The sequence below is a fragment of the Pongo abelii genome, chromosome 14 (genome assembly GCF_028885655.2).
Source record: "Pongo abelii isolate AG06213 chromosome 14, NHGRI_mPonAbe1-v2.0_pri, whole genome shotgun sequence".
NCBI lineage: Eukaryota > Metazoa > Chordata > Mammalia > Primates > Hominidae > Pongo > Pongo abelii.
In genome coordinates, this window is record NC_071999.2 from 100,693,587 (window position 1) to 100,765,675 (window position 72,089).

The 72,089-nt window shown below is 37.9% G+C and overlaps 3 protein-coding genes across 4 annotated transcripts; 2 read left to right on the forward strand and 1 right to left on the reverse strand.

The window, feature by feature from the left end:
* Positions 1-1,040: 1,040 nt before the first annotated feature.
* TGDS (TDP-glucose 4,6-dehydratase) lies at positions 1,041-23,302 on the reverse strand. Of its 2 annotated transcripts, none has more exons than XM_002824364.6 (12): positions 23,065-23,302; positions 20,848-20,914; positions 19,239-19,307; positions 17,874-17,964; positions 10,062-10,204; positions 8,061-8,159; positions 6,872-6,931; positions 5,708-5,751; positions 4,967-5,132; positions 4,345-4,403; positions 3,292-3,389; positions 1,041-1,868 (listed from the first exon to the last, which is right to left on the reverse strand). In XM_002824364.6, exons 1-12 carry the CDS (start codon positions 23,148-23,150, stop codon positions 1,798-1,800), a joined length of 1,053 nt encoding a protein of 350 aa, XP_002824410.3. In that variant the 5' UTR covers positions 23,151-23,302; the 3' UTR covers positions 1,041-1,797. The 2 variants fall into 2 exon arrangements, with proteins under 2 accessions (XP_002824410.3, XP_009247000.1); XM_009248725.4 differs by having other exon boundaries at positions 22,989-23,071.
* Positions 23,303-28,455: 5,153 nt separating this feature from the next.
* Positions 28,456-57,132, forward strand: GPR180 (G protein-coupled receptor 180). Its single transcript, XM_002824365.6, has 9 exons — positions 28,456-28,708; positions 32,037-32,195; positions 38,877-39,077; positions 45,817-45,997; positions 46,135-46,184; positions 47,739-47,896; positions 50,943-51,134; positions 53,817-53,894; positions 54,866-57,132. The coding sequence occupies exons 1-9, from the start codon at positions 28,564-28,566 to the stop codon at positions 55,022-55,024; spliced, it is 1,323 nt and encodes a 440-aa protein (XP_002824411.1). The 5' UTR covers positions 28,456-28,563; the 3' UTR covers positions 55,025-57,132.
* LOC129049583 (NADH dehydrogenase [ubiquinone] 1 alpha subcomplex subunit 3-like) lies at positions 32,202-38,861 on the forward strand. The gene has a single exon (XM_054529153.2). The coding sequence runs from the start codon at positions 38,252-38,254 to the stop codon at positions 38,600-38,602; it is 351 nt and encodes a 116-aa protein (XP_054385128.2). The 5' UTR covers positions 32,202-38,251; the 3' UTR covers positions 38,603-38,861.
* Positions 57,133-72,089: the final 14,957 nt, after the last annotated feature.

Consider the following 72,089-nt stretch of genomic DNA (forward strand, 5'->3'; position numbering starts at 1 on the left):
CCTTAAAAAGAATGTGGAAAGAGAAAACCTGTCCAAGAAAAAAGCTTCGAGTAGTATCCCTGCTCATGCACTACGTATAGTAGTGACCTGTGGTGAGAATACACATTTAGTCATGACCAGTAGCCTGACTAGCTACTTTGGGGCTTAGAAGGAAAAAGTCTAGAGGAGCAGGAAACAAGGAAATAAAGGTTGGAGAAGCATGGATAGGCCTATCTATGGGAGAGGGTGGGAGTGTGAAGATCTGTGTATTCCATGTTAACACTCACTAGAAAGCAACCACCACAGCAAGAGGCACTGAACCACCCAGTAGATAAAATGACTTGGTCAGTTAACTTTAGCCAGCTTTCATCATCAGCCACCCCAGAACTACCATGATGGGCACCTGAACGGAACAGGCCTCACTGTATAGATGGTCCCTACTCTTGGGACCCACAGCTTGAATTCTCACTTACCACGCACGGCCAATGTAGCTATTGTCACCTGTGAATATCCAACCTGCTGGCAATAGAGACAAATACTGAGCCCCCAATATGGCACTATTCTTCAAGGAAACCCACCAGCTACCTGGTGGGACATGAACTCCACTGGGCCCTTTCCACTGTGAAAGGGCCAGTAGCTGATTCTCACAACAGACATTTTCTCCACATGGGTTGGGTTTGCCTTTCTGCCCGCACAGCCTGCCCAATTTTGCTTCCTCCTTCTTTGATCGTTATAGTCATTACTTTCTCTCAGCATCTGCTTCCTGTAAGACTCAACTGACACACCTGTCTTCCCTCTCTTTCTCTCCAGAAAGGGGAAATTGGAGAAACTGAAGAGAAGAGGTATGGACTTGGGGATCCCTAAGCACAGTGGGAGGCTGGTATTTAAGGGTATTTTTTAAATGTAAGACTTTCTAATGAGGAATTATGATGCCTCCATACCAAAATCTGCATTCTTAATAGAGGGTCACCCAGTTTCTTTTCCCTTTCTCAACCCAATAGCCAATCAGTTACTTTTTCAAGTCATCTTAAAGTCTTTGGGGCAAAGAAGGATTAAAAATATATAATCAATTTTTTTTTTATTTTTCTACAGCAAAATAAAAACATTATTTTAAAAAGCAATATTCTACATTAAATACATTAAGATATTGACAATTTAATAAATAAAATCATTTTAAACAGTAAATACATGATAAATTTCTGATATAAGGTTTTACATACGTTAATTGTGAAAATATAAAAAAACTTTACATCCTTCTCTTAAAAAGCATTCAATGTAATCAATTTTACAAAATTATCAAAAGTTAAAAAGTGCTAGATATGCTTCTATTTTGTTCCATTATTAAGGCAATGATAGCATATCAGATCTTAAAAAAGACATGGTGAATTAGGGCATAAGACTCATCCTATATTGCCTAAAAATGAACATTTCAGAGACTTTCTTAGGCACTGAGAAAGGCTGGGAAGCTGACTGAGTTCAAAACCAGTGAAGGTTGCCATCTGCCTAGCACCACTACCCCTCATGGTTGTCCGAACCGGGAGACTTCTTCCTGGCTACCTTAGGGAGAGTCTTCTACACCTATTATTTCCTAGTTTCTAGGAGAAAGGGTTTCAGAAACAATTTTGACATTTAAATTCTATGCCAGTACTGAAACTCTCCCAAAGATTGAGGCATTCTGCATTTGAATTTTATACAAAAAGTCATGAATCTAATTCCAAATGAAAAGACAGCACTTCATTTGGTCACTTAATTTCATACCACTTGTCGAGGTAGGATAATTTTCTTCTTTGACAACTGTCTCGACTATATAAATGGTGATTATACCGGAAAGGGTTCTAATGCCTTTTCTGCATTCTTCCAGTTGTGAAAATTCTCTCTGTACCATTCAACTAACAGGAAAAAACAAAAGACAAAAAAAGAAAAGAAAATAAAGAAAAACTAAACATCAATTAACCAACATTTACTGAGTTCCTGCTAGCTAAGTCTTGCCTATCAGCTAAGCAGCAGACAAGGGCTGCCTAATGATGTAAACAATTTGATTTTGAACTTAACAATGAAGTCAATCAGAAGACATTTAAATCACCTAAAAAATTTATAATTAAAAATCAACCTTTTTTTCTTTTTAACTTCTAAAGTCATTCAATACTGAACTTGTTGGTATAAATATTTAAGATTCTGATTTTAAGGAATTTGGGGTGCAGGAAATAAGTCACCTGCCCTGGTTTAAGGTTATTTTATATAAAAAAGTATAATGCAGTGTTTGGTCGTATAAATATGGTAACACTGCATCAGAGGCACAATGAGTTGATGTGAACTTCCTTGCATTTTTTTTTTAAGAGATGGAGTCTCGCTGTCACCCAGGATAGAGTGTAGTGGTGCGATGGTAGTTCACTATAGGCCCAAACTCCTGGGCTCAAGAGATCCTCCTACCTCACCCTCCTAAATAGCTAGGACTACAGGCATGTGCCATCATGCCCTGCTGATTTTTTTACTTTTTGTAGAGACAGGGTCTCGCTATATTTCCCAGGCTGGTCCTGAACTCCTGACCTCAAGTGATCCTCCCACTTTGGTCTCCAAAGTGCTGGGATTACAGATATGAGCCACTATGCCCAGCACCTTCCTTCTATTAATATGTGAAATTATTTTATATTGCTATACTATCAGTAAAAGCTTTTTTAGTTTAAAGAAACCTGATAGTTTTAAATTATTTTTTGTTTTTTAATATTTGACTTAAGTATTTTGTATTTCAAGCTCTGAATCAAAACTTTTTTTCTTTACATCTGGGTAGAGCTTTCCTCATGAATACATTTCTAAATAGAGCTTTAACATGTATACACAGACTTCATATGCACTTATTTTAATAGATTTTTCTGCACAAACTAAATTTGTTTCCTTTGTCGGTTTCAATGTAAAAAGCCTCAAGACACAAAAAAGACTGCATCTACATTTCGCCAACTCTAAGATGTAAAGAAGAAAAAAGCTACAATAATAATTATAAGACACTAGTGATTATAAAAATACATACCTTTTAGGAGTGTGAAGAAAGTGAAAAAATATGTACCTCAGAATAAATAATATAGGTATTTGATTAATGCTAACAAGATATGGGAAGATTGATCAGAAGCTGGTTTATAAAATTCAAGATGCTTAGGAAACACAGGACTGTTACTAGAAATATATGAAATGTGGCAATTTGAAAAGTACAAATGATTCAACACAATATTCCACTGGTTTGTATAATGTTCTGGAAATAAGTCATTTTTCCTTTAAATTTTTCTGACTTGCCCCCAAAATGATTAACTCAAAACATACTTGTTTTCTTTATTCCTTCTTTCCAAGGCACTTTAGGTCTCCATCCTAAGCCATGTATTTTTTCTGACTTCATTGGGTATCTCATGTCATTGGTAGGTCTTGGAAAACAAAAACAGATTTAAAATAATATTGTAGATATATATTTACAAATTTAGATACTAGGAGATATGTGTTTATGCATTTTTACCACAACCCAACTTTTCTCTTTACAAAAATTCCCAATAGGTTTTCTGCAGAAAGTTTGTAAAATCAAGTATATATTTAAAAAAAAAAGTCACCCATAATGCCAGGTGCCTAACCCTCTCTGTCTTATCTTCTTGTTTCAACCACGATCTAGATATAAGTGAAGTACCTGACACATTAAAAAAACTCAACAAATGTTCAATGACTAAATAAACAAATACACAAAAACTTATTAGGACTCATATGCCAGGCTGTGGGTCAGGTATTTCATATACATTATAAATAAGTGTTAAAATACTTTTATAAGAAAGATGTTATTATCGGCTGGGCAAGGTGGCTCATGCCTGTAGTCCTAGCACTTTCAGAGGCCGAGGAGGGCAGATCACGAGGTTAAGAGATCGAGACAATCCTGGCCAACATGGTGCAAACCTGTCTCTACTAAAAATACAAAAATTAGCTGGGCATGGTGGCATGTGCCTGTAGTCCCAGCTACTCAGGAGGCTGAGGCAGGAGAACTTCTTGAACCTTGGAAGGCGGAGGTTGCAGTGAGCCGAGATTGTGCCACTGCACTACAGCCTGGCAACAGAGCGAGACTCTGTCTCAAAAAAAAAAAAAAGATGTTATTATCCCTATTTCACACTGGAGGTTTGAAACTTCAGACTTAGAAAGGGTTAATAATTTTTTAAGTCACATAGCTAGTAAGTAATAATACTATACTTAATCTGTATGGTACTTATGATTATGAAAAGAATGTTTTACCAGAAAATTCAAAACAGATAGACTATTTATTGGTCAAGTCCACATATTTTATAATTTTATAAATACCTAAGATTTCACAACCTTTCCCCAATGTTTTAACTTGTTACTCACCTATCATTAACATAATCAACCCAATTTTCCATTTCAGACTCTGAATTGGTCTCTTTGATCTGTCAAAATGGAGAAAGCTTTGAGTCAAATTATAAAATGAGATCAGAGAATAACAATGGTATTTAATGGCTGATTAAAAAGAAAACAACTGCCTCACAGCAGGGAAGACAGCTAAAATGAACATCATTTTAGTAACACTTTCTATACTTTATAACCTAAATTCCGTCTGAAGCTCAGGTATACACACTGGATTTTGGTTATTATTCAGTCCCTCTTTCTATTAAACTAAGATTTACAATTGATGTCCCCTAATATATATGGATATTCATAACTACTAATTATTTTATATATCACTGTTACTTAAGACACAATTTTATATTTCTGAAAATGACTTACGTCTTACAATTAGGGAATGCACATTTAGTGAATTATTTTTTCCTGAAAAGCTGTTACTAAATAGGTGATACAACTTAAATTAAGACACATATGGCACACATAATCATTAATTTCATTTTCTACTTGCTTACTTTTAAATTAAGTAAGCTGTATGCTTCTGATTTTGACTAATGGTCACTGCCACTAACAATTTTGAAAATACCAACCTTTTAAAATAGATACATACCAGTTGTATTAGTTCTTTGGCAAGCTGGACAACTGACATTTCAAAATTGGTTCCGATGTTATAAATTTCACCTGGTTTCCCTTTTTTGAGGACAGTGAGAAATGCTTCTACAACATCAGTAGCATAAAGGAAGTTTCTTGTTTGAAGCCCTGACCCATGAATGCAACTAAAGAGATTAAACGCAGTGAAATCATAAAGTGTAAAAAGGTAAACTCTCCTAAAGCATTGACTGGGTACTACAACTCCAGAGAAGCTAATTCCCATAGGGATCCCAGAATCTTTCACTGAAAATACAAATTCTCATAGCTTTTCTAAATTCTGTTCATATTTCTTAATCTCCAAACCTTCTGAGGGTACTCAGTAGGAAAGTGGCAAACATATTAGTGACCCCTGTGAAATGTGTATTCAATTTTATGCCACAAGTTCATTTTAAAGAAATATCTACAGTTCTATGAATTAAATAACTCCTTTCAGAAAGTAAAATTATATAAATATAGATTTCAAATTTTAATTTTATAATTCAAAGTTCTATGATAGGTCATTAAGATTTGAAATTATCTCAACAATTATAAAAATAAGATACAGATTATTTTAAAAACTATTACACTGGAGAAATGATTCTTAAATTTAGTGGGACATTCAATTCTATGGCCTTTAAGACTTTATGATATTCAAGAAAGTGTCACCAAATACTCTAACATACCAGAAAAGCATATGGGCAAAAAGGTAATAATAACATACCATTTCCTGTTGTGCTGTAGCAAAGATATAAATTTGGGAATAACCTAAAAGAATATTTAAATATCATTTCAGACTGGATATTTACTCATTAGTATGAATCTGAACTCATACCAAGATTAAAAGATTATTAAGAAATATGCACATGGATTGCTTCTAATTATTTTTATCAGTTTATTAAAAAACCTACTATAGTATTTGACATGTAAAAGAACTCTTAGTTTGCTATTTCATAAAGACAGGTTACTTGAAGATGAAATGATCTAAATAGGGGAAAAATGCAGAAAAAGTCTTCATCAGACAGTTGGTCTCATCATAAAGCTCACCTTTGTGCTGACTTCATAAGGGCAGATTTGTATCTTACTTATTGCTTTACATATAGCACCTATGCATTAGGTGCTTGAGGAATTTATAGAAAGTAAATTCCAGTGCTCTTGGATTCAAAGAAAACTTAAATTAAGCAAAGTAAATATTAATACCTGCAGGTCATGACATGGCCCTTTCCTTTGGGCAAACACATCAGTGCAACCAGCTGGGAAGCAAGAAAGCCCAGTCTCCAAATTTAGGCAGAGTAGCCGAAGTTATATAAAATCAGGCTTGATGATAATAGAACCAACTGCACAGGCATTTTCAGCCTCTAAACTACATTTTTTAATTCATTACTTGTAGTACTTTCTGGAAAATATTCATGCCTACACAATAAAGATGAGTTGAGGCACAGTTAGCCAGCTGACACTAAGACAATTAATGTATACAGGCTTCTTGCATCACTAGCTAGCTAGCTTTTGACTTTCTGTATACCCTGACATACTGGTCTGACTGCAAACAGGGAGTCAACTGCAGCGTGACAGTAGAGGTAGAAGTATTCTATAGTGCCTTAGAGTCTTTAAAAGTACAAGGTATTTTCACATATATCATTCTCATTGAATCCTTCAAAATCCCTGCTAAGTGGTGAAGCCAGCTGGTGAGTGTCAGCCAGCTTGCGACTTAAAACTCAAGTCTTCAAACTCTAAGTCTGAAGGAATCTGCAAGTAGTGTTATACAGCATATAAAATTATGTATAATTTACAACATATTATTTTAGACAAATAACTGAAAAGAGGTTATTTCAAACAATGAGAAGTTACAATCACTGAAAAACACCATGAATTAAGAAGTAAAATTTACCTTTTCTGGATATTGATGTGGTCCATAAACATTACTGCTTCTTGTGATAACAACTGGAAACTTAGAAGAATATTCAACATTAAGGCTTTTGAAAAGGTCTAATAATAATGATTATTTTAAAGATATGCAGAATTTCAAAATATGGGCACTTTGCCTAAATAATTCCACACACCTTAAGGTCAAAGGGAAGAGATTTTTTTCTAACATAAGGTTTCTAAAAAGGAGAGAATAGGATTCAGATACAGGCAGAGGTTCCAAAAGAAAGAAGAGGAATATTCTTTCATTAGTACAAGAAGATAAACACAGATGGCACAGGTTTATAAGTCTGACTGATAGCAAAACACTGAAGAACTTTCCAGTGGATTATTTTAAAGACCACCTCAAGGACTCTTAAGTTGGCTCTCTTCATTGTACCAATCCCTACAAATAAAAAGAGCTACTATGAAAGTGAAAAGGACTGATGCCACCAGAACTCAAATGGTGAGGGAATCTTTAGGAATTCCAAGGTTTGCCTCTCTGACCCAATCCCTAAAAACTAACAAAGAGCAGTGGGAAGCCAAATGTAGGAGATTCAAGGTGGGGATTCATATGGGGTAAGGTTCCCATACTGACACTGTCAGAGCCACCAGGGGCAAGTCTACTTCCCATTCATGAGGAGCCACGAAAACCAAATCGTGCAGACAGAAGCACATGGCAGAAAGGGAATCTGTCTTCCCTCTGTCTTCCTCCACTCACAGGACTCCAACCTCACTCTGACTACAGCTGTAACACTCTACCTATTACTGAAATAGAAAAAAAAAATGTATATTCAAGTTATTCCTTTAATAATGAACTGAATACGAAGAGGTCAGCCCTAATTTGTCCACACAATACAGGAAATTAGTTTTTAAAATTCCATAATATGTAAATTTTCTCAATCTATGCCTTCTACTCTAAGCATGCTGCTAAAAGCTGACTTGGGCTGGGCGTGGCTCACGCCTGTAATCCTAGCACTCTGGGAGGCCGAGGTGGGCGGATCACTTGAGGTCAGGAGTTCGAGACCAGCCTGAAGGTGAGATTGAGACTGTCTCCGAACAATAAATAGAAAACTTAAAAATCTTTTGAAAAAAAGAAAAGAAAAAGCGGCTTGGAGTTTTAACACTTAACTCCAAAGGAAAATGTTTCAAGAGTTTCTGCACTCAGTTCTTACCTTATATCGTTCCCAGTAAGACTGTACAAAACATTCAGCAGCTGCTTTAGATGATGCATAAGGATTTGTAGGTTGTTTGGGTGAAGATTCATCAAATTCCTAATTTTAAAAATATACATTTAAAAAAGTGTTATGCATATTTTAAGTATAAAAATCAGAGCATACGTTAAAACTTGAAATGTCAATCACCAAATTTTAAAAGCCATTTCTTAAATCCTACGTGCCTGGTGTTTTCCCAAGGACATGTGGTAACTTCTTTAATGTGCACAACAATCCTATATAGCAGAGAGAGAGAACAGCAAGTGTAAGGGCCCTGAGACAGAAGCGTGCCCAAAGGAATTGCAGGAAGGCTGATGTGAGACGAGAGACAGTGGGAGAGGAGGTCAGAAAGCTAGAGGAAGGCCAAACCCTTGAAGGCCACCATAAAACAATGACTGATTTTGAGCAGAGTAATGCCAGGTCTGACTTACATTTTAAAAATCACTCTGGCTACTGTGTTGGATCTGATGTAGGGTGGCAGGGTGCATGAAGAAAGAAGTTTACCTGATAAAAATTGCAGAGAATTTAAAAATGGTTACTTCTTGGAAGCAGAATTGAAAATTGAGAAGTGGTCAAGGTTTACTTTTTCTCACTGTAAGTCTTTTCAGACTATTTGATTTTCACTATGTATGTGTCTTGGTAAAATAGTAAATTCATAAATAATAAAATAAACAAAATGAGGTCACTGCAGACACCAATTATAAAAATTATAGATTGGACAATGGAGTCTCCTTTGCCTAAAAAGTATATTTATGCATGATTTATTTTAAAAAATAGATTCTAAGGCTGGACACAGTGGCTCATACCTATAATCCCAGCACTTTGGGAGGCCAAGGCAGGCGGATCACCTGAGGTCGGGAGTTCGAGACCAGCCTGACCAACATGGAGAAACCCCATCTCTACTAAAAATACAAAATTAGCTGGGCATGGTGGTGCATGCCTGCAATCCCAGCTACTCGGGAGGCTGAGGCAGGAGAATTGCTTGAACCTGGGAGGCGGAGGTTGTGGCGAGCCAAGATTGAACCATTGCACTCCAGCCTGGGCAACAAGAGCGAACCTCCCATCTCAAAAAAAAAAATAGATTTTGGTTTTTACAAGAATTTTACACTGTCTCCTTGACATTCCAATATGTTTTCCTGACTGAAAGGGAAAGATGAACAGGTAATATGCTGCAGCCTAACTTATGCTTTGGTCCATGGAATGACATTCACCATATTTCTAAGAGTGGGACAAAAAGGTGAGATCTGCAATTCTCTTGCAAAATTACAAATAAATCTGTACCTAAAGAGAATTCTGGGGCATGAAAAAATAAATGAATAAGGCTCTACCAAGACTAGGCTGTTGTTCCCCATTTGGGGAGGTATCACTTGATCTGAACAGAGGAGACAATGGAATAATATTCTGTGACGGTTAACACTAAGTATCAACTTGATGGGATTGAAGGATACAAAGTATTGATCCTAGGTGTGTCTGTGAGGGTGTTGTCAAGGGAGATTAACATTTGAGTTAGTGGGCAGGGAAAGGCAGAGCCACCCTCAATCTGAGTATGCACCATCTAATCAGCTGCCAGAGTGGCTAGAACATAAAGCAGGCAGGAAAACATGAATAGACTAGACTGGCCTAGCCTCCCAGCCTACATCTTTCTCCCATGCTGGATGCTTCCTGCCCTCGAACATCTGACTCCAAATTCTTCAATTCTGGGACTCAGACTGGCTTTCCTTGCTCCTCAGCTGGCAGATGGCCTATTGTGAGACCTTGTGATCGTGTGAGTTAATACTTAATAAATTCCCCTTTATATATCTATCTGTTCTATTAGTTGTGTCCCTCTAGAGAACCCTAATACACTCTGAAGAGTGCCACAAGTATATATAATTTGAGGATGAAAAAAGCCCAGTGCAGGTTTAATAAAATTGTATCATGGTACATGGTTAAGTAGGTAAAATATACATTTTCTAAGCTCACCTTATCAAGACTGCCACCATATACTTCATCTGTGCTGACATAAATAAACTTCTCCACTCTGGCTTCATGAGCAGCGCTTACCAAAACGTGAGTGCCATAAACATTAACATAGGTAAACTCAAAGGCACGTACGAATGAAAGATCTAAAAGAAAAAGAGTGAAAAGCTAAAACAAGTCTACCCAACAGATAAAACAAATGCCAAATGATGGACTCAGGTTTAAGGAGAGTACTATTCACTGTTCTTCATTTACCACAGCTGCAACAGTTATAATAATAACATACACAGGCAGTGATATTTATGATTTCTTTAAACCTAAATTACATAGTACATGTAAATTCTTAGAACCCAGAAAACTATCAGTGTTAAATTTGCAGAAAAGTTTTTTATTCTATAAGGAAGAAAATTTAAAAATAATACATCAAAATTTAAAATGTTCTTAAATTTAAAAAAAATTATGAATTACAGGGATAGGCTTTTTAAGATCAATCTGTTACTGCTGAAAGCAATAAATGCTGAATGAGTTATTTAAAATAAATTCATCTTAAAAGAACTGCACCTCTCTAACCAGGAGATGGAAGGGACTTCCTTAATGACGAATCACAATCCAGAAGCAATAATGGAAGAGGCTGATAAATTTGACCATATAAAAATTTTGCATGGTTAAAAAACTAAAAACAAATTAAAAAGACAAAAATGACAAACTGGGAAAAACCATGTGAAATTACAGAGATAAAGGGTTAGTATCGTCAATTTATAAAGAACTATAAATAAATTAAGAACAATCCTACAGTAAAACAGGTAGGAGACATAAACAGTTTAGATGAAGAAATATAAATGGGTCCTTAAGATTACGATGATCAATGTCACTTACAGTAAGAAAAACCCAAATTAAAAACTCAGAGATACCACTTCTTACTTATCAGACTGGCAAAAATTCAAAAAGTTGACAAATCACTTAGTTGTTGAGGCTGTTAGGCAAAAGACACTTTGTACACTGTCAATGATGATGTAAAATGTTTACAATTCCCTAAGGAAGGAAACTTGGAAATATCTAGTCAAATTACATAGGCATTTCCCTCTAACCCAGAGTTACGGGCTAAACTGTGTTCTCCCCATAATTCATCTTAAGGCCTAACCCCTTCCCCCAGCACCTCAGAATGTGACTATATTTGGAGATAGGGCTCTTAAGGAGGTGATTAAGTGAAAATCAGGTCTTTAGGATGGGTCCTAATCCGATCTACCTGGTGTCCTTAAAAGAAGAAATGTGGATCATTGTGTGTTTTGGAATAAAGTAAATGAGTAATTAGAATGGTGCTGTTGAGAACCAAGGTGTTCAGGGTATGGAAAAGATGATATAAATGAAAGACTGAAGAACTTAAACAAAAACTCTCAATCCGGATTGGACATTTCAGTATAAACCCTTGTCATATTTAATCTTAAGTAAATAGGCAAATAATATTCCCTAGTTTTGTTAACTGAAAAAGCCTTGAAACAACATCCAATCAGTTAATAAGCACTCCCAGTGCCCAGACTGTGGCCTCTAAACACCATTTCCCACCAAAAGGAACAATGGCTCCTGACAGAAAGGGCTGATTCCAGATCTAGGGGGAAAAACACTGAAGATAAAACTGAAACATCCTATCAAACCAGAAAGTTAGATGGCTGTCAAAGACTGCTAAGGTCATGTCAAAAAGGACTCAGGAAGCAACTAGAAGAGCCTGTCAATGGCTAATGGTGAGTCATTTTGAACATAAATAAGAAAAATAACTGCAAATGATTAAAACAAAAAAAAATCAAATGTGTTAAAATCTACAAATTCATAGCGATATTAAAAAAAGAAAAAAAGGAGGATGCTTGGAAACCAACTCATTATAGTAAAATCTACTAAATAAATAAAAATAATCAGGCATTTAACCTGGCTTTTCTATAACAATTAAATCTCAAGGTAACCAAATAATGTATAAGGAAAACTTCTATTTTTTTCTCTCTCTCTGTTGCCCAGGCTGGAGTGTAGTGGCGCGATCTCATTTCACTGCCACCTCTGCCTCCCAGGTTCAAGCGATTCTTGTGCCTCAGCCTCCCGAGTAGCTGGGGTTACAGGTGCCCATTACCACGCCCGGCTAACTTTTTTGTATTTTAGAGATGGGGTTTCACCATGTTGGCGAGGCTGGTCTTGAACTCCTGACCTCAGGTGATCCACCCACCTCAGCCTCCCAAAGTGCTGGGATTACAGGCGTGAGCCACCGCGCCTGGCCGGAAAACTTTTTTTTATGTAGATATTCCAACTATAAATGAAGAATGACATAATTAGAATATCATTTTGTAAACCCCTAATATAATGACTGACTATATAAAATAGTAATAATGTCATCTAGTGGGAATAAAAAAACAAAATAAAATAAGATCAATTTAAAATTCCAGGCAGGACATGGTGGCTAATACCTGTAATCCCAGCACTTTGGGAGGCCCAGGTGGGTGGATCACCTGAGGTCAGGAGTTTGAGATTAGTCTGGCCAACATGGCAAAACCCCGTCTCTACTCAAAATACAAAAAAATAAACCGGGCGTGGTGGCACATGCCTGTAATCCCAGCTACTTGGTAGGCTGAGGCACGAGAACTGCTTGAGCCTGGGAGGCAGAGGTTGCAGTGAGCCGAGATCACAACACTGCACTCTGGCCTGGGTGACAGAACAAGACTCTGTCTCAAAAAAAAAAAAAAAAAAAAAAAAATCCAGATAAAAACTGAGTTAAAAATAGCTACAAATGGAGTTGGAAATTAAATGGGAAGAGGGCAAAGGTTTTGATGAACTTTACACTTTGATAAGCTAATTACACATCTGTAATTTGTAGGGTAGCCACTCCAAGAGTACAAACAGAACATATAATTTCCAAACTAGTAGAGGGAGAAAAAGAGTATAAGAAAAATTCCTCAGTCAAGTCCTTAAAAAAAGCAGCAAGAATTTTTTTTAAATAAACAATTTTTTACAAAGGAAGAATTCTTTTTTTTAAAAAAAAGTAAGCAGCATCCAAGGAAACAGAACAGGTGAGAAAAGAAAGCATACAATAAGATGGTAGAAATAAATCCAAATATAGCAACAAACTGAACACTGAGGGTAAATATCAAAGCATACAATAAGATGGTAGAAATAAATCCAAATATAGCAACAAACTGAACACTGAGGGTAAATATCAGAATGGGTTTAAAAAAATCAAAATCCAAATACATGTTGTTTACAAGACATGCAGCTAACCGATAAAACTAGAGAAAGTTTGGAAATAAAAAGATGGAAAAAGTATCACGAAAATACTAACCAAAAAGGAAGTAACACAGCTATATTAATGCCAAACAAAATAGATTTTAAAGCAGTACACATCACCAGGGAAAAAAGATCACTTCATAAGGATAAAAGGTTCAATTCGCCAGAAATATACAAGAGATTTAAAGAACATCATTAACTAACTTAACCTAATGGACATGTAAAGAACAATCAACCCAATGTTTGCAAGTTAACATTCTTTTCAATACACATACAATTTACAGAAAGTGACCATATACTGAGCCAAAAAGCAAGTTGTAGCATAAAGGACTACAATCATAGAGTACGTTATCTAATCACATACAATTAAGCTAGAATTCCATAAGAACAAGAAAACCCATACATGTTTGGAAATTATGACATACATGTCTAAGTAACCCACAGATGAAAGAAGAAATCAAATTCCTTTTTTTTTTTTTTTTTGAGACAAGGTCTCATTCTATTGCCCAGGCTGGAGTGCAGGGGTGCGATCTCAGCTCACTGCAACCTCCACCTCTTGGGCTCAAGTGATCCTCTCACCTCAGCCTCCCAAGTAGCTGGGACTACAGGCACATGCCATCATGCCTGGCTTTATTTTTTATTATTATTTTTTGTAGAGACAGGGTCTCACTATGTTGCCCAGGCTGGTCTGGAACTCCTGGGCTCAAGTGATTCACCTGCCTTGGCCTCTCAAAGTGCTAGGATTACAGGTGTTAGCCACTGCACCCAGCAAGAAATCAAACTCTTAAAAGATAATGAAAAAATACATACAAAAACCTGTGGGATTCAGATAAAGCAGTAGTTAGAAGTAAATTTATAGTCTAAAATGTATACATTAGAGAAAAGGTGAAAATTAATAAGCTAAATATATCACAAAGATTAGAAAAAAGAATAGAAAGTAAGCATAAACAAAGTAGAAATAATGAAATAATAAAGGTAAGACCAGAAATTCATTATATAGAAAACAAACACGCATAAGAAAAGATCAACAATGTCAAAGACTGTTTTTTTGGAAGAACAATGTCAAATGTCAAATGTTGTTTTTTGGAACAACAAGGTGAGAGGTTTGCTTTGCTGGTGTAAAGAATTATTATGAAGCTACAGTAATTAAGATGGTGTGATAATATTATAAGCACAAAGACCAACAGAATTGAATAGAGCCGAGAAACAGAAGCATACATATATAAACATTTGACCCATGACAAAAGTGACAATGAGGAAAAGTCAAGTCTTTTCAATAAATGATTTTGAGTCAAACTGATATGGATATGGGGAAGAGATCTAAATGTAAAAGGAAAAACAATAAGTTTTAAGAAAAGAATCATAAGACAACATGTCCATGACCTTGGAGGTGGGAAACGAGTTCTTAATCAAGACAGAGCCGGGTACGGTGGCTCACGCCTGTAATCCCAGCACTTTGGGAGGCTGAGGCGGGTGGATCACGAGGTCAGGAGATCGAGACCATCCTGGCTAACATGGTGAAACCCCGTCTCTACTAAAAATACAAAAAATTAGCTGGGTGTGGTGGCGGGCACCTGTAGTCCCAGCTACTCGGGAGGCTGAGGCAGGAGAATGGCATGAACCCAGGGGGTGGTGCTTGCAGTGAGCTGAGATTGTGCCACTGCACTCCAGCCTGGGTGACAGAGCAAGACTCTGTCTCAAAAAAAAAAAAAAAAAGACAGAAAGAGCACTAACCCTAAAGAAAAAGGTACAGATAAATTAACCCACATTGAAATTAAGAACTTTCACTAATAAGAAGACACCATTAAAAATGGGAAAAGGCCAGGCGTGGTGGCTCATGCCTGTAATCCCAGCACTTTGGGAGGCTGAAGCGGGTGGATCACCTGAGTAGGGTGGCTCATCTGAGGTTGGGAGTTCAAGACCAGCCTGGCCAACATGGTGAAACCCCATCTCTATCAAAAATACAAAATTAGCTGGGCGTGGTGGCGCATGCCTGTAATCCTAGCTACTCGGGAGGCTGAGGCAGGAGAATCGCTTGAATCCGGGAGGCGGAGGTTGCAGTGAGCTGAGATCGTGCCATTGCACTCCAGCCTGGGCAATCAGCAAGACTGTCTCAAAAACAAACAAACAAAAAAAAGAATGGAAAAAGGCAAAGCAGACTGAAAAAAAGGTAGCTGCAAAAGGCTTGGATCCAAAATATATAAAGGACTTATAAAAATCTATAAGGAAAAAACTGACAACCTAATAGGAAATGGTCACGAAACTTAAATAGAAATTTTCCAAAGAGGATATACTAAGAAAGAGAGGGAGAATAGTCCAATAAACAAATGGAAAGGTTTTTAACTTCATCAGGGAAAAATAAAACCACAAAATTGACACAGCCAAGTGTTGGCAAGCATCTCATAAATTGCTGGTAGAAGTGCACAACTGCTTTTATCATTAACCAAGTAGAAGGACTTGCTTTAACAGACATGAAATCATTGTATTCATCAATATAGTGCGTAATCAGACAGGCAGAGACAAATAAATGAAGAGAGACAACATACAAAAATAAACTTGATATGACAGAGGGTAGAAACTGGTGAACTTTTCAATAAATGGTACAAGAACAATTGGTATTCACATGGAAAAACATGAAATTGGGGTTATATAAGAATTAATTTCAGATGGATTACAAATCTAAACATAAAAGACAAAATTATAAAGCTTTGAAAAGATAATATAGAAAAATATATCTTCATGACCTTGGGGTAGGAGAGAATTTAAGAACTGAAAGAGCATCAAGCATAAAGGAAAAAACATACATTGAAAACATCTTTTCATCAAAACACACTGTCAAAAAAGTGAGAAGATAGGCCATACAGAGAAGGCATCTGTAACATACGTAATGATAAAGAACTAGTGTCCTGAATATATAAAAACTCTACTTGCCATTTTTTCTCATTGAAACTTCTCTTTCAATGAGAAAAAGGTAAACAATCCCATTTTAAAATGGACAAAAGATTTCTTTTTTTTTTTTTTTTTGAGACGGAGTCTCACTCTGTCGCCCAGGCTGGAGTGCAGTGGTGTGATCTCGGCTCACTGCAAGCTCTGTCTCCCGGGTTCATGCCATTCTCCTGCCTCAGCCTCCCAAGTAGCTGGAACTACAGGCACCTGCCACCATGCCCGCCTAATTTTTTGTATTTTTAGTGGAGATGGGGTTTCACTGTGTTAGCCAGGATGGTCTTGATCTCCTGACCTCATGATCCACCCGCCTCGGCCTCCCAAAGTGCTGGGATTACAGGCGTGAGCCACCGCACCCGGCCAAAATGGACAAAAGATTTCAACGTCATCTCACGAAAGAGAAATCCAAATTACAAAAAATCATATGAAAAGTACTTAATCTTATTAGTAATCAGGGAAAATACAAATTAGAAACATGAGACACCACTACACAGCACTGAAATTGGCAAAAATGGAAAGACTGACAAAACTAAGCTTTGGTGATATCTGGAGCAACAGGAAGTCACACACTTCTGGAGGAGTGGAAGTTGGTATAATTACTTTGGAACATGTTTTGACATTATCTCAATGTGAAGTATGCAGATCTTATGATCTGTTATATAGCCAAATGTAATGTATACTTATGTATCATGATACATGTTCAAGGTAGTAGTGTTCAAAATTGCTCCAAAGTGTAAAGAACCCAAATGGCTATCAAGAATAAAGTATATTAAGTAAACTACAGTGTATGTGTATATATGTATTTTTAGACTGGAATATTATGACACTGAAAACAAACAAACTATATCTATATCCAACTCCATGGATTAATCTACATGGATTCTGAAAAAACAAAAAAAAATCCTACATATCATTATATATATATAAAAAATATATATTTAACATATAGTAAGTATATATATTTATATATATAATATTAAATATACATATATTTAAAAACAGCCTAAGCTAAGCTATATTGTGTAGGGATAAATATACAGACAACAAAAGTGTAGAGAAAAGCAAAGGAAATTATAACTTTAAATCTGGTAATAAGCAGCAGTAGTATTTACTACTGAAGAGGATTCAGCAACATTCTGTCTTTTATTCAGGTGATAGATACATGGGTACTCCATTATCATTATTTAACTGTATTTCTAAATGCTTTCAAATGTTATATTTCATAATAAAACTGTCAAATTATTAGAAAATATCTAAAATTCACAAAATGATATAAATAATGTCCATCTGCATACCCACAACAAAATTTAAGAAAAACAACATAAAAAATACAGTTGACGGCCCATCTCCCCATTGCTCCCCTTCACTATCCTGAATTGGTTAAACTCAAGTTTCCAGACAGCATTCAAAGTTATATTTCACTAATATAGCCTCGCAATGCTAATAAAAGTATCTAAAAAGTGCTGAGCTTATGGACGACACAGTCACCGCGGGCTTGTTTTTCTAGTACAGTATGATATACACTCTTTCAAATATAAGTATGGTTAAGTATTGGGGGGGCGAGGGCGGGGAGAGAACTGCCAATCATAACTAACATAAAACAATGCTTACCTACATGTGTTTGCGCGGCAAAATGTAGTACTATATCTATTTTCTCTGTTTCAAAAAGCAGTTTCACAAAGTGAGAATCACATATGTCACCCTATATGAAAAAGCAAACATGAAAGGGCTAGGTTTCATAGAGCATTCTCATTCATAACCATTTTTACTATGACATCCCCCTACCTCCCACCTCCCTGTTTAATAGAGAATGTCTTGAAAATTCAACTAAGTGCTCAAACAAGGATACCAATGATGTATTTCTCTAGCATCTTAGGATATTAGATATTCAATTCAAACTATTTTTCCAAATAATATTTTAATGAGCACCAACAACTACTAAGTACCATGCTAGTGTTGTCCACAACATTTTTGCCAACCCAAGGCCACTATATTAATACAAAACTTTTTTTAGCATTTTTTAAAAAATCTTTCAGATAACCATTATTAAAATATATCTTAGGCTGGGTGTGGTGGCTCACGCCTGTAATCCCAGTGGGAAGTTGAGGTGGGCAGATCACTTGAGCTCCAGAATTTGGCCAACGTGGTGAAACTCCATCTCTACTAAAAATATGAAAATTAGCTGGGCATGGTAGCAGGCACCTGTAATCCCAGCTAGTCAGGAGGCTGAAGCAGGAGAATTGCTTGAACCCAGGAGGCGGGGGTTGCAGTGAGCTGAGATCATGCCACTGCACTCCAGCCTGGGCGACAGAGCAGACTCTGTCTCGAAAAAATATACTGTAACAACTGGAATGATATTTTGAAAACACATTTTATCACAATTAAGTAAAATTATGGTACTTCTAATGTTTATATGCACATTTAATTCTTCTAAAAATATGTATTCTCGACAATTCGTCAGTAGCTGGAGAAAACACTTTCATACAGAATAGAATTATGAAATGGTTGTTAGTATATTCTTTAAGTTTTGTAGTTAAAAAGACAGTTTATAGAATAACTTTAAAAAAACACATAAGTTAAATAGTTTCATTTGACAGTAACATTTCCCTTTGCAAATTAATGAACTGGTCCTGTGGCTTATACTTTGGACTTGTCTAAAAGTGAGACTTCCCGAGTCAATCAACCTTCATAGGGAAAGACTAGGGAGGAACTAAAATACAAACCATGTGAATTCAGTCAGCTACTGGTAGATCTGCGAAGGTACCAAAAATCACATGTAGCTTTGTATGTGTTGTCAATCAAAAGTAGTATCCTCTACAGCACATGGTACTTTTGGAAATTAACTACCTGATCTTTTAAAAGGTCTTTAATTAGTGTTCCTTCAAGCCCATATTACACAAGTTTGTAAAGTACAAAGATACTAAAATCTCTGCATGACTAAAGAGGCACGGTACAGTTACAAGAAAATGTTCATACCTGTATAAATTTGTAGTTCTGTTTGTTAGAAATGGTTTCAAGATTCTTCAAGCTTGCACAGTAATCCAGCTTGAAAGAAGAGAGCACAGAAGGTGCAACACAAAAAGTGACATTAGCTTTTCCAATCAAATACCAATTTATTTTAAAGACTACAGATGTTACTGGTTACAATACAAGAACACGTCCTCTTAAAATGTGTTTGTTCCCTGTTTTTACACTTTTTTTTTTTTCTGAGACGGAGTCTCGCTCTGTTGCCCAGGCTGTAGTGCAGTGGCGCCAATCTCTGCTCAACACAAGCTCCGCCTCCCAGGTTCACGCCATTCTCCTGCCTTGGCCTCCCAAGTACCTGGGACTACAGGCACCCGCCACCATGGACTGGCTAATTTTTCGTATTTTGTAGTAGAGGCAGGGTTTCACCGTGTTAGCCAGGATGGTTTTGATCTCCTGACCTTGTGATCCGCCTGCCTTGGCCTCCCAAAGTGCTGGGATTACAAGCGTGAGCCACCGCGCCCAGCCTGTTTTTACACATTTCAAGTTTCTGACATCTTAAAAGTAAAAAACAAGTAATTGTTACCTTTTCAAAGTACCAAAAAACAAAACAAAACAAAAACCTTTTCATAAATCTCTACTTTAAAAAATGTTCCTAGCTGGGGGTGGTGGCTCATGCCTGTAATCCCAGCACTTTGGGATGAGGCGGGTGGACCACAGGGTGAAGAGATCGAGACCATCCTGGCCAACATGGTGAAACCCCATCTCTACTGAAAATACAAAATTTAGCTGGGCTTGGTGGCAAGTGCCTGTAATCCCAGCTACTCAGGAGGCTGAGGCAGGAGAATCGCTTGAACCCAGGAGGTGGAGGTTGCAGTGAGCTGAGATTGTGCCACTGCACTCCAGCCTGGCGACAGAGCGAGAGTCCATCTCAAAGAAAAAAAAAAATGTTCCTGCCAAAATTTGCCTGTAGCCACTGGTGGCTAGAAAAGTTTACCATTTCTTACAGAAAAGGAATTAGTGATTGAAAATAATTACACCTGTGTTATACATATTATAATTCATTATACCTATTCCTCAAACTGTTGGTATATTGGTGATACAGAAAAAATTCCTGTCCATAATAGCAAGTCAGGCAAAGCTTCATAAGAGTTAAGGGTTATTCTTATGACAGATGTCCCAATTACCCTGATTTGATCATTACACATTGTATACATGTATCAAAACATCACCATATGCCCCATAACAAGTACAACTAAGATATGTCAATCAAAAAATAGAAAAAAAATCCAATTCAGGCTTATAATCACCAAATTGCCTTATGAATTTTTCTTATAGTTTTTTTGAATGAAAATCCAAAAAGTCTATTTGCAAAGTAGCAACTGAAAAAAACAAAATAAAACAAAAACTTTATTTTGTGGACCACCATAAGAAATGCAGGTTTCAAAAACTTTTATATAAGATTAAATACAGCATGAGCACATTACTACACAGAGCCTCTGAACTGCTAAAATGACTAAATAAAAAATTAAAATATCAGCATGACAAGATTCTAGTACTTTTAAAAAACATAAATTGAAATGTAATTTCAGTGCATGAAGCTCATTTTTATAAAACTCACCTTGTCTAGATTTATGATCATATAGTTTGGATAATCTTCCACTAAAGAGACAATCATATGTGATGCACTATTGAAAAAAAGTATATCTTGTTAGTGAAAAACTTTAACTTCCCTAAACTCTTGAATATTTTCCTAAGGGGTTGAGTACTAGGATAATACTCAAAGATAACTTTAATTTTTTCTAAGATAACAGAAAACAATATAACTACACTAAATACACACACATGTAAACTTTTTACCAAACTTCTCAACAGTATCTATAAACAAAAGTTTTACATTCCATTTAGACTATGCAGAAGAGAGAATGTACTGGTTCTGGGTATAGGGGAAAAAGTCAGTTTAACCAAATGATGCCATCCATACAGGTACAAGTGTCGAGTAAAGTGGAACGATAAATGGGGGCTAGTCAGCACAGCTGTACATGCCTATAGCATGCCTTTTCAGGAACTGCAGATATAAGTATGTAAAAATGAAATTATGATGAGCATAGTCAGTTGTCTATATTTAATAGTAACTTCTGCAATTGCTATTTCTTGGTATAAGATTTTGGTAATGTTAAACCAGAATCCTCAGGAGGCTTCTAGACTGAACCCAGGATTCCCAGGCTAATAACAGCTGAAACCATCCTGAGTTGGATATCCACAGTGGGTCCTGGGCTTCAGAGGACCCCAAAGGGGAATCACAGGCATATCTCAGTGAAATGATCTACCAGATTTACCATATATACTTAAAATGTTGGGCTCCCAGGAAAGGGGAGCCCTTGACCAAATTATGAACTTGGAGTTTGTATTCGGCATTACTTTCACAGCACCTTCTAAGTCGCACCCTTCCTGGACCCGCACTCTCACACAAGTATCATCCTTTCACGCCCATAGTCCTCTTTCTCATTAAGTGAAACTTGCCAGCCTGATGCCCTCCCCCAAGTGACTTGTCGGATTAGAAGGGGTGATTTAATGTGCAAATGGCCATAAACAGGAATCCTCACATTCCCTCTTCTTCCACTAGCCATTGAGTTCCTTGAGGGGAAGATGGGAGAGTTTCCTGTTTATTACTCTTGCATTCAGCTATTCCACAATTACTAAAGACTTATCTAGAATGGGCCAGGCATTCTTCCAGGTGCTGAGTGAACAGTAGTCTCTGTTTTTATCGAGTTTGTATTTTAGAGTGGGGATACAAGCAATAAACAAGCAGACACAAATCCGCAATATAATTTCAGGTAGAGGTAAGTGTGCTAGTTGGGAGAGGGGCTATTTTAGATATGATGGTCAGGTAAGAACTCTCTGAGGAGATGATATCTGAATAAAAACCAGAATTGAGTGGTGCAAACAGCCTAAGGAAAGGGGAAGCAAGTGCAAAGGCCTCAAGACAGAAGTGTGTGTCTTGATGTGTTCCAAAAACTAAGAGGGGAAGCATGGCAGGTACAGAAAAGCAGATCAGGCTGCAAAAGTAGGGCTTGGGCACTTGAGTTTTCTAGATATGGTAGAGTTTGGGCTTTATTCTTAAGTGTGGCAGGAACCACTGAAGTAAAATCCTGCGCCTAACATGATCTGATTGACTTAAGAAACACTGACTTGTATGTGAGCGACAGGCTTTAAAGGAAAATGAGTCGACGCAGTTATGGCCAACCAAGAGGCTACAGCAGGAGTCTAGGCAAAAGATGACGGTAAACATGGGCTAGGGTGGAAACGGGAAAGTGGTGACAAGTGGTCGCCGTAAGGATATACTTTGGAAGTAGAGAGGACTTGCTGATCAAATGTGGGTCTGAGGAAGAAAAGGGTGTCAACAGTGGATTTGTAAAAGTTTGCTCATTGCATGGATGTCCTATTATAGTCCTCAAATCGTTTTGGGGGTGCCTATACGCACAGGGCCCATCGTGGGGTGCGGGTGCTCTAGGCTGCGGGTGGGAAGCAGTCGGTGAGCAGCTTAGGGTAACTTGCACGCACTCAAGGAGTGACGTGGTGAGCACCTCCGGCCACAGAAGGGCGGAGAGTAACATAGCTTTGGAAGAGGCGTATTGAAGAAATCACAGTTTCAAAGGAACCACTTCTTCGCAGGCCAGGGAGAGAAAAGCTGGTCCAGGTCGTGCATTAGGACCCTCCCCATATCAGAATAAGGACCCCTCAAAGCTGGACCCAAATTACCTAGGGCAAGCAGAGCTGCGGGAAAAGGTAGGGGTTACTGGGGAGCCACTGCTTGGCTAGCGGCGCCATTACCTACATGAAACCAGCACCGCCGGTCACCAGGACCCGCTTCGCAAAGCCGCCAGGAGGACCCCACGGTTCCTCCCAACTCGACGCCGACATCTCCCAGCTCAGCAATCCCTAGTACCGTAAAGCGTATGGTCTGAAAAGCGCAGGGACGTTCCGCCGCGACCTTTTGCGACGCGCCTCGCTCGCCGGACACGTTAACAGAGCAGCCAGCGGCAGCTTCCGGAGACTGCTATGTGGCCACTAGCGGGCTGGGCGGGGCCGCGCTCACCACGCTCTGGCGCTGCTCCTTTCCGCCCTTGCCTGGTCCGCTAGGTGCAGTTGGGGTCGCCCGGGTGGTAGGGGTATGGAACGTTTTTCCCGGAAATGCCACCACTATGGATCAGATTTATAAATGAGTACCTTCTTTCATTCTTGTACTACAGCCATCTCTAGAGGTTACCTATCAGTTGAGCTGAGAACGGGGAGTTGTTGCAGATGGAGATGGGAGGTTGCAATTTAAAAATGATTTTTTTTTTTAGTGGGGCGGGGACAGGGTCTCCCTCTGTTACCCAGGCTGGAGTGCAGTGGTGCGATCATGGCTCACTGCAGCGTCGACCAATGGGGCTCAAACAATCCTCCCACCTCAGCCTCCTGAGTAGCTAGGAATACAGTCGTGCGCCACTACGCCCGCCTAATTTTCGGTAGAGATGGGTTTCACCCTGTTGCCCAGGCTGGTCTCGAACTCCTGGGATCTAGCCAGCCTACCTCCTCAGCCTCCCAAGGTCCTGGGATTACAGGCGTGAGCCACCGTGCCTGGCCTGCAAAATAATCTTTTGCTGTTGTTAATATTATTTCAGGCCGGGCGCCGTGGCTTACGCCTGTAATCCCAGCACTTTGGGAGGCCGAGGTGGGCGGATCACCTGAGGTCAGGAGTTCGAGACCAGCTTGGCCAACATGGTGGAACCCTGTCTCTACTAAAAATACAAAAATTAGCCGGTCGTGGTGGCAGGCGCCTGTAATCCCACCTACTCGGGAGGCCGAGGCAGGAGAATGCTTGAACCTGGAAGGCAGAGGTTGCAGTGAACCGAGACCGCACCATTGCACTCCAGCCTGGGCAACAAGAGCAAAACTCCGTCTCAAAAAATAATAATATTATTATTACAGACAGCTCAGAAGGCTTGCAGTCATGATAAAGATATTCCCTAGGTCCTACGCTGATATCTTATCCTATTCTCCCCTTTGCTAACTCCACCCCAGCCTCCCCACCCTCCTTGCTCTTCATTCAATGTGCCAGGCATGCTACTTCCCCAGGACCTTGATGGTCTTTCCCCAGATGTCTGCCTAGTTTTTACCCTTACTTCCGTTTTCAGCTTGAATGGCATCCTATTGACCACCACGGTTAAAATAGCGAGCTCTGCCCAACCCTGCCGAATCATCTTACCCTTCTTTATTTATCTTCCTAGCACTCAACATTTACATTGATGTCACTGCCCTCTGTTTAGTGTTCCATGAGGTCAGGGGTTTTGTTTTGTTTTCTGCTGTAATCGCATGTCCTTAGAGACTTGGCACAGAATAAATGACCATTAAATATTGTCAAATAGATAAATAAATACCTTTTTTTCCCCAACATAATGTTTGGCAAAGCTGAAAACGAATGGAAACGTCCAGCACAGATGTATATGTAGAAGTATCATATCACAACCTTTTTACAAGGCAAAGTGGTAATATATAGGAAAATTTCAAATGTTCATATTCTATGACCCCCCCCCAAATTCCATGATGTATAATATAGATAATTGTTCATTGCTGTATTGCTTGCAATAATGAAACACTGGAAATAATCTAAATGTGTATAATGTCTTCTAACTTTTAAAATGCAGTAAACTATTTTATAGCCTTTAAAAAGAATGTACCAACATGGAATGAAGACCAAAATATATTGCAATCGATACGTACAGTTTTTTTCTGACCAGACTCTTCCCCCCACCGTCCTTTATGATCTCCCCAAGTTGACCTAGGCAGGCCACATAATGGAATCTGGCTGACTCTAGGCCAACTGAAGCCTCTTCTTGGGATTTAGAATTCGACTAAGTTGCTAGTATAGTCTGGTTACTCTACTTGAACTCTGAGGTCCTATAAAGCTGGAACTTTTTGGTGGCCGTGTTCTTTCAAAGTAACTGAGGAGCCAAAAAGCCTGTCTTCACAGCGAGAAAAACAAAGTTGATTGAGAAGAAAGAAAAGATAGGAGAGGCCTAACATTCAAGGCCTGTGTTATGATTTTTCTTCAGGACCAGTTTTATTCCTGTCCTTGGTTTACAAATACCATTTGTGGTATTTGTAGTACCACATATATTTGTGGTATTTGTGGCTTACTTGAAAGGATTCACCCTAAACTCTTAAAATAAATTACCTTTAGGGATGAGATATGGGCAGGGAAAGGAGGAAATGGGGAGTTTAATTTTTACTTTATATACTTTTGTTTTTTTGAGACAGAGTCTCGCTCTGTTGCCCAGCCTGGAGTGCAGTGCCACAATCTTGGCTCACTGCAACCTCTGCCTCCCAGGTTCAAGCAATTCTCCCATCTCAGCCTCCAAGTAGCTGGGATTACAGGCGCATGCTACCACACCTGGCTAGTTTTTGTATTTTTAGTAGAGATGAGTTTTCACCATGTTGGCCAGGCTGGTCTTGAACTCCTGACCTCAGGTGATCCACCCACCTCACTTCCCAAAGTGCTGGGATTACAGGTGTCAGCCACTGCGCCCAGCCTGCTTTATATACTTTTGACTATGAATTTTTTTCTGAGACACATGGATTACTTTTATGATAAAGAACCCTTGCAGTTCTTTTAAAAAAAAATCCCAAAATATTAATACTTCCAGCATATTCCTGGTCAGCCAGAAATACTGAAAATGCTGGATATATGGTAGGAGGTGGTCCCTCAAGATTTTTTTTTTTTTTCTAAATGGTGAGGTCTGTTATGAGAACTTGCTTATGTGTTATAGAAGCTTGTTGTTAAATGAAAATAATTTATATAGATTTATTCATGAAATAATTTTGAGCTGCTACTTTTGTTACCAGTGGAGGGTCTTGACTGCAAGTTGTCCAGTTTCTTGGCATTTTGAACAAAGAATTGGACAAAACGCACAGCAAAGCAAGGAAAGAATGAAGCAACGAAAGAAAGAAAGCAGGGATTTATTGAAAATGAAAGTACATGGCCGGGCGTGATGGCTGACGCCTGTAATCCCGGCACTTTGGGAGGCCAAGGTGGGTGGATCTCTTGAGGTCAGGAGTTTGAGACCAGCCTGGTCGACATAGTGAAACCCCGTCTCTACTAAAAATCCAAAATTAGTTGAGTGTGGTGGTGTGCACCTGTAATCCCAGCTGGAAGCTGAGGCAGGAGAATCACTTGAACCTGGGAGGCAGAGGTTGCAGTGAGCTGAGATTGTGCCACTGCAGTCAAGCCTGGGTGACAGAGGGATACTCTGTCTCAAAAAAAGAAAATGCAAGTACACAGCGCGGAAGGGCCTGGATACATAATCATCTTGGGTCCAAATACTCCCTAGAGGTTTCCCATTTGGCCACTTGGAGCTCACCTCATATAAATGAAGTGGTGGCCCCCAATATGTCTGATTCCTTGGGGAAAGCAAGGAATCAGAGGCTGAAGTGGAGTTACAAAGGTCACACTCCTGTGCAAACATCTGATTGGTTGCAAAAAGCAATGTTACAGAGTTACAAAGTTGCACTTCCATGCAAATGAAGACTCAGCAGGCAATCAGTCTGATTGGGTAAGGACAGCCAATTTCTTATCTGCCTCACAGAAAAGGTGGGGATTTGCAAAGGGCATAGCCTGTGTTCCTTTTGCTACTTAGGGTGGAAAGTTAGGGTTTTCCTTTAAATTTAGTTCTAGGAAGTCGGTGTGAAAAGGCCTTAGGTTCCCTGCCCCCAGGCCCTATTCTCCTGCCTCACTTTCATTAAGACAGGTATAGCCGGCTCGGTGGCTCACGCCTATAATCCCAGCACTTTGGGAGGACAAGGCGGGCAGCTCACCTGAGGTCGGGAGTTCGGGACCGGCCTGATCAACATGGAGAAACCCCATCTCTACTAAAAATAAAAAATTAGCTGGGCACGGTGGCGCATGTCTGCAATCCCAGCTACTTGGGAGGCTGAGGCGGGAGAATCGCTTGAATGCGGGAGGCAGAGGTTGCGGTGAGCCGAGATCGCGCCATTGCACTCCAGTCTGAGCAACAAGAGCGAAACTCTGTCTCAAAAAAAAAAAAAAAAAGAAGTATAGTCGCTGACCAGCTGGATCTGACAGTAGAGGCAGAGATTTCAGACACATGAATGGATACTTACAGTACAGTGCGTGAGTGCCCTGGTAGGGAAGTAAGGGATTCTGGTTCCAGGGGCATCCACTACAGACTTAGGGGTTTGAGCAAGGCTTCTTAAAGTGCCTTGGGAAGGAGGAGTAAAGGAGGAAAAGGAAGGTGAGGAGGTCCAGTGTTGGAATAAGCAGAAGTATTCCAGCCAGAGGGATCAGGGAGTGATATAAGCCTAGAAGGGAAAACTTGGGAGTGTTCAGGAAACCAACGGCGGTAAAGATGGAGATGAGAAAAAATAGACATTTGAGAGTGGGAGAGCCATATTCTAGAGTTTGGGTTGTGTGCTAAAGGCAACTGAGAACCTTTGAAGGCAAGTGCAGCAAATTGTTTCCTACAGCTTTCTGTGGCTGTAGGGTAGAGATGGATTGTAGCCAATTAGAATGAAGACTGTAGAGACGGTCTTTGCCATAGGCCAAGAAAGTGACGAACTGAGTAGGACTGTGGCCGCCGCTTCCCACCTTCAGAAGAGGGGCTAATCCACACTTGTAATTGAATTGATTGAATGGGGGGGGGCTACAATTCCCAGCGATCTGGTCTGCGGGGGAGGGAAGGGTGGGGGTGGGGGGATAATGTAATTCGAGAAGCTAGAGAACCTAGGAGGGAAAAATCGGCTGGAGATGCCAAGAGAAGTCATGCGTTAAATTGTGGCTATGGTAGGTTATACAGGCGCCGAGGAAGAAAATCTGCATAAGAACACGGTTTTTCTTTGCGGGAGTTTAACTCTCTCGACCAGAAACAGTCCTGTCCTGCGTTTCTTAAGTTTTTTCCGAATCCCACATGCCCCTTGAAGGCCCCGCGGACTAGTGCCTGCGCGCCCGCGCATGCTCAGTAGCAAGACGTGCTAGGCAATGAGGAGATGAGTTTTCCGTAACCTGAAGCAACATCCTCCTGATTCCTCATTAAAGAAAAAGGCGGGAACTAGTCAAAAGCCGGGGAGTGATGGGTCGCTCGGATCTGCGCGTCCCGCCCATTTCGGCCTCTGATTGGTGAATGCCTTTGGCTCATGGCAGAGGAGCCCGCCTCATTGGCTCTCAGGCTCCAGAGCAGCAGGTCTCCGGCGCCGACCCCGCCTCCCCCAGCTGCCGACGTGGGGCGGGCAGCCGCCCGCGGCTGGGAGCCGGCGCGTCGGTGCCGAGCGGGAGACGGGCATGGGGGGGCTGCGGCTGCTAGCGGTGGCCCTCACGTGCTGCTGGTGGCCGCAGGGCAGCCAGAGTAAGACCCTGCGGGGCAGCTTCAGCAGCATCGCGGCCCAGGACGCCCAGGGCCAGCGCATCGGCCACTTCGAGTTCCATGGTAGGTCTGGGGGCGGGGAGGGGGATGAAGGCGCGCTGGCCCATCCCGCCCGCGGGGCTCGCGGGCCGCTCCCCCTGGCCCCTCCCTGCCACGTTGGGCGAGGCCGGCGACTTCCCCAGCCTCACCTGGACCTCCAGCGTCGCAGCAGCTGCCGCGAATGGTGGGATGCGTTCCTTGCCAACCCCGTTGGTGCGGCTTCCCAGCCCCAGGCAGCGGCCTCTCGCCACTAGTGATCGCATTCCGCACCTGAAAGCCGGTTTCCCTTTCCCCAGCCCTCCCCTTGCAAGCGAATGTGCAAATGAGTGGTCGGCCGCATCTTTCCAGATCCTTCCCGCAAAGAAGCACGTTTGCTTCTTCCTGTCTCGGCCACACTGTGTACCCTGACGTACGGGAGAATTTAAGCCTAGGAACTTAAATTTCCTTTTTTTTTTTTTTTTTTTTAAAGACCAATTTGCTGAGACCTACTTGCAACAGAGTGGTTTTGGAAACCAAGTAAAACACTTGATAATGTAATTGTGATATTGAGCAGTTTGGTTACTTGGCTACTAGGGCAGTAGATTTACTATGGGCGGTAAGGCCTAGAATTAAGCTGATGAAAATGCATTTAAGTAGCATCCTGGAAGCTCCCTAATTTGTGTTCTGTGTGGCTCTTCTGAAATCAGAGTTGCATTTGATTTCAGACCTTTTGGTCTTCCTCAAAAATCAGTAATTATTCCTTCAATAAATGCATTTGCATTTCATTCTAATTTTGGTCTCATTTGCACTCTCACAATTTAAGTGTTTTTCTTGGTACTCTTAATTTGACTAGTGCTGTATTTCAAATAATTATTTGCTTTGATGACATTAGGAACTTTGATTTGTACAGTCTTTAGCATTAAAAGATGCAACGATGAACATCAGAATATTGGCCTAGAAAATATTGTTAGGAGAAGATAATAGAAACGGAACTACTTTGGTGAGAAAAGGAATTTAAAGTATTGGGGAATTACGGAATTGAGAATAAAGGGAAGGGATCCTGATTTTTTTTTTTTTTTGAAGTTTTTAAGATAGCTAAGAAAAGGAGTTTCAGCAACCCAGTTTTTCAAAATCCAATGTGGAATATATTTTGGGTGAATGAAGAAGAAACACTAGAAACAATTTTATTATTTTTTGGTCACATTTTGAGTTTCTCATTCAACGGACTGTAACCATACTTTGAGTATTGACAGCCACTGTCTTAAATGGCACAATGTGGACAGTGTTGGAAAATGTGGGATTTTCCAACGTGAAGTTATTACTTAGGACCAGCAGAGAGACTTGGACGACCTCATAGTTCATGATGATCATCTGGTAAACGTGGAGGAGAAACATGTACTAAATTCGGATTTCTCAAGACAGATTGGGGATAAGGTGTTTCAAGTACATTCATTCTCTTTCATATGTGTAAAATCATATATAGTTATTACCAATTGTCATGAATCCCAATTCAGTAAAATAATAATACAAAAACTATACTGAAACAATGAACTGTAACTCAGAATGCAATTTACAGTGTCAATTGGGCCTCAGAGTCACTTTTAAGACTGTTCAAAATATGTAATCAATTTATGTAAGAGACTTGCACATTCTTTGATATATATACTGTATATTTAAATATATTGAAAATGTTTAATCAAAGTGGTAATTATAGTAACAAAAGCATAGAAAAAAAATTTCCAGGAGAACAGAAGATCTTAAAATGAAAAACAGTCTCCTGTCTTAGCTCTTTCACCCAGAATCCCTTTCCCTAGAGGCAATAACTTACTGCCATTTCTGTTCTGGGCCTTAAATGTAGTTGGTGTGTGCAACCAGGTTCATTCTGTATTCATCTTACAACATATATTATTCTGAAATTTCTTTTTTTTAAAAAAGAAGCCAGACTCAGTGGGTGGCTCCTGCCTGTAATCCCAGCACTTTGGGAGGCAGAGGCGGGCAGATCACTTGAGGTCAGGTGTTCAATACCAACCTGGCAGCTGGGCGTGGTGGCTCACACCTGTAATCCCAGCACTTTGGGAGGCTGAGGCAGGCAGATCACCTGAGGTCATGAGTTAAAGACCAGCCTGGCCATCATGGTGAAACCCCGTCTCTACAAAAATACAAAAATTAGCCAGGCATGATGGCAGGTGCCTGTAATCCCAGCTATTTTGGGAGGGTAAGGCAGGAGAATCGCTTGAACCGGGGAGGCAGAGGTTGCAGTTAGCTGAGATCGTGCCATTGCACTCCAGCCTGGGCAATAGAGCGAGAATATGTCTCAAAAATAAATTAAAAAAAAAAAAGACCAACCTGGCCAACATGGTGAAACCCTGTCTCTACTAAAAATACAAAAATTAGCTGGATGTGGTGATGCTGGGTGTGGTGGCGCATGCCTGTAATCCCAGCTACTCCTACTCAGGAAGCTGAGGCAGGACAATCAGGAGAATCGCTTGAACCTGAGAGGTGGAGGTTGCAGTGAGCCAAGATTGCGCCACTGCACTCCAGCCTGAGTGACAGAGTAACACTGTGTCTCAAAAAAAAAAAAGCGTTTTGCTCTGTCACCCAGACTGGAGTGCAGTGGTGTAATCAAAGCTTACTGCAGCTTCAGACTCCCAAGCTAAAGCCATCCTCCCATCTCAGCCTTCTGAATAGCTGGACTGCAGGCTCAGCCACCAAGCCCAGCTAATTTTTTTTTTTTTTAAATAGCAACAGGATCTCACTTTGTTTCCCAGGCTGGTCTCAAACTCTTGGGCTGGGAATCCACCCACCTTGGCCTCCTAAAGTGCTGGGATTACAGGTGTGGCCACTGTGCCCAGCCCCTGAAAGTTCTTTTGTAAAAGTCATAGATACCAAATTTTGTTTTAGGTATAATATGTCTACCCCAGAACACATACATTTAAACTTTCCTGCTATTAGCTATGTTTATTTTTTATATTGAGTATAATTAAATATTAACACCTATGTCATATTAAAAAACAGAAACTTTGGTGGGACATTTCTGTAGATTATGAATAAAATGTAAAACATGAAGTGGTTGTAAAGTGAGGCAAAAATTTTAATACAGTGAATTGTTCAAATACCCCAGATATTGCGGTTTATTGAGTGAAATATTATCAGTTATCAGCTCAATTTCAAGGAAATACCATACGTTCATTTGAATAATCTCTTGCTTCTGAATGGTGTGTTCATTCTGATGTGATTTACCTAGTTAAGCGAGATTTAAGAAGAATTGTGCTTTTTAAATTTCCACTTTGGTAAGTAGAGGTGTTGAGTCGTCCTCATGTCTCAGTTTCTTGTTAAGACCAAACTAGTTGATGATTTTTGTTTTAATGTCAAGGTGACCATGCTCTTCTGTGTGTCAGAATCAACAACATAGCAGTAGCTGTTGGAAAAGAAGCTAAACTCTACCTGTTCCAAGCCCAGGAATGGCTAAAGCTACAGCAAAGCAGTCATGGTTATAGCTGTAGTGAAAAATTATCCAAAGCTCAGTTGACAAGTGAGTATATCCTTTTTTCTTTGATCATTAGATATAGTTTTTTTCCTCCTAATGTTGAAATATAGTACCATATGTACATATGTTATGTTTCCTGACAGCATACATCCCACTGTGGTGACACTTTGTCTAGTACATTTTAAGCTGAGTTTTAACGGTGCCTTTCCCCTCTTTATCATTCATCATTTTTGAAAAAAAAAATCCAGATAATTTATATAGGAGTCCTTTCTTTCATTCAGACGCTTTACAGTTTGCGTAATTTATGCCAATATGGAAAATATATTTTGACCCAGTGGCAGCATGGAATGAATGGTAACATTTGTTGAATGCTAATGATCTGCCAGCACTGAGCTAAATGCCAATGTATTATCTTAGTTAACTGGGTAATTTAGCTCGAATGATGCTGTTTCACAACATGTCATTTGAACGTGAGACTTAGTTATATGGTGATAAAATATGTCACTTTGACGGCCAGGTGCGGTGGCTCACGCCTGTAATCTCAGCGCTTGGGGAGGCCAAGGTGGGTGGATCACCTGAGGTTGGGAGTTTGAGACCAGCCTGGCCAACATGGTGAAACCCAGTCTCTACTAAAAATACAGAAAAGAATTAGACAGATGTGATGGCACGCGCCTGTAATCCCAGCTACTTGGCAGGCTGAGGCATGGGAATTGCTTGAACCTGGGAGGCAGAGGTTGCAGTGAGCCGAGATCATACCACTGTACTCCAGCCTGGGCGACAGAGTGAGACTTTGTCTCAAAAAAGTCACTTTGAGATGTACCACCACCACATCATTTGTATACTTCTGGATTTGCCTCTAGAGAGGCCGTACTTTTTAAATCCTAATCTAGTGGCTTAAATCCGTGATCCCATTCATTCTCATCAACATTGTCCTGTGCATTAGGGTGCTAGCCATCCAGGGTGAGTGAAAATTTTTTTAAATACAGAAATGAAGAACATGTGCCATTGTTTCCATTTTGCACCTTGCAAGTTAATTAGGTGTAGAAGACATTAGAAATTTGAAGCATCCATGAGGAAAAATGGGAATTATTCTTCCCTTTTTCCTCTTATTATTCAGGGACTCATCCATATATGGAACATGGTAGTCTCTTCTCTTAGCCTATTCTAGTGAAGCATTCATTTCTAAACATCCGCCCTTTATTTTATCAGCTGTCTGATTCCCTCATAAGGCAACTAGCTGGATCAGTGAAAAGAGCAGAGGTCCCCAATCCTTGCCACCCATTGTGGGGATCTTTAATGTAGATTTGTGAGATGATATTGTGAGAAGATCGTATCCTGAAGATGAGTGACAATTACATACAATTATTTACTTTGACCCTGAATTCAAAACTTATCTGGGAAATATATGCAGATTCTCTTGATCAGTTATCTCTTCCTTTCTCTGCCAGTTTACTCATCTAGGTGTTGCACGTATGTGTAAAAGGTCATGTCCTTCAGTTCCCAATTCCTCTGATGTCTAAACTGAACTCACCATCTTCCCCATCCAGACCTGGTCCTCTTCTGATGTTCCCTGTTTTAAGAATTGGCACCACCATCCATTCAGTAAGCAGTTGAGAAACCAAGGTGTCTTCTAATACTCACCTCTTTGACCTTTCTACCGCCCCATCCATCAGTTAAGTCTTGAGGTTTTACTTTTAAATATCTCTTGAATTCATCTTGCCTTTGCTATTTCAATAGTCTCCTACCTGGCTATTTTATAGCCATGCTGGTCCCCCTTCTGTAACTAGATCTTTCTAAATAGCAGATCTGGTTATGTTACATTCACTTCCTCACCACACCCTTAAAATAAATGGTTTCCCTTAACCTGACCAGCAAAGCTGTTTTCCTTAACCTGACCAGGCCTCCTTAACCTGACCAGCAAAGCCATTGTAGACTGGCTGCTGCTTACCTCTCCGTTTCATCTCAGGGCATTGCCTCACTCACTGCATTTTATTTCAGTGCTACTCTGAGCCTTTGCATAGGCTTTTTCCTCTTCAGCCTCCCCTCTGGCTCCTCCCTCGATTAAGTTAACACCTAAGTTTTTATAGCCTCTTGCTTTCCTGCATAACACTTACTATAGTTATCACTTTACATTTTATTTATTTGTTATAAAATCAGTCAATGAGAGCAGTAGGGCTCTTTTGTTGTGTTCATTCACTGAGCGCTTCCACTGTTTCATGTACTATGCTAGGTACTGTTGATAGATCAGTGACCAAAATGTCCTTAAGGCTGGTGGAGGTGACCAGAATGAATCAGATGAATGTGAATAAATGTAAAATTGCAATTTTGATAAGTACTATGAATGCTAATTATATGGCACTATGAGAATGAGAATTGATGATACCCTGGCGCTTAGTTAAGTTTTTACTAAGTATTTGTAGAATGAATAGTCGTAGACCTTCATGCTTAAGGGCTTTTTGTTTGGCTGGTTGTTGGCTTTTTGTATTTGGCACCTTAAAGACTTTTTCTGTCTCCAACAAAAACTTACTAGGCAGTTTAAAGCTTTGAGCTATAGGAATATTGATTTGTTCTCTTGTATCACATAGTCAGTATTTATATACTTTATACACTTAAAAACATCATTTTTGTATGAGTCATATTCCTGTATTCCCAGAACTTCTGTATACAGGGAGACAGTATGGTACAATGGGAAGACCACAAAACTGAGAATCACTGCTAGTGATTTATAACAAGAACTTGTTATCTTTGAATCTCATTTTACTTATCTGTACAACAAGCAAGTTGGACTAGGTGTCCCTAAGGTTCATGATAGTTCCAAACTGCTGCCATTCTCATTATAACTCTTAAGGATGGAGTTACTTATGTATATGACTACAACTTAACAAAACCTTCTGCTGTTGTTTCTTTTTCTATTTTCTCTTTCTTTTCCCTGTTCTGTTAAGTGCAGAGGTATTTTTTGGAATTGTGGAATGGAAGATATCAGGAAACAGGAATTTTAGAGGAATGAAGGTTGTTTTGTCAAATTTTGGGGCTTAAAATAAATTTAATACTGATTTCTACATATATGTACCTCACCAATTTTTTTTTCCAATAACAAAATCCAAATCTTAAGTCTCTAACTTTTATATATTGTCGTATTTATGGTATGTTGTTTAGGAGCTTAGGTACATTTAAACAAAAAGCATATCCTTAAATTCATGATGTAATAGTAACACATATTTAAGAATAGTTCCTTATAGCAAGTGCTTTTCTTAGCTATTAATGAGACTTAAGAGTTAACAGCCTTTCACCTATTTGGTAATGAACTCAGTAACTCTGCCCAGCTCCTACGTAAAACCTTGCTGCTGCTGTGTACTATGAAAAGACTAGCAGATTGGAAAAATCTCAGTGTTGAATGTTGCTTGACTCTCCCAAATTAATGTTTGAAAAGTTATTTTTCAGTCATCTCTGTTCTGTCATAAAAATCTGATTTAAAAGATACTGAAAACTATTTTGTAGATTTTTAAAGCAAGCAAACAAGACATTTAAAAGCACTGAAAATGATGAGTTTATGTATTTCTAAAACTTAACGAGGAAATTCGGAGGAATTTTCTATCAGATTACAGGAGCTAAATGTAATATTGTATATAAAACATTTCAGTGTTGTCTTTTTACATGTTATGCATATGATTCCTTTTGTAGTTTGGTATATTTTATAAATCATTTAAAGGTGTTAGTATTTTATTGTGTGTTTTGGTTAACAGTATTCCTTTTATAATATGATTGGACAATTAGCTATTCAACACCATTCTCAGCAGTTCAAGTTTTGTTAATATTTGAGGTACTAATTACACCAGCATAGAATATGTATGCTGTGTTGTAGTCTTTTGTCTCAGAAACAATGAACACACAGTTTTGTCAAGAGGCTTGTTTCCCAGGCTTGCTGAAAAGACAGCAAGACAAAAACTAAAGGCCGGTATCACTTTTTGAAGCACACTTTTATTTCTGTTTGAAGTAAATCCACATAATTTAAAATGAAACATCAAAAATATATTGGTAAAAGTGTGGGTTTTTTAATATTTTAGCTAAGAGAAAAAGGGCAAATGATAAAAACAGCAACACAGCAGAGCCTTTATATAATGAGGTCCGGATTATATAATTGCAAATTGCACATTTAAACAGTCTTATTTCTGAATCATTTATTGATCATATATTAAATTCTTATTAAAAGTCTTCCAATATTTAACAGAAACTAGAGTCTTTGCTACATTTTTCCAGAAACTGTGTGTGTGTGTGTTTTTTTTTTTTTCAAAGGTAGTTTAAATGTCAGCTAACTTACAGTAGCCAAAAAAGCAATGCCATGGTGGTGTTAATCAGATCCTCTTGTTCAGTTTAACCACCAATGAACGAAATTCCCAGTTGTACAGTCCAAGTCCTCAAAATTCAAATCCTGACTACATCTGTATCTCACTCCTAAAGACAACCTATAAATAACATTTTTCCAACTTTCCACTAGGAAAATTTCCCAACATACAGAAAAGTTGAAATTAAAGTACAACCAGCATCCGTATATCCTCTGCTTAGACTCAATAATTGTTACTATTTTGTTAAATTTGCTTTGTGTCTATATGTATGTGATTTTTGTTTTAATTGAACCATGTGAAAATAAGCAGCAGGTGTCACAGTTTGCCCCTCCATACCTAAGCATACATCTTCTAAGAGTAAAGAAATTCATCTGTTTAACTATCATACACCTAAGAAAATGAATAATTCTGTAATGTCCTCTGAAATCTATTCCATACACACATTTCTAGTTACCTCAAGAAATGTCTTTTATTTATTAAAAATGCTTTTTTCTACAATTGAGAAAAAGATTAAGACTAATTTGTCCTTAAATATTGACATATTGTGGGGGCAATCTAGAGTTGGGAATTGGGCCCATCATAATACTGTTTTAAAAATACTTTGTGTAGAATCATGCTCTTTCCATATACTTTTCATTTGCCCCTCACAAGAACTCTGAGCTAGCAGGGCAGGTATCTTTATTTGACTATTGAAGAAACAAATTTAGAGAGTTAGTAAATTTATTTGCTGAGTCACAAGGCCAAGACTCGCTCTTCTAACTCTACTGTTTTTGTTACACCCATAACTTGAGACACTCCTCTCCTAGGCAGCTTTGTGTTAGTGTTAGTCTTAGTCAGTGCCTCTTAGGTCAGGTCAGATTCAGAAACCGCAATTACTTTTGCACCAACCTAATAGTTTTAGATCCAGAAGGAATCTTAGACATCATTTTGTGTTTCTCAGAAGGGAGTGCCGTTGGCATCTTAGGGGGAATAATTCTTTGCATGAGGTTCAACACAGCCCTCCTCCAAGTATCTAACCAGCTATTGTGACAAAAAACTATCCCCTCACATTTTCAGATGCCCTGGAGGAAAGGAGATTACCCTGGATTGAGAACCACTTACTAATATAACTACCTTGTTTTAAAGAAAGGAAAAGCAGAATTGACATTTAGCAACTACTCTGTGACAGATACCATGCTAGGTGACTCAAATAACTTAGTGCTTACATCAGCCCTTTGCTGTAGGTAGTATCTTCATTTTACAGATGAAGAAAATGAGTGTCATTGCTTATGTAACTTACCCAAGGTCACACAACAGTCAAGTATTGAAGCCGGGATTCAAACATACATCTGAATGATGCCACACACCCCCACCCCTGACTATATCATACTACTTCATGTGGACCTGATCCAGTATAACAACTTCTACATTCCTGTAATTTCTATTTTTTCTGCTTTTTGTATACCTTTAAAGAACAACCAATCAGAAAAAGATTTTGGAAAATCTTTTGAAAATACGTAGTTTTTAGATATAATGATTTCGTAAGTTGAATGTTCTATTTTAAATTTTTACTCGAGTAATCTTCAAAAATGTCACTGTGATTGTTCACAGCATTGTAGATGTGCTTAATGCCATAGACTGTACACTTAAAAATGGTTAAAATGATACATATAGCATTGTGTATATTTTACCACAATAATTTTTTTGAATGTCATTAACCAACCCGGAAACTGAAAATATCGAAAATGAAAATTCAAAGTTTCAGCTGCCGAGACCAAGATGGTGGCGAGACTCGGCACCTTCCTCAAGAATGCCTGGGCCAGGGAGCCAGTGCTTGTCGTGTCCTTCATCATCGGGAGCCTAGCTGTAATTCTGCCCCCACTCAGCCCCTACACCAAGTACTTCATCATGATCAACGAGGCCATGCCCTACAAGTACCCAGTGCCCGTCTGCAATGATGGAAACATGCCCAACGTGCCCAGCCACCCCCAGGATCCCCAGAGCCCCAGCTTGGAGTGGCTGAAGAACCTGAGCACCTCCACTGACAGAGGAGGCCCCTCCCATCACTCCCAATACGAATGTGAAAACCAAAAAGAAAAAAAAAAAAAAAAAAATTCAGAGTTTCAGTGAAGCCATTCTACTTGTGGTGTTTTATAGTCATACTTTTATAGTGATTCCTTGGTTAAAAACATCATTTTTATCTCCTTTGCAGATGAATTCTGATTTATTCTATAAATATCTGGTTTACAAGACTTATTCCAAATACCACACAAGGTCTTGGATTTCTGAGACAATAAAAATTAAACAAAAGATTGTCCTAACCTCAAATTGATTATATGACTAAAACAATGAAACACATTTGAGAGTTTTGTTACAAAAGGTGTTGTTTTCTTTCTCTTTAAAGTGACCGTGAACCAGACCGAACATAATCTGACAGTGTCCCAGATTCCGTCTCCACAAACGTGGCATGTGTTTTACGCAGACAAGTATACGTGCCAAGATGACAAGGAGAATTCTCAGGTGGAAGATATCCCATTTGAAATGGTGTTACTAAACCCAGATGCCGAAGGGAATCCATTCGATCATTTTAGTGCTGGAGAATCTGGTAAGAATATGTATTTGAATATATCCTAAATTCAGGAAAAGATTTATATACAAATATATTCATGTTGTAATTTTAAAATCAAAAATGAAAGCAACCTGTATGTCCAAAACTAGAGAAATGGTTAAATTAATCTTCTTATAGCATTTTGATGGCCATCATATTAATTTTTAAAAGCAGAGTATTACTTGAGTGTATTAAAACCTACAAAGAATAAAACAGAAAGAAGCACAAAAATATTAACAGATTATTTTGATACTCTGGGTTGGTAGAATTGTATAGTTTTGTTTGTTTGCTTGTTTGTTTTGGCTCCAGACAGGAAACAACTTGTGTAGTTTATAGTTTCCTCTATACATTCTAAACATTTTTGTTTTTATGAAAACCTTGCATTATTTTTATAAACAGAAAAATGGTAATAAATTGAACAATTTAAGTTGTTAATGATTAAATGAGATTAGAAACTCAGCTACTTTGTATGGGTAACTCTGTACTAGCTTCTTTGAACAGATTTAGGGATTGCCTTCATTGAAGCTTACAACAATTTAGGGATGATCAGAGTCCATAATACTTCTCAGAATCAGATTTACTCATATGAAATATTTCATCGAAATGTTAGGTAACTGTGTTCTGTCCTACTTAGGTAAGATTCCTAGCCCCAGCAGAAATGAATGACTTCTTATGATCATGATAACCATGCTATGAAGTATAACTGAGTTGTAAATTAACATATTGGAGTAAGGATTTGTAGGCCATCTGTCAAAGAAAAGCATTAAGGGTTTACCTCTTCATGAGTTCATTGGCTGTTTGAAAGAGTCGATCTGCTTAAGAGAAAAATTTAATTCCATTGTATCCCATTGGCCATAGAGTGGGGTGGGTGGAGGTGAGGCAGGAGTGAGGCCACATTAGCTTAAACTGATTATTTAGTTCAAAGTGTAAATTTGTCACAGCTAAAAAAGCAGCTTGAGAATTGTGACAGTAGGTCACAAATAATGTTTTAAGGGATAAACTTTTTAAAAATATCCTTCGTTTGGAAAAAAATGTATATCTAGTGACAGAATGGCGTGCTAATTTTTTTTATTTTTTAGAGACGAGGTCTCGCCATGTTGCCCAGGTTGTCTCAAACTACAAGCAGTCCTCCCACCTTGGCCTCCCAAGGTGTTGGGATTACAGGCGTGAGCCGCTGCACTTGGCCCTAAATATTTTAAAGTGGTTAATTTGAAGTTCCTTCTGGGAAAGAAATGAAATAGTGTAAGCTACTTAAATTGTTTCTGAATGCAGATGAATGTAAAGGTTAAATTTCATTAATGATACCTTTGACTAGTATAGATCATTATTGGAAGTTAATTTAGTCCTTTCATTTCCTTAATTTTTTTAAAGATGCCAACTTTTTTCTGTATTTTGGAAAGGCATTGATGGAACCCAGGTCTACTAAGAGCATTGAATGGACGGTTGGACTAAATTGCTCCTCAGGTCCTTTTTTTTTTTTTTTAATTGTGTTTTTTGAGACAGAGCCTTGCGCTGTCGCCCAGGCTGGAGCGCAATGGTGCAGTCTCGGCCCACCGCAACCTCTGTCTCCCGGATTCAAGCAATTCTGCCGCCTCAGCCTTCTGAGTAGCTGGGACTACAGGCACCCACCACTACACCTGGCTAATTTTTGTATTTTTAGTAGAGATGAGGTTTCGCCATGTTGGCCAGAACTCCTGACCTCAGGTGATCTGCCTGCCTTGGCCTCCCAAAGTGCTGGGATTACAGGCGTGAGCCACCACACACAGCCTTCAGGTCCTTTTTAACTGTAAAACTTCGTTATTTCATATGACACTTATTTTTAGGACTGGTCAAGGCTCACTAGGAAGTAATGGTCTGCTGCAGTTGTTGCATGTGCAAACCCTGCTGCCTCTAGTGGAGTCCAGATCAATTAGCACTTCCTCTCCTGCTTTCCAGGCTGTAGTACTTTGGCTCAAAAGGTGGTTTTATGTATTGAGTGGATCCATGAGACTTTTCTGGATCCTGATATGCTTTTACTTGCCTCCTTATCCAGGCTTCCATTTTTGGTCTTTTTCTTCATCACCAATTTGGCATGTAAACTTTCATCCCAGGCTATAAAGTGATCACATTTGTGCCCTGTGCCATGCTTGGACCACTGAATCCCAGTCATACCTTGCTTTGTCCTGAACCTTGCCTATGTCTTCCAGTGTTTTCCTCAACATCTTGAGTTGTGGCTAGCTTTTCTTTATGATGCATACTAACCATTGTGATACAATTCTTAGTTTTGACTCCTTCTGACCTACCTTTTCCTGATTTTTGTGACTGATTTTGATTTTATGCTTACTCTTGTGTCTAAAAGCTGTCTTTCTTATACTACAGTGTGGAAGTTACATTGAGTATGTCAGCAACAATATTTAAACAAGGGGCAAAACCTCACTATGATCGTATGTATTTTCATTAAGCATGACATTCTATGCAAGGCTTACCTTCGGGGATTAATCATTAGAAAGTGCCAGAAGTACCCAAAAGTGTCCAGCCTTGTTATGTGGCTTCCTCTAAACATCACATCATTTTATTGATTAAAATGCTTAAAAGCTTTTGTGAATAACTCTACATTGAAGTATCAATGAGTGGTTCTTAACCCATCACTGTATGCATCTGGTTTAAGGTTATGAGGGTTAAAACAAAAATTCAGATATTCACACCCAGAGACTCAGATAGATTTGGTTTGGAGTGGAAGCCAGTTAAAGCTCTAAAGTTGGTTCTTATGTACAGAACCGCTGATCTAAAAGTCCATATTTCACATTGTTTTAGTAATGTGTTTTAAAATACAGCCTTAAGAGGGATTCTTCCTACTTTGTAGCCTCAGGTATGGAATTTGTTTACAGGGAAAATCTTCAATTCATTTTAGAAACTTCTGCTAGTTTGTCTAATTATCTGCTACAAGTAGGAAAAATTGATTTGCTATGCTTTTTACAGAAAATTGAATATTACCACATGTCTCAGAGGTTTGAATTAGAGTAACCTGGTACAAATAGTTGCAATTAATGTTACATGTTATTCTGGTTAAATTTCGTAATTTGTTTTCTTTCAAACCAGTTACGTATTTTATATCTACCAGACTTTGGTTAATCCTTTATTTTACAGAGTTGGTCTAGATTAAACAAAGTAAGGCAAGTGTGATGCCGATTGACAAAGTACTAAATAGGATTATAATACTTTAAGGTAAAATGAAATAAAACTGCTTCTTTAAAAGATTAGAATCCTTGTTAACTATGTTTGTACTCTAATTAGAGACAAAGAAGTACCCAGAATCCTGAGAGTGTTATTACCTAAAGGCACATATAGACTGGTTTTCACTGGAATAATACTACAGGCTCTGCCACATCTGCCATCTCACTGTTTTTAAAATTCTAGCAGCTATGTTCATTCTTTAGTGTTATCCCTTTTTTCCTCCATGTCCCAAAAGACAATGGGTTGGATCTTCCATTTAGCTTCAGTAATGTGTTGCTGGTAACATGTTGGAATGTTTTTGGCTTAAAGTAACAGAAAACCCTAATGCAAGTGGTGTAGACTGTAATGAAATGAATTATCTTACATAACAAGAAGTTTTGAGGCTTCTCCAGGGTGGTTTATTTAGCATCTCTCCACCCTGCTATCCTCAGACTATCAGTGTTGTTCTTAAGCTAGCTGCCTCAAGTTCAAAGTTAGCTGTGGCAGTTCTGAGCATCATGTCTAGATGATTGCAATATTCAGTATCACTTTTTAGGAGGAAGGAAGTCTTTCCCAGAAGCTTCCTATCACATTTCCTTTTTCAGAACTGGGTCATAGCATCATAAGAGAAATGTAAGTTGACATGAAAGAAAGAAGATAAAAGTAGACAAATATGTCAAAAGGGTTAGGTTTACCTCCTACTGGTAAGGGTATGGGAATTTCTGATTGATTTAGACTAATCAGGATATATCTTGAGACACTTGAGTGTGGGAGACCACTGGGGCTCTGAGACAAGGATCATGGGGAGGCGGGAATGTCTGTTCCAGGTGCTGCCCCAGAACCCAAGGACCCTTTCGCCTTAGGCTCTCCTCCTTTCTCATTTACCATCATTTAGCTGAGGCTAAATTTATTGAAGCTGGCCGCTAAGTTTTCTTACTACTTTATTTTGCCAATGCTGCTTCCTTTAAGCTTGCCTTAAACCTTACACATTTCCTTACAAGTGTTCACCACCTGTTGTATGCTCATTAAGAGTATTTTTCTTCTTCAGTGTACACTTTTTTCATGTATATTATTAAGTCTTAAGTATAATAAGATTTAACAATTAGTATCCACCTGTTTGAAAATTAGATTTTAATTTCAAAGTGAACAAAGTGAACACAGATTGAGTTTAATTTCAAAGTGAACAAACAATTTTTGCTTGTGGCAAAACAAAAAATTGGTAGCTGAAGAGGAAAAAAACAGACTTTTTTAAAGAGTGATTTGTTTAAAAGAACACTGAGTGCAGAGCTAGCATTTTATCTTTTAAGCATTTTATGTACAGGTTCAAGGGAAGAATCATCTAAAATTCAGTGAATAAAGTGTGGGACAGACGCAGTTCAATTTATTTAATATGTTATGTCAATGAAATAATTTTTGTGTTCATTATAATGTTAGCTTTTTCTGGAAGATTATTAACTTTGAATAATCCTAAAACATTTTTTGCTGTTGACATATATCTTATTTTCCAGAGTCCCTTCCTTCTACATTATTCTGATTCCTCAGTAAATAGCCTGAAGATTTTCTTTTCATGGTAGAGTTGTAACTTAATGGAGTCAGAAACTTTATCCTATAAGTCAGAAACTTTAAAGATATTCTGTAAAATATTATAAATAAATAAAACTTTAAATTGAATGCCATGTTTAATTCTTTAATACTAAGAAGGAAAGATAAAAACTAAGATTCAAAACACAGAATAGCATAAGGAACTTTACTGACCCACAGTTGTTATAATATATTTAGCATTTGTATTTTCTGTCTTGTTCCAGTACTATAATAATCCCAGGATTATGTTGCCATTATTTCTAAGGCTGGAATGCTTTTCTGTGTAAGGTGTTTAAAAAGAAAATATGTTCTTTCTTTTCCCTTCCTGAAGTCTAAACATGCTTTTTCACCTGCACTAGAAAAGTTAACTGTCCACATTTATATTCATAGAGCAGGAGAGACACCCAGTGGCAGAAATACTTTTTGCTGCTTTTTCCCCCTAACGAGGCCAAAAGCATGATTGAGCTATTTATTGATTCTTATGATTTGTGTTTTCTGATTGCTTTTACAAAATTATTTTCCACATAATAGAAATATTTTCTTCTCTGACTGTTAATTGGAGTTTACCCAAATGGGAAACTAGAGCAGGCTTGGTGTTCGCTATTGGAATGAAAGTTCATCCATAGACTCAATTAAGACAGCTCTATTCACACTGCTGTTAGAGCAGTCAGGTGTTAGATAGAATGTAAAAGCCTTAATATTAGGGACTGTCTTGACACGTAACCAAGTAAATGTTAGCTGTTAAACTGAAAGCTAGCCTGCTGCTTTATTATAAAAATTTTTGAAATTTCTGAAAAATGGAGACTCAGTCAAAAGATTTCACATGAACACAGAAAAAGTGACATTTATAATAGGTTACATGAAGACTGTACTAAAAAGCTGCTAGTAGGCACTAGAGGCTGCTGTAATGACTGGTTCCATTTTTAATATAAAGTCTGCACATTCTTTGTTCTTTGCCAGCCATCTGTCTTTCCTGACTTGTAATTTCTACTCCCTCAAAACTTTGGTTTTTATCATGGCTCAGTTTGATTCCTCTGGCCTGTCCCAACATCAGCTCCTTTCAACTTCAATTTCTATGGCCTCTTTCCTGTCTGCTTTATAGTTTGATCTACTAAGAGAAGATGATTAGCCTAACTTAGCTTTCAGAATTGCTACGTTGTTGGCCCCTTGCATTGGTAGCCATTTGGCTAGGTGTTATAATTTTCAGCCAGTCCTGGCATGGAGTCGCATGATTGCCACAGGACTTTTTTTTTTTTTTTGGCAAGAGTTGCAGACAGTTTGCCTCAGAAGAGATCTCTGGACATGACAGATATTTTGAAGGTTTGTCCAAATGGAAATTCAAGGTATTGGGACATTCCAGAGCTGTGGTCCTCACGTGTTAGCTATATCAGAATCATGCTTAGGGCTTACTAAAGCACAGATTACTGGGCTCTACTTGGAGTTTCTGATTCAATAGTTCAAAAACTGGATGGCACTCAAGCATTTGCATTTATAACAAGTTCCCTGGTGATGCTGCTGGGCAAGAGAACACACTTTGAGATGCATTGTCAGGGCATATTAAACTATTATTGACTGAGGTAATCTATTTCTAAACTTTTTACAAAAGAAATTCACTTTGGGGGTAAAAGTATATCCACCTGAATGCTGAAATCATTATTTTCATTTACTGTTTTCAAACAAAACTGTGATTTTATGATAAGTCTTTGGGTTCCCCTGACCATTATGCTTTCTTACAGATTGACCTTAACTAGTTTGGTTTAATCTACTTTCTTATAGTAAAATTTTGCCCCAAGGTACAAAATTATTTAAGTTTTAATAATTTTTTTTCTCTTACAAAGGTGAATGCTATGACTCCAGTTAAAAAACAAGTTCTAGAAATATATTGACAGGGAGATTTGAAAGCAACCCAATACGATAACTGGTTTTGTTTTACTGAAGCAAACTCCCTTTCTTCTCTTCACAGGGTTACATGAGTTCTTTTTCCTCCTAGTCCTAGTGTACTTTGTGATTGCTTGCATTTATGCTCAATCATTGTGGCAGGCTATTAAGAAAGGAGGACCCATGCACATGATTTTAAAGGTTCTGACAACTGCATTGCTGTTACAAGCTGGTTCAGCTTTAGCTAATTACATTCATTTCTCCAGGTAACTCAAAACCACTAAAACTGTGTTCATCATTACATCTAATTAATCCTAATTAGTCCACCAAAATTATGCTTGCTTTGATAATGAACAATTTTTTTCACATTTGTAATTTACACTAATCTTCTTCAATTCCTCAGTTACTCCAAAGATGGAATAGGGGTACCATTTATGGGAAGTTTGGCAGAATGTGAGTATCTTTCTGAGCATTTTTTAAAAAGCTTTTACACTTGCTATCTGCTTTTTTAAATTTCTTGTCATAGTATAAATTTTCTGTCGAAAGTTGTTTAGAATCAGCTTGACTGAGAACAGGATTACAGTTTAAGTTCCCATATGTCTTACTTAGTTTCTTCTTAATAATAGGTAATGTGTACAGCTCCTCATTGTTTTTTTGTTTGTTTGTTTGAGACAGAGTTCTTACTCTGTAGCCCAGGCTGGAGTGCAATGGCACAGTCACGGCTCACTGCAGCCTCAAACTCCTAGGCTCAGGTGATCCTCCTGCCTCAGCCTTCCCAGTAGCTGGGACTATAGGCACATACCATCATGCCTGGCTGATTTTTAAATTTCCTTTTCTGTAGATGGGGTCTCACTATGTTGCCCAGGCTGGCCTTATACTCTTGGGCTTAAGGGATCCACCCACCCTGGCCTCCCAAAGTCCTGGAATTACAGGCATGAGTCTCCACACTCTGCCTTTTCATTGTTTTTAGGCATATTTATATACATTCTCTCATCTTATCCTCAATAGAAAAGTGGTCTTCGTATCCTTATTTTGCAGATAAAGGATCTGGGCTCAGTGATATGAAACATATTTCCAAATGTCAGTCAGCTATTGAGTGGTAGAGACTAGACTCAGACCTAAATTTTCTTACCTCAAAGCTGAAGGTTTTCTTCCTATTATAATTCCACTCTCTGTTATAACTGACTCTTTTCTATTTCTGACCCAAAGCCTAAAGCTCACATCAAAATACGCTGTGAAGAAAAGTGATAAGCTTTCTTAAAAATCATTAAATGCTACCTCATAAATTAAATATATATATGGAACTTGAAGCATTTATAGATTTTTGTTGTTTTCTTGTAGTGTTAACCTGGATACAGGTGGTTTTGATACATCTTTTCTGTTTGAAGTAGCAGGCTTCCCCTGCAGTGCAGGTGATGGCCACCTGGTGGCACATCACACTAATGCATGGAGCTTCTCATTTGTCTTCAGGATTCTGAAAGTAAAGCCAATGTTTGGATGTTATGGGAGCTATGCATTTCATTGTATTGTTTCTTGTTAATAGTTTTAGAAAATACTCTTCCATTATAGTTCAGCCATCAAAAAAAATTAACCCAGAAATGAAGGTACTAGTATTCTCCACATTGTAGAAATCATATTTAGAATTTGCTTTAATAAGCAGTGAGTTATAGAGAACAGGATTATGTAGTTAGAAAAGCTAAGAAAAATGGGAAACGAAGAGAGTTAAGGTTGGTCTTAATGGACGTATGGTATGGGCATATATATGTATTTTTAAATAGTATTGCTGCTGTTTTAACTATTTTTATAAATATATGCAAAATTTATGGCAATTTTTAAATCTTTAGAATTATTACCTGCGAATATCTCTTAATGAATTTCCTGAGCTTCTCTTTGAAAATGGCTTTTTGTGGTTTAAAAAAAGAAAAAGATATTCTCATCTTAATGCAAAAGCACTAAATTTGTTATATTGTGAAAACTTGGTTGACATTGATTTTCATGTCCCATTAGTTTTTGACATCGCTTCCCAAATTCAGATGTTATACTTACTTTTGAGTCTATGCATGGGTTGGACAATAGTCAGAATGAAGAAGTCTCAAAGCAGACCTCTCCAGTGGGATTCTACGCCTGCATCCACTGGCATTGCAGTATTCATTGTCATGACACAGGTGAGTGTTGATACTCAGTGTTTCTGCTTAGTAATCCTCAGAAATGCAAACTTGAGCATACCTCATTTCAAAATTGAAACCTGGGACCCATGAGGAATTCGTCATTTTTTTTTTCTTGAAATTTCTGAGCTTCTACAATTTGTGTCATTTTTAAAGTATGAATTTAAAGAGTGTTAGATCAAATAATCTTAATTATCTGGATGCTACTATGTGTAGATTGCAGAATTTAATTATAATTTACCTGAATTTGAGCTTCCTATCAGCTTATTTAAGCGCAGTATGTTTAATACTAGGTTAGAGTCTTATTTCCTACTTAATAATAGCTTTCTTTCATATTTCTCTAGCACATGGTAAGTACTTAACACTGAATGAGTGAGTCCATGAATTTGAGATTTATCCATTGTCAAGAATCTTTAGGATTGGCTACTTTGTACATAAAAGAATTCAGGTGATTATCTAAGATTAATTAAAGGGCAAAATATAGACTAAAAAAGAATGGGATCTTGTTTTTGAAAGCAAATGTAAAAACAAAACCGGTCTTTTATGAAGGTCCTGCATGCCTTTTTTTTCTTTTCCTCTATATTAATAGTATTGACATTCTAAGATACCCATATGCCTATGTTCAATGGATTTGTAAAAATTAAGAAGAAAGGTATAAAGATAAAAATTTGTACTGAGTTTTTGATGAGCATTAGCTATAGATGAAAATGAACTATATACTTAGGCTCTGTAGAGGACATTATAATGTAAGTTTAATGCATTAAATAAATTGAAAAATGTATTAATGAAGGATGAGGTCAGTGCTTTATTCATCTTTCTATCCCTAGTATTTATTTAATATAGTAGGTTTTGAGTGGAATAGGAGTATTGAATTTACATGAATGATTTGAAAAAGAGACCATATCACAGGTGGTGATATTTAGAAAGGAGGTAGTGCCAGGAAAGGGGATGATGAGAAATAATTGAATTAGAAGAATTGATTAAAATAAGGTTGAGATTCTACCAACTTAATGTTTTTGAGCCAGGACTTATGGAGAGTAGTGTCAATGTCAGGTTAAATTCTCACTTTTTATTTCTTTTTAAAAATTTCATTTTTATTATTTCATTGTAATTTTAATTTACTGTCATAGACAAATATGAATTGAGAACTGAGATGATATTACACTAGAGTTTATATGAACATTTATGAAGAATACATTAAATATAGCTCTGATCTTCAACAACCCAGACAAGGCAGATCAGACAGGCAGTCAGAGACTATACAAATACATACATATTTTATACAGATCACATATTAGCATATGTATATGAAAACAGGGAAGTTTGAATATGTAAAAATATGAACCATGGGCTGTGGTAGCTCTGTGGTAGCACTTCTGTGTTGCAAAAGTGAAGTTCAGAAATGTAGGTTAAGAAATCAGATGGGAGGCCGGGTGCAGTGGCTCACGCCTGTAATCCCAGCACTTTGGGAGGCCGAGGTGGGTGGATCACCTGAGGTCAGGAGTTCGAGACCAGCCTGGCCAACATGGTGAAACCCCATCTCTACTAAAAATACAAAAACTGCGGTGGCATATTCTTGTAATCCCAGCTACTCGGGAGGCTGAGGCAGGAGAATCACTTGAACTTGGGAGGTGGAGGTTGCAGTGAGCTGAGATCATGCCACTGCACTCCAGCCTGGGCAACAGAGTGAGACTTTGTCTAAAAAAAAAGAGAAATCAGATGGGTATAATTTGGTGGTTTGGAAGAATAACACTTTCAGTAACAGAGCAAATATTGAACCCAAGAAGGAATTTCACATGTTACAGTGACAAAGGAGTTTACCTAACAAGAATGGTATCAGGAGTAAAATTAGTATGGAGGATGTGAGAATGAGGAAAGCAAGAGTTTGCTGGTAAACCCCATAAAACCTAATAATTGGATTTGATATTGAGTTTCGATGTCTTCCAAAAGTTCTTGGAAGTCACCGAAGACTCAATTCTGAGGGCTGGCTGAATTGACAAAGGAAAGAAGTGCAGAGAGCTACAGACATGTGTTGTAATGGTTAAAACGTTAGAGTAAGTTAAGTGATTGATGTTTAGTAAAGATGGCGGCAACATGGACACTAATTTCTTTTGAATAGTAATAAACAGAATAGCTTAATGAGGAACTAGCTGAGCTTTTTACTGTTAGCAACATGGGAGAAAAGGTCAATAAACAGTGATGAATAACAGTGCCCTGAGGATTTATAGTGAATATTAAAAATATGCTGTCCTTTACCAAGGGATGTTACTGTGAAAAAGAATAAAGTCTGAAATCAACAATTCTGACTTTTTGATTTCTGAATTGCACAAAAAACACTCAAATGTTTGAAAGTTACCCTGAGATAGCCAGTTTGAATGCAGAACGGTTTACATTCAATGATGTTGAAGTAAAAAGGAAATAGATTTAGGAGAAAGTTTGTTCTTTTAACCTCTTCAGTTCATTTTCATCCTTAGAGATATCTTATTTGAATCATGACAGCAATAGAATTATTTTTTTCCCTTTTTTTGAGATGGAATTTCACTCTTATTGCCCAGGCTGGAGTGCAATGGTGCGATCTCAGCTCACTGCAACCTCCACCTCCTGGGTTCAAGTGATTCTCCTACCTCAGCCTCCCGAGTAGCTGAGATTACAGGTGCCTGCCACCACGCCCAGCTAATTTTTTGTATTTTTAGTAGAGATGGGGTTTCATCATGTTGTCCAGGCTGGTCTGAAATTCCTGACTTCAGGTGATCCACCTGCCTTGGCCTCCCAAAGTGCTGGGATTACAGGCGTCAGCCACCGCTCCCGGCAGCAATAGAATTTTTTAAAAATCTCTTTACTGTGGTCTCACTTGATAAAAATTCATTTTGTCTAGCTTAGGGTATTAGAGTGATGAAAAGACTGTACTTTATTAATTAACAACCTCTATGGTCTGATAGGAATGTTTATATAATGTTTAAAGGGATGTTTATTAAAGAGTTGAAAAAAATATTGTAATGAGGTATGATTTTTTTTTCCTAAATGTAATATTGTTTTTCTTTTGCAGAGTGTTTTGCTACTTTGGGAACAGTTTGAAGATACCAGTCATCATAGCTACCATTCACACCACAACTTAGCAGGGATCCTCCTAATTGTTCTAAGAATTTGCCTAGCATTGTCATTAGGCTGTGGACTCTATCAGATCATCACAGTGGAGAGAAGTACACTCAAAAGGGAGTTCTACATCACATTTGCCAAAGTATGGGTTTGGAAAGAAAATGGTTTATTCTGATTATCCACTTCATTCTGGTTTCTTTGGGAAGTTAATAAACAACTACATGCTAACTTTTATTAAACTTCCGGGCTGGGCACAGTGGCTCACTCCTATAATCCCAGTGCTTTGGAAGGCCGAGACAGACAGATCGCTTGAGCCCCCAAGTTGGAAACCAGCCTGGGCAACATAGACCCCATCTCTACAAAAAATTAAAATTAGCCAGGCTTTGTGGCGAGCACCTGTTGTCTCAGCTACTCGGGAGGCTGAGATGGGAGGATTGCTTGAACCTGTGCGTTGAAGGCTTCAGTGAGCCAAGATTGGGCCACTGCACTCCAGCCTGGGTGACAGGGCTAGACCTTCTTTTTTTAAAAAAAAAAAACTTCTATTATGCGACAGACACTACCATAAGTTCTTTATGTGGTTCAACTCATTTAACCTTAGCAACTTATGTGATGTAGGTATTATCCCTATTTTACAAGACCTGTGAGACAGTATTTTCCATATACTCTTTGCAGGTCAGTTTTGCCTGGTTCATAGTTTCATCAATAGGGATTTTACATTTTTTTCTGTAATACCAGAATTTTAAATTTTTAAAATCAAATATGGTTTGGATTTCTCAACAGTTATTAATTGACTATAAACTGTTATTCTCAGAGTTATGCAGTGTTTTATAACAGTTAGGAGCTATCCTTCAGCATAAGCAGCTGGAGCCAGGAGGCTGAGTCCATGTGTTTCAGCCAGCCTCACTCCATCCACATGAGATCGTGTCACTTTATTCCTCCTTTCTTGTCCTTCTTGTGCTAGTGAGATCTAAAAGCAAATTCAGTTTTTTTTCTATACAGGAGAAGGCTTAGAGCAGTAACATTATAGAACCCTCCCTCCCTAGAAGGTTTCATTTTTCTGTCAGATTGAGAGAATCCATACCCCTTCATTGTAGCGCCGCAAACCAGCATTCTCATCAGACTGATTCTGTTCAGTCAGCCCACCTTGTCCAGAGTTATTGGCCGTTATTCTGAGGCAGCTATGGAAGGAGAGCCAGATTCCTGCTTTATTCCTAGTGTTGAGCATTGCAAAGCTGCTGCTGCAGCCCTAGGAACCAACTTCAGGCTTCTGAGCGCAAGACAAGAAGATGTCATCCTGCCTTTGAGTTTTTCACAGGGACAGTAGTGCTTATTGTTTGATGAGTTTATATGTATTTGAGGTGTTTAGGCATTAATTTTCTTATTTTGCTTTTTTCGTTGTTGTTGTTTTTGAGACGGAGTTTCGCTCTGTCGCCCAGGCTGAAGTGCAGTGGCGTGATCTCGGCTCACTGCAAGCTCCGCCTGCCAGGTTCATGCCATTCTCCTGCCTCAGCCTCCCAAGTAACTCGTGCCCATGCCTGGCTAAGTTTTTGTATTTTTAGTAGAGACGGGGTTTCATCGTGTTAGCCAGGGTGGTCTCGACCTCCTGACCTTGTGATACGCCCGCCTCGGGCTTCCAAAGTGCTGGCATTACAGGCGTGAGCCACCGCGCCCGGCCTGTTTCTTTTTTAAGATGGAGTTTCGCTCTTGTCCAGGCTGGAGTGCAGTGGCGCGATCTCCGCTCACTGCAACTTCCACCTCCCGGGGTCAAGCGATTCTCCTGTTTCAGTCTCCGGCATGTGCCACCCCACCTGGCTAATTTTTGTATTTTCAGTAGAGATGGGGTTTCTCCATGTTGGTCAGGCTGTTCTGGAACTCCTGACCTCAGATGATGTGCCCGCCTTGGCCTCCCAAAGTGTTGGGATTACAGGCATGAGCCACCGCACCTGGCCTCTTATTTTGCTTTATGCTTAAAGCAGTGCAAAATTTAAAGTACTTTATGTTTTAATTTAACTTTCTCAATAGGATCAAACATCCAAAAGTATTTAAGGAGTAGCAAAAAGTTATTCTCACCTCCTCACACAATTGCTGCTATTAGTTCTTAATTTATCCTTCTGGAGTTTTAAGTATATATACCTATATATATTTCCCTTCATTTTTATACAAATAGTAACATACTAAACATTTTTCTATATCTTGTTTTTTTCTCCCTATATCTTCAATGTACCAAATATTTCAACAGCTACTATTTATTAACTTATTTTTTATTTCAAATTTAATTTTGGAAAAGAGAATACATTACCATGGTTCAAGGAAGAATAGAAAAATATTTGAAAAGTATAAACAGTTACCCATTCTTACCTGCCCAGTTCCCCCTCCTCTGTTCTACCCCTCAAACAGGTAATGACTATTAATGTTTTTCATGTATTTTTACAGGAGTTCTTTGTGTATCAGCATGCAAATATTAATGTACATTCTTTTTTCTTTTTACAGGAATATTACACATTTGTGCCTTGCTTTTGTCACTTAATAATTTGTTACTTATATTAATAATTTGTAGTGTATCAAAATGTGTATGCAACAGATTTATAAATATAAGATTATAAATACTCCAAAAATACTCATTTGGTTAGAAGCAAAATATTAATGTCACAGCAACAGTAAATTTATTTCTACATTTTATTGCAAGCTCTCCTCTAAAGGCCTGTTGAGGTTAATCAGAACCTAAAAATGCTAGTAACATTTTTTTATCTGGTACATTCTGGAAAAAAAAAAAAACACAAAAAAAAACACAGCTGTACTTATTTCACTTTTTCATTTGTTTCAGGGCTGTATCTTGTGGTTTTTATGCCATCCAGTTCTTGCATGCATTTCTGTCATTTTTAGCGACTACCAAAGAGACAAGGTAAGAAATATACATGATCAAAGTAGTTTTTTAATGAAAATATTGTCTTAATTGGGAGAATATTTAAATAGGAGGGACCTATTTATTTTTTAAGACATTTTCTGGGTTATTTAAAACTTTGAAACAAAATAGTAAACCAGTAAGCAGATAAATTTGAAGTTTAAAATATTTTTAAAATATTTATAAGCAAAATGGTGGAGATAGCTTTTCTTGATTCTACTATAATAGAGAATTTTAAAATAGAAATTTTGTTTTATAAATTAGAGAATTTATAATACACCTTTTAAAAAATGATTAAAATTTTTCTTACATAATAGCAAAAATCAAGATTTGTAAAAATCAGTCTAGTTATTTAACAGACTACAAACCAGAGTGCCATGCTCAAGTATGATGCATTTTGATTGTGTTGATACCTACCTTCTTAGGTGAATGGCTCCATCATTTCAAAATAGAGGTCTGCCAGGAGCCCTTTACAAGCAATGCAGTATGTGCCTGAATGCACAAATGTTTATTGAGCCTGAGGTATTTACAAAGGGTGAATAGATAGGACAGTAGTCTACAAAAATAGAGAAGCAACTTGAGAATTTTTGAAAGGGCTTTTAGAGTACTCTTTAAAGTTCAGGTAAGGAGCATGCTTTATTCCTGTTACTAAATTAGCTAGGAACCTGATTTTTCTTATTTACTGAAACTCTTGTCTGTAGTTCATACCCTTAGGAGAGAATGGTTTAGCAAGTTGTTCTTTTGTGCCTTACTTTGTCATCTACAAAATAACTGTTAAAGGGATTTTTATCCTTAAACAATTAGAGTTCTGAGCATTAGTCAGAAAATTTTTTTGATAAAATGTACCTGTGGTAAAGATGAAAGATAGAGTATTGTGTTTATATAAAAAGCATATATAGATTCATAATAAATTGAATATTATTTCTCTATTTCTGCATGCAGTAAAAGCATTCCTTTCTTTTTCTTTTCAGGTTATTACAATAGGTGTTATACTTTGCCAGTCTGTTTCCATGGTTATTCTCTACAGACTCTTTCTATCTCACAGTCTATATTGGGAAGTTTCTTCACTTTCTTCGGTAACACTACCACTGACCATATCATCTGGACACAAAAGTCGCCCTCATTTCTGATACTTGATTTTTGTTGAGAGGAAAAGTGAATTGGTTAAAAGAGTGCAATAAGGATCCAAATACAGTGACTTTTTTTCATACATTTAGTATGAAAATTTGAACAGCGAAAGCAGAGCATGTTATTTATATAACTGCATTTAAGCAGTACCAAGACTGAAAAAAAAGGTAATAAATGAAATGTTTTGAAATATACTTAAATAACAAACTTTGAAGAAAGTGTTGTTATAAAATGATTGAAGCAATTTCTATATGGAAATAAATGTGAAAAATAACTATATGATATTTTGGTAAAATATTCACCACTTATAATGCCTCATCTTAATAGCTAACTCAGGTTTAATAGTCTTATAAAAAGTAATCAGTTAAATGATTACTTGCTTATAAATATCTAAACTAGTCCAGTTATGAAATCAGTGTAATACATTGATTTTTAAAACTGCTGCTTTTTATGCTTTAAGGAAAATGTATTTCATATTTGAGTTTAAAGGAATTGAAATTACTTCAGGAAATGAATATAAAATAGGTTCACAGTTAAATGAATAAGCTTTTGTTTATTTGTGGGTGGAGTTATTCTCCAATTTTTTCTGCCATTTTTGGCTCTAGTTCAGGTTTTAGCTTGATTAGCAAAGGTTTTTGACAAACAGTTTATGAAAAAATAAAACTTAAATACATTACCCGGGTTGTAAGGACAAAGGATTTTAAAATCTGAGCACTTAGGTGAAGGGACAAGCAGGTTTATGTGTTTAAAAAGAAAGAAGGGAAAAGGTACTATGTGATATGGTACTGAAATTTTGATCCCAATAGAATTCATTTCTCTTACATTGAATCCCCAATCATAATTAAGCCGTATACACAGATTAAATTAACAGAAGCATTTCACATAAATGTTGGTTTCAGTCATCAACTACCCATGAATTCCTGCCCAAGGATACTTAATCAGGATTAAATTTTCTTTGAATAATTGAAAAACAAAACACTCACTGGATTTGTTATAATCCGTGTTGGCACTGGATTCTAAGTAGTTGCCATCTTGAATCCTTTGTAATAAAGCCATACTTTTGTGTGTGTGTGTGTGTGATGCCCCAGTATTGAGTATGCTGCTAAAAAATATCAAGTGCCTGATTAAAGAATTGCTAAATGGTTGTCAATACTCGCTGTATAAAATGAGTATTCCCATTAATAGTCACTGATTGGAAATTATTCTGTTGCTGTTTGTCAAGCTGTTCAGGCCTTTTCCTTTTTACTTCTGACTTATTTTAAAAATATTTTCTATCTATTTACTGTGTGTTTAAGCAAGAAACAGTGCACTGATCTGGCAGTTAAATTTTTTAATTGAATAGTTAAAATAATGTAGTGCAACTTAAAAATATCTATGGCTTCGTTTCTGTTTTTCTTTTGTACCTAGTCTCATTGGAAATGACTAGTATTCTGCCTCATTTTCAGGGCAGAATATGTGTTTGTGACCCAAAATGACAAAGTTCAACCTGCTCATTAAATCATCTCTCTATTAGTTCTTTGTAAATCATTTAGTACGTTAGAGCTACAGGTTAAGACTAGAAAGTCTGAGTTATGTTTTAGGTATACATGATTGTCTGAGTGGTCATAACCTTTTCTTTTATCATGTCTCGCTAATAACCCCAGCTATTGTCTGTTGTGTTCAGCTGAGATGCAGAAAAGAAATTAAGCAAAAAAGAAAAAGGTGAAGCCTTTTCATGAATTTTGTGAACTTGCCAAAAGGGGAAGGGAAAAATCTTTGTGTTACTTCACTCAAAGAACATAAGTAACTGCAATGAACATATATGAAATTTATTACTCTGCTTGCGTTTATGAAACTAACCAGTTTTTTAAACTTTAATTCTTAAATTTATGGTTGGAATTGCTGATAATTTATTTTGTTATTCAAGAGCCATTGTTAAGTGGAGGAAAGTAGTTGTTAATAAATGTATAAAACTGTTCTTGACTAGTAATCAGGGACAAAATTTATAGTTCATAAGTCATGACACAGTATTCCCTCTTTTTCTGAATGTTTACATAGAGATTCACCACTGCAGATTACAGAAAGTTAAGTGTATACTGCAAACTCTAATTAAAGATAAAAATCTTTTCTACTTTTCTTTGTCAAATAATGCTTTTTTATGTGTTTTTACATTTTTTGAAAGAAGATAAATGGTTCATCCAGAGCTTTATTAAGAAGCATTTCTTTTCTTCCCTTAAAAAATAGATGTTTATTTTTATTGACATGTGTATAATAAGATGGGTGCCTACTGTGATGCATTTTACCAGGCATTTTACCTTCATTATTACTCATCTCTATTGTAATAACCAAGCTCCCATTTAACTGAGTATAAGAGAGAATAAATGATTTCTCTAAGGTCACCAAACTATTTAGTTTTTCCACTTTACCTTCATGATTTAAGGAACACGTATTAGCTGTGTTTTAGTGAGATTGAATTGCTATCCATCATAATTTTTGCTGTTGATTTGAACATTAAAACTGGAATTGTGCTAAAATCAGAACATGAGCTTGAATATCTGTAAGACCTCAGCACACTTCAGTATTTGAACCTGCCTTTTAGCCAGACAGTATTACTAGCAGGAGAGTTAATCTAGGCAGAAGAGCTTGCTTTAGGGTAATTATTTATTATCTCCAGTAAAGTAAGTTACATCTGATGAACATAGGAGATACACAAATCTGAGATCATCTCTAAAATAATGAGACTAGAACCTGTCTATCAGCATGAACATGGGCTCCTTCAGCATGTTTCTTCTAGGAGACTGCACGTTCTTTGGAATTTGGAAATTTGGAATTATCTGTGAAACATTTTCTTAAATAGCTTCTGTGGTATCAAATCATTGAGGTTGTTTTTTGTTTGTTTTGAGAATTGATATGATTGTTAGAAGTAGCCAGATATGAAGAGGTAATACCATTTTTTATTCCAATATGTATTTGTGAATTGAGACTAAAATAATGAGATTGGTTTTCCTCTCTGATCTGAAAGTAGTGTGGTAGAAGCACCGTAGCTTGATTTCTTGCAATAGCTCTCTAAGTAATATTGCCATCTCCACACTTGGGCAGCCTTCTGCACAGCTCCAGGAGCATCATATGTGTTGTGCTGTAGGAGTGCCATGAAGCCTGGAGGTGAGGAAAGAAGTGGTCCTGCCCATTAGGGCCATTCTCCACAATGTAGCCAAAACAATCTCTTAAAAATGGAAATCATCTGGATGATGAGCATACAGAAATTCTTTGTGCTAATCTTGTAACTTTTTTGTAAGTTTGAAATTATTTCAAAAAGTTTAAAAATCATATAAATCAGATCAAACTACTACTTCCCTGACAAAAACCCTCCATGTGCCTCTCATTGCACTTAGGAAAAGAAGTCCTCGCTCATTACTATGTTCTGCAAGGCCCATATGATCTGGTTATCTCTTAATTTGTACCACTCTGTCACACACATATCCCAGCCTCATTGTCCTTCATCAGAAAAAGATCTAGCTTATATCATAGCCTCAGATACTTGGCACTAGCCATCTTCTCTGCCTGGGACATTCTCTTCCAAATCTTGGCATGGTTGGAGGGCTGAATCCTCATCCTTCATGTTCTCAGCTCAGATGTCTTTTAGAGAACTCACCATCTGTGGTGGATTTATATGGTGCAGTTTAGTCAACCTGGAGATAGGTTCCACAGAATTCTCTTCCATGCATAATTTCAGGACAATGTAGGCCATAAGAAATGTTTGATACAAGATATAGAAGGCAGAAGTAAAGTAGCAGCCAGATATGGATTCTTTTTATAAGTGGAAGGGCCAGACAAGGCACAAGGCACTGTTGCAGCTTATCCACATTATTGCTTATCTGTTGGCTCATCTTGGCCTGTGGGACAGTAGCCAGGCCCACAGGAACACCAGTTCCTGCCAGAGTGGCTCCTTCAGCTTCTCTGGCTCCTGGGCCAGGTGTGCGTTTTACTCTGACAAAGGGTGCCAGCTTCTGCTGGACAACTCCATCATTCACACTGGAGGATTAGAGGCAGTGAGAGACCTGTATGGCTTCCAGTCCATCCTCACAAGTTCCACTCAGTTCCTGCAGGTTCTACTCATCCTAGCAAGTTCCTTGCTTCCCCCATTTCCCATGTCTTCCCTTTCCAACTGCCAGACACAAAAGAAACCACCTCCCATAATCCCTATAATAAGTCCCTTATTTTGAATATTAAGATATGTGTATGTGTATGTGTATTAGATCCTAGTGGTTCTTTTCTGATCAGACCCTGATTAACCATACCATCCTATCTAATGCTATTCCCCCATCCTAGTTCTATCATATTATCCCTTTTTTTTGTTTGTCGTACTTAGCTGGTTTATCTTTGTCATCTCTCAAATTAGAATATAAATTTTAAGTGAGTTTGTCTCTATTGTTCATTGCTGTATGCCTAATACTAGGACACTCCCTGGTGTATACTAGATGCTCAAAAATATTTTTGAGTGAATGAAAACAATGCTGAAAATGTTCCAAATCTGTACTTAACAGTGTAGTATTAATTATATAATAGAAGTGCCCATAGTGACTTCAATAATGCCTTGCCTATTCTTTGTTCAATTGTATGGAACTTGGTAGTGTGTAAAAATCTTGACTAGTCAAGTAGTTGTCATAAACCATCAATTACAAGAGGATTTCTCAAATTCTTACAGAGGCAGTTTCTCTTTATTTTGTGTAGTCCTGTAATAGGACCATGTGTCTGGTTTCTGGCCTGCCACAACTAGAAGTACCAATTTAAAAGAGAAGTTTCTAGTCAGCTAGAGGAGGGAATGTTGACAGTAGTCAGAAGCAACTGGGAAAAGATAGGAAAACTAGAAATGACAATAACACTCAAATTGCAGCAGCCTGGGGTCATTTAGTGTAGGTGAAAGCAGCCGTGTGTTGTGTATCTCAGTAGACTCTTAAGAGATTTGTTGTTCAAGGTATTCATGACAGTGACTGATGGTAATCAAGAAAATATTAAGTTATAAGTTACGTTCAGTAGCCTCAAAGAAGTATGCAAAAACCTTCTAATGTTTTCTTCTTGTTAAACAGCTAATATATGCACATTGTTCAAAAATCAGAAAGTTGAAAAAGGTGGGGAAAAGAAGTCCTTCTCTCACTCATTTCCCTTTCCTGAATCCAACCTCTGTTACCAGTTATCTTTCTAGAAATGGCCCCATGCACATATAAACATATATGAAACACAAATCATAGCATACCATACAGACTTTTGCACATTCAGCAATTTATTCTGTAGCCCTACCTAGAATTGTCCCATTTTTTTCACCAGTTGCATAGAACTCCATTATATGGATGAATTTTGATTTTTTCAAAGAATCAGTTCCGTTACTGCAAGTTGTTGGTTTTCAGTCTTGCTAATACAGACAAGACTGAAATTAAGACTGTAATCAAGGATTTGCCAAGACTTCCTCCCCTCCTCCCAAAATGCCTCCATGCCAGGTTCCAGGTCTAGATCCTTGGGATTTTCTAGATGATAGAAGTATCTTTGTTATAGTGAGCTCTGATAGTTATGCTAACAAGATGACTCAAATAGGGGCTGGTCACACCAGAAGACCAACCGTCGGATTAGAGGGTTGGAGTTTTGAGTCATATGATATTATCCCAACCTCTGAGGTGGAGAGAGGGGTTAGAGATCGAGTTCAGCTTTATATAGAGATTGAGTCAATTAATCATGCCTGTAATGAAACCCCGAGAGAAACTCTGGTCAGTGATGCTCAAGTGAACTTCCCTGGTTGGCAATACTCTGGTGTGTTCTAGGAGGGTGACATGTCCCTGAGGACACAGAAACTTTGTGTTTGGGATCCTCTTACACCTTGCTCTATGTATGTCTTCTTTTGGCTGTTCTGATTTGTATCCTTTTGCTATAATAAACTATAATTGTATGCATAGCACTTTGCTGAGTTCTGTGAGTTGTTCTATTTAATTATAGAACCTGAAGGTATTGTGGGGACCCCTGAACTTGCAGCCAGTTGGTCAGAAGTAAGGATGGCCCTGGGAATGCCCAAAGTTGCTAGTTTCTGAAGTGAGGGCAGTCATATGGAGGACTGGGCCCTTAACCTGGGAAGTCTGGCTTAACTTCAGGCAGTTGGTGTCAGAAGCCATTGCAAATATCGTGATTATCCATGCAAAACAAAAATACTTAACAGAAAATTATGTTGTACTCTCTGTAAGGATAATTTTCTGTTAAGTGTTTTTGTTTTCCATGGATTGTACTAGATATCAATCTGATAAATAACTTTTATTCATTATAGTTTTAATTTGCATTTCTCTTATTATATGTTTTAAAACCATTTTCTTTCCAGTTCTGCGATCTGTTAACATATCTTTCCCACTTTTCTATTGGGTTGGTTGTCTTTTTCTTACTGATTTGTTAAAACTCTTTATAACAGAAATTGGTCATTTGTGATATGAGTCTGAACTGTGTTTCTTAATTTGTGATTTTTATTTTTACTTTTTTAATGGTATCTTTTTCTTGTAGTTTTTTTAATGCAGGTGGAATTGTCCGTCTTTTATTTTTTTCTTCTGTGTTCTACCTGTTTCACAGGTAGAAAAGCCTTAGCTCTTTGAGATTATGTTTAAATGCCCTGTATTTTCATCTAGTGGTTTTATGGTTTTATTTTTTATGTTTTTTTCATCCACCTGGAATTTTTTTTGCTGTTAAAATATGAATTAGAGATCCAACTTAATTTTTTTCAGATGGTTGCTTACTTATTGCAATATCACATGTTGTATAATCCATCTTTACTGATTCGTTGCTAATTGATTTCTGGACTTTTAAGGCTATCTGACGAACTGTTGGTCTGGTACCACACTGTTTCAATTATTGTAGTCTTAAAATTGTTGTACTCTTTGGTAGGGAGAATTTTCTGTTAAGTGTTTTTGTTTTTTATAATTTTCCAATTAGTCTTGCTCATTTTTTATATAAACTTTGAAATCAATTTTTCTGATTTTCAAAAGAAAAAAATCCTGTTTAGTATTCTTAGTGGAATGAATTAAATTTCCATAGCAATTTAGGGATATTTGACTTTCTTAACGTGTTGAGCGTTAAACCCACAGGTGGTAACCGCATGCCATTGACTCCTCAGCCAAGCATATTGTCAACTGTCGGAAACTAGGTTTTCCCATAGTGATCCAAGAAACTAGTACGAAATGCCTTTCTGATTTTTTAAAACTTATGTACAAATATAATACATATTATATATACTTATGTATTAAGTAATCACAAGTATGTGTTTCTCAATCACCTTTTAAAGACTTCTTTATATAGCTCTTGTACATTTCTTGATATGAATATGTTAATGTTTTCTTTCATTATATGTTGCATATGGCTTTTGTTTTATGCATGAAAACTATTGATTTCTGTATTCTAATTTTGTTCCCAGTCACCTAACTGAATTCTTCTAACAGTTGTAATAAATTTCTGGTTGGCTCTCTTGTGTTTTCTAGGTAAACAACTGTATTGTCTGCAAATAATCATCATTTTTGTCTTTTCTATTCAATTTTTTACCTCTAATTGTTGCTCCTTCAACTTAAAAATGAAAACTCCAAAGCAAGCAGAAACAAGGAAATAATAAAGAGCATGTATCAATGAATTTGATTACGGAAAAACTATAGAGAAAAATTAACAAAACCAAAAGCTCATTCTTTGAAAAGATTAGTAAAAGTTATAAGCCTCTCTAGCAAGACGGACAAAAGAAAAAAGACACAAATTACTAATATCAGGAATAAAAGGAGATACCAGACTGTAGACATTAACGGAACAGTAAGAAAATACTACAAACAAACAAACAAACAAAAATTCTCTACTGACATAAATATGGCAATTTAGATGAAATAACCAATTCTCTGAAGACTATATGGCAAGAACTATAAAAGGTCTGAGATTTTACATACTTACAAGCTGACTAGTTAACCTGTTACAGCAAGCACCATGAGCTTCATGTTGGTTTACATTGGTTATACATACATCTGAAGTTTATGGAGGCAATACAGGCAGGACTACATGAATATTCCACATGCAGTGGATTTGTGTTGCACCCAAGGAACACTGAACCTAGACAGTTTTATCTCCTTTGTAACTGGCTCTTTGTCAAGGAGGAAACATTTCCTCGTCCTGCTCACTATATACACAACCTTGAGACATGGCCTAGATAAAGAGTAGTTAGAGCCTTGTATTCTTGGTCTCCCCATTAGGAACATGCAGGGATGCAAAAGGATGGTGGACTGCCTCTCCCAACATCACAAACTACCAAAACCCACTCAAGAAATAAATATCCAAAATAGTCCTATGACTATTAAAGGAATTGAATTCTTATTTAAACAACTTTTGAAATAGAAATCTCTAGTCCCAGATGGTTTCATGAGCAAATTCCACCAAACATTTAAAGAAATAACACTGATTCAACACAATCTATTCCAGAAAAATAGAAGAGGTGGGAGAGAAAGGTGCAAAGGCAAGTTTGTGAAGAAAGGAATGCTTTTGATGCTTTTGCAACAAATGATGTTGAAATTAATGGACATCCATATGCAAAATAAATGAAACTCAACCTAATTCTCTCACTTTGTATTAGTGTGTTTTCACACTGCTGATGAAGATACCCAAGACTGGGTAATTCATAACGAAAAAGGGGTGTGTGTGTGTGTGTGTGTGTGTGTGTGTGTGTGTGATGGATTCTTGCTCTGTGTGTGTGTGTGTGTGTGATGGATTCTTGCTCTGTCGCCCAGGCTGTGTGTGTGTGTGTGTGTGTGTGTGTGTGTGTGATGGATTCTTGCTCTGTGTGTGTGTGTGTGTGTGTGTGTGTGTGTGATGGATTCTTGCTCTGTCGCCCAGGCTGTGTGTGTGTGTGTGTGTGTGTGTGTGTGTGTGTGTGTGTGTGTGTGTGTGTGATGGATTCTTGCTCTGTGTGTGTGTGTGTGTGTGTGTGATGGATTCTTGCTCTGTCGCCCAGGCTGGAGTGCAATGCCATGATCTTGGCTCACTGCAACCTCCGTCTCCCGGGTTCAAGTGATTCTCCTGCCTCAGCCTCCCAAGTAGCTGGGACTACAGGCCAGTGCCACCACACCCAACTAATTTTTGTATTTTTAGTAGAGATAGGGTATCACCATGTTGGCCAGGTTAGTCTCAATCTCTTGACTTCGTGATCTGCCCGCCTTGGCCTCCCAAAGTGCTGGATTACAGGCATGAGCCACCGTGCCTGGCCAGTGAAAAAGAGGTTTAATGGACTTACAGTTTCATGTGGCTGGGGAGGCCTCATGATCATGACAGAAGGCAAAAGGCATGTCTTACATGGCAGCAGACAGGAGAATGAGTGAAAGGGGATTCCCCTTATAAAACCATCAGCTCTTGTGAGACCTATTCACTACCGGGAGGACAGTATAAGGGAAACCACCCCCATGATTCAGTTACCTCCCACTGGGTCTCTCCCACAACGTGGGAATTATGGGAGCTACAATTCAAGATGAGATTTGGGTGGGGACACAGCCAAATCATATCACACCTCATACAAATATTAACATAAAATGAATCATAGATCTAAATGTAAAACATAAAACTAGAAAACTTTTAGAACACAGGAGAAAATCTTTATGATGAGGTTATGCAAAGAATTCTTAGACACTTAAAACATAATCCACAGAAGATAAAAAATGGCAAATTTGATTTCAAAATGAAAAACTTTTGTTCTGCAAAAGACACTGTCAAGAGAATGAATAGACAGGCAATAGTCTGGGAGAATATTTGTAAATATGATAAAGTTTAATAAAGGATTCTGTATAAAGAATGTATAAAAAACTCTTAAAACTCTACAGTGAGAAGACAACCCAATTAAAAAATGAGCCAAAATCTTGAACAGACATTTCACCAAAGAATAAATACACAGCTAGCAAATTAACACATGAGAAGATGTTCACTATAATTACTCACTAGGGAAATGCAAATTAAAAGGTTGGAGAGATACTACTACACATCTATTAAAATAGCTAAAATAAAAATACTGAAATTACCAAGTCCTGGAAACGATGTGGAGCAACTGGAACTCTCCTACATTGCTTGTGGGAATGTAAAATAGGAGAGCCATTCTGAAAAACAGTTCTGCAGTTTCTTATCAAGTTAAATTACCATATGATCCAGCAATTCCACTCCTTGGTATTAACCCTAGAGAAATGAATGGCTCATACAAAAACATGTGCATAGTGTTTATAGCAGCTCTATTCGTAATTATAAAAAACTGTTAATGACCCAGATGTCCTGGATTGATAAAGTATGATGTATCCCTACAAAGGAATATTATTAGTAATAAAAGGAAACTATTGATTCACACAACTTGTATGAGAATCAAAGGCCTTATGTTGGATGAAAGAAGCTAGTCTTAAAAAGTTACATGTTATTGTATGATTCAACTTAGATGTCATTCTCACATAGACAAAGCTAGAGTAATGGGGAAAACATCAGTGGTTGCCAAGAGTTACAGGTGAGGGCAGGGTGTGATTACAAAGGGGTAACACCAAGGAGTTTTGAGGGAGGTGATGGAACTGTTCTTTATCTTGACTGTGTAGTGGTTATCTCAGTCTAGATGTATGTTAAAATTCAAAGAATTGTACATTAAATAAGTCAATTTTACTGTATCATGATTTTTTTTATTATACTTTAAGTTCTAGGGTACATGTGCACAATGTGCAGGTTTGTTACATATGTATACATGTGCCATGTTGGTGTGCTGCACCCATTAACTCATCATTTACATTAGGTATATCTCCTAATACTATCCCTGCCCCCTCCCCCCACCCCACAACAGGCCCCAGTGTGTGATGTTCCCCATCCTATGTCCAAGTGTTCTCATTTTTCAATTCCCACCTATGAGTGAGAACATGTGGTGTTTGGTTTTTTGTCCTTGCGACAGTTTGCTGAGAATGATGGTTTCCAGCTTCATCCACGTCCCTACAAAGGACACGAACTCATCCTTTTTTTATGGCTGCATAGTATTCCATGGTGTATATGTGCCACATTTTCCTAACCCAGTCTATCATCGTTGGACATTTGGGTTGATTCCAAGTCTTTGCTATTGTGAATAGTGCCGCAATAAACATACGTGTGCATGTGTCTTTATAGCAGCATGATTTATAATCCTTTGGGTATATACCCAGTAATGGGATGGCTGGGTCAAATGGTATTTCTAGTTCTAGATCCTTGAGGAATCACCACACTGTCTTCCACAATGATTGAACTAGTTTACAATCCCACCAACAGTGTAAAAGCGTTCCTATTTCTCCATAACCTCTCCAGCATCTGTTGCTTCCTGACTTTTTAATGATTGCCGTTCTAACTGGCATGAGATGGTATCTCATTGTGGTTTTGATTTGCATTTCTCTGATGGCCAGTGATGATGAGCATTTTTTCATGTGTCTGTTGGCTGCATAAATGTCTTCTTTTGAGAAGTGTCTGTTCATATCCTTCACCCACTTTTTGATGGGGTTGTTTGATTTTTTCTTGTAAATTTGTTTAAGTTCTTTGTAGATTCTGGATATTAGCCCTTTGTCAGATGGGTAGATTGCAAAAATGTTCTCCCATTCTGTAGGTTGCCTGTTCACTCTGATGGTAGTTTCTTTTGCTCTGCAGAAGCTCTTTAGTTTAATTAGATCCCATTTGTCAATTTTGGCTTTTGTTGCCATTGCTTTTGGTGTTTTAGACATGAAGTCCTTGCCCATACCTATGTCCTGAATGGTATTGCCTAGGTTTTCTTCCAGGGTTTTTATGGTTTTAGGTCTAACGTTTAAGTCTTTAATCCATCTTGAATTAATATAAGGTGTAAGGAAGGGATGCAGTTTCAGCTTTCTACATATGGCTAGCCAGTTTTCCCAGCACCATTTATTAAATAGGGAATCCTTTCCCCATTTGTTGTTTTTGTCAGGTTTGTCAAAGATCAGATGGTTGTAGATGTGTGGTATTATTTCTGATGGCTCTGTTCTGTTCCATTGGTCTAGATCTCTGTTTTGGTACCCCATGCTGTTTTGGTTACTGTAGCCTTGTAGTATAGTTTGAAGTCAGGTAGTGTGATGCCTCCAGCTTTGTTCTTTTGGCTTAGGATTGTCTTGGCAATGTGGGCTCTTTTTTGGTTCCATATGAACTTTAAAGTAGTTTTTTCCAATTCTCTGAAGAAAGTCATTGGTAGCTTGATGGGGATGGCATTGAATCTGTAAATTACCTTGGGCAGTATGGCCATTTTCCCGATATTGATTCTTCCTATGCATGAGCATGGAATGTTCTTCCATTTGTTTGTGTCCTCTTTTATTTTGCTGAGCAATGGTTTGTAGTTTTCCTTGAAGAGGTCCTTTACATCCCTTGTAAGTTGGATTCCTAGGTATTTTATTCTCTTTGAAGCAATTGTGAATGGGAGTTCACTCATGATTTTTTAAAATAAAATGAAAAATGAATGTTGGATGTTATTTAATGCCTTTTTGTCATCCAAGAATATGATGATGTAATTATTCTCTTTTGTTCTATTAATATGGTGAGCAGTAGTAATAGATTTCCTGATGTAGAACCATCATCCAATACATTTTGGAAAGTTTTATCATCCCAAACTGATGAGATTTTTTTAAAAAAAGGCTGGACACTCTGGCTCATGCCTGTAATCCCAGCACTTTGGAAGGCTGAGGCGGGTGGATCACTTGATGTCAGGGGTTTGAAACCAGCCTGGCCAACATGGCGAAACCCCGTCTGTACTAAAAATACAAAAATTAGCCGGGCATGGTGGCATGTGGCTGTAATTCCAGCTACTGGGGAGGCTGAGACAGGAAAATCACTTGAACCCAGGAGGCAGAGGTTTCAGTGAGCCGAGATTGCGCCACTGTACTCCCGCCTGGGCGGCAGAGAAAGACTCCATTTAAAACAAACAAAAAAAAATCTGGGTACTTAATAGGGTATAAACTAGCAGTATGAAGAATGAGAACATTCAGATTCACTCTCAAGTCATATCTGTTTGCTGTGAAAAGTCTATTTAAAATCAGCTTTTTTTTTTTTTTTTTTTTTTTTTTTGAGACAGTCTTGCTCTGTTGCCCAGGCTGGAGTGCAGTGGCACAATCTCAGCTCACTGCAACTTCCGCCTCCTGGGTTCAAGCAATTCTCCTGCTTCAGCCTCCCGACTAGCTGGGATTATAGGCTCCCGCCACCATGCCCTGCTAATTTTTGTATTTTTAGTAGAGACAGGGTTTCACCATGTTGGCCAGGCTGGTCTCAAACTCCCGACCTCAAGTGATCCACTTGCCTCAGCCTCCCAAAGTGCTGGGATTACAGGCGTGAGCCACCATACCCGGCAAGTTGTACTGTTTGAATTTTTGGCTTATACATCACTTATATTTCAGATTTATTGCCACTAGGTGCTGTAAAATATGGCTGGTTAGGTGTAAAAGATGTTGAAACCTGTCACAATTAGAAAGTATTATGATATACTGGAAAAGAGCATGGCCTTTGTGGCAAGACAGACCTGAATTCAAATCTTGGCTCTGCCATTTTTCAACAATTTTCTTATTTGTGATCTGTTTCAGAGCAAACAGTCATTCTTTTAGTACAGGAAAAGGTCCTACAAGATAGAGTGAGAAGTGGCCAGATCTGAGAGATGAGTTCTAATATTAGGAGCTCATGGAATTGTTGTAAAGATTATGTATGGTGCTTGTTCCCACTCAGTGCGATGCTCATTGTTTATAGACCTGAAGGTTGTGTGTAAAATTTTCAGCGAGCCTGATGTTCTTCCTAATCTGTCTGTTCGTGGAGATAATATTTAAATGTGCATGAGATGAAATGTTTGTTTTAAATAATCATACATATGTGGTTAGAACAGAAAGTAGGTGTGTGTGGGATATGTTCAAGATTCTATCTAATTCACACATGACTGCATTCCAACTTACTCCCACACAAAATAAACTTTTAAATCTCTTGCCTAGCCTGTGAGCCTTATAGATCTTTCAGAAGATTAGTTTTTAAGACTTACTCAGAAGTCAATGTTTGTAAAAGGCTTTTTTGTTGTTGTTGGCGAGGGGGCTGGGGGAACTAAGAGACAGATTGTTTCAGTGCAAAGTGGTTTCTTTCTGGGTACACCACAAATTGCTCTAACTTATGTTCCTCATCTAATTAGTAGACTATGTTTTATTTCATTTTGTAAAGACAGCAGCTTTTGTGGAAATAAATACCTGAGAGTTGTTAAATTTTAATATTTCCAAATTAACAAGCCTTTTAAATCCCTGTGAATTCTATCTTTGATTGTTCTTCAAAGAATGTAGAGTGGTTCATAGAGTTAACCTGAGAATTCAAGATGGAAAACATTCCTGGCAGAGGAATGTCGGGTTTTAAACACATAGCAAAAATTGCAGATTATGGCTTCTATCTGGATTTTAAGGTCATAGGTCTTTCACCTTTTAAAATATGAATTCCCTTCCAGAGAGCAACATTTCCTGCCAGCTCTTCAGCTTCCAGGAACCCCTCTCTCAGATCCAGCCACTCCTCACTCTATCCAGTGAGAACTCTTCAGTGTGCTAAAAGAATCACTGTTTGCTCCAAACCAGATGTTTCCCTCCAGGGCTCTGCTTTAAGTCGGTAAGGCAATATTTCCTGCCCTTTGTCTTCTCTGTATTTTTCATACTTCTCCTCTTTATCATAATGTTGTTTTGGTTTTTCTGATTCTTGATGATACACCACTGTCAGCTCAAGCTTATGCTGAATTTCAGCAGCTGTGACATGTCTAAACTGCATTATCTTGAAAGCATTGGCTCTAGTGAAAACTAGAAAGGAGCCAAATTAATAAAACAAAACATTTCAAAGGGTTCCTATGGATACATCCTGAAACCAGGAAGTACGTACTGAGTTGAGTTGACTCACTCAGCCTGTAATAGCCTCTTCTACACTGCTGCAGCATTTGTGTACACACGGTATAATGCATGCTTCAGGAGAATTGGAGCATCTGATGATTGCAATCACATCACTAAAGGTGCACCTTTTTGCCTATGAAATCCGTTCTTAAATGGGTTATTGTGTTTGAAGTGATTTATTACAATCTTTAGAGATAAAATATAAATACCATACTAGGGGTATGGAAACCAAGGTACAAAATGATATGTTTTATGTAGAGGCGTAATCAGAAAATAATGAGCATGCATTCTAATAAGGGTAAAGTCACTAGAGCAGATTGAAAAGACTTCCTTTTATTGCAAGTGGATCCTGTGCAAAGCTGGACTCAGGCAGTAATAACATGATGCTACGTTCCTTTGCATCTGGTTTTATGAGATCTTTATGTGTCCAGTGTGACTTTCTTCTTTATATATTCATGTTTTAGTTTTAATGTATCTGCCTTGAGTTTGATTTTTTTTTTTTTTAAGGAGCTTCTGGGCAGGAATGTAGACACTGCTGTACAGCCTCTGAGTTATATATAAGTGGTGGGGGCGGAGGTGGTGGCCGCGGAGGAGTCAGAAAAGGAGGAATAGATTCTGAGGTGAAGATCAGCTTATTTTTTATTTGAAAAGGAAATGCTTTTTATCTCCATATATATAATGACTTTTTTCTGGGTTATTTGCGTATGCTTGGCCTTTTCTGTTAGCTTTTCATCTTTTTCTTTACACTTGCTAAGAACTGTGCCTACAATGCATGTTGAAAATATTTTTCCTGCTTTGTGATTTGCTTTTCAGTTTTTTATATAATTGTTTTGGCATACAGAAATTTAAAGCTTTCATGTAATCAAGTATGTGAATATTTTCCTCTGGGGTTCCTGCGTTTGGTTTTCTTCAGTACCCAAGATTCCATCTTCACTGGCATCTGTATACACTAATGCCATGGCTTCAATTGTTACAATCAATCTTTAATCTACTTGGAATTGATTTTTATATAAAACAATAGTTCTTATCCAGGCTATGCATTAGAATCACATGAGAAAAAAAATATTCATGCCTAGATTCCATCCCAGACTAATTCATCGAGAATCTCTGAGGGTGGGTTGTGGTCACTGTATTGTTTCTGAATTTCTGCAAGTGACTTGAGATGTTCAACCAGACTCAAGAACCACTGTGTAAAGGGTCAGGTAAGGATCCAACATTTTCTTTTTCCAAGTTGTTCCAATCCACCCTGCAAAGACATTTTTGAAGAATACTGATGTACAAATTGTCATGATAAAATAAACGTTAAGTTAAAAAAAATGAAAACTTCATATATGCCAATACTCTCCAACTTTGTGCTACTATATATAGTATTATATAAGAACTGAAAAAATACAACCAAATCTTGATGATTATCTCAGGGTGGTGGAATTTAGATTTTCTTATTTATCCTTTTCTTCATTTTCCAAATACTCTACAAAGATCATGTTTTACTCTTTGTAACAAGAAAAATTGTAAAAGAATTTTAATATTTAAAAATCAAAGATTATTATCTAGTTATTTATTTACTTATTTATTTATTTGGAGATGGAGTTTTGCTCTTGTTGCCCAGACTGGAGTGCCATGGTGGAATCTCAGCTCACTGCAACCTCTGCCTCCCAGGTTCAAGTGATTCTCCTGCCTCAGCCTCCCAAGTAGCTGGTATTATTACAGGCATGCACCACCACACCTGGCTAATTTTTTATTTTTAATAGAGACAGGGTTTCACCATGTTGGTCAGGCTGGCCCCGAACTCCTGACCTCAGGTGATCTGCCTGCCTCAGCCTCCCAAAGTACTGGGATTACAGGTGTGAGCCACCATGCCTGGCCTATTTTTATTTTTTTATTTTTTATTTTCTAGTCATTTTTTTACAAGTACATAGAAGAGTACTTTGACAGCCCTAGCATCTTCCCTAAGTGCTAGAGTGCAGCAAGGGGATGTGAAACATTTTATCCTAAACATTTGACTACTTTGATCAGATCAGAGTGGCAATTCTTAAAATCTTAGATCTGGGCTGGGTGCAGTGGCTCATGCCGGTAATCCCAGCACTTTGGGAGGCCGAGGCGGGCAGATTACAAGGTCAGGAGTTCGAGACCAGCCTGGCCAATATGATGGAACCCCGTTTCTACTAAAAAT

Coding starts and splice junctions, on each gene's coding strand:
- TGDS (XM_002824364.6), bottom strand. CDS start 23,150: ATGTCGGCGTCGAGTTGGGAGGAACCGTGGGGTCCTCCTGGCGGCTTT. Junction 17,965..19,238: donor AGAACTACAAATTTATACAG/GTATGAACATTT, acceptor TTTTTCATATAG/GGTGACATATGTGATTCTCA. Junction 5,133..5,707: donor CTACAGCACAACAGGAAATG/GTATGTTATTAT, acceptor TAATCTCTTTAG/TTGCATTCATGGGTCAGGGC.
- GPR180 (XM_002824365.6), top strand. CDS start 28,564: ATGGGGGGGCTGCGGCTGCTAGCGGTGGCCCTCACGTGCTGCTGGTGG. Junction 46,185..47,738: donor TATGGGAAGTTTGGCAGAAT/GTGAGTATCTTT, acceptor ATGTCCCATTAG/TTTTTGACATCGCTTCCCAA. Junction 47,897..50,942: donor TATTCATTGTCATGACACAG/GTGAGTGTTGAT, acceptor TTTCTTTTGCAG/AGTGTTTTGCTACTTTGGGA.
- LOC129049583 (XM_054529153.2), top strand. CDS start 38,252: ATGGTGGCGAGACTCGGCACCTTCCTCAAGAATGCCTGGGCCAGGGAG.